The 69766-nt window shown below is 54.1% G+C and overlaps 2 protein-coding genes, 2 long non-coding RNA genes and 1 pseudogene across 5 annotated transcripts in view; 4 read left to right on the top strand and 1 right to left on the bottom strand.

The window, feature by feature from the left end:
- Nucleotides 1–3764, top strand: part of LOC128847654 (olfactory receptor 2B2-like) — a 4525-nt gene extending 761 nt beyond the window's left edge. Inside the window, exon 2 of the mRNA XM_054047240.1 lies at nt 2828–3764. Coding sequence (XP_053903215.1) covers nt 2828–3764 — 937 coding nt within the window. The remainder of the gene's footprint in view (nt 1–2827) is intronic.
- Nucleotides 3765–8070: 4306 nt separating this feature from the next.
- On the top strand, nt 8071–21202 carry LOC128847669 (uncharacterized). The gene is made up of 3 exons (XR_008446929.1): nt 8071–8124; nt 9458–10098; nt 20219–21202. It is a non-coding gene; the product is annotated as an uncharacterized LOC128847669 (long non-coding RNA).
- LOC128847670 (uncharacterized) lies at nt 10091–17305 on the bottom strand. 2 transcript variants are annotated; one of them, XR_008446931.1, is made up of 3 exons: nt 17241–17305; nt 10859–11040; nt 10091–10239 (listed from the first exon to the last, which is right to left on the bottom strand). It is a non-coding gene; the product is annotated as an uncharacterized LOC128847670 (long non-coding RNA). The 2 variants fall into 2 exon arrangements; XR_008446930.1 differs by lacking the exon at nt 17241–17305 and adding an exon at nt 12160–12556.
- A 6476-nt stretch (nt 21203–27678) lies between the features above and the next one.
- MGAT1 (alpha-1,3-mannosyl-glycoprotein 2-beta-N-acetylglucosaminyltransferase) lies at nt 27679–29494 on the top strand. Its single transcript, XM_054047231.1, has one exon. It carries the CDS (start codon nt 27774–27776, stop codon nt 29133–29135), a length of 1362 nt encoding a protein of 453 aa, XP_053903206.1. The 5' UTR covers nt 27679–27773; the 3' UTR covers nt 29136–29494.
- A 6728-nt stretch (nt 29495–36222) lies between these two features.
- Nucleotides 36223–67273, top strand: LOC128847395 (zinc finger protein 420-like; annotated as a pseudogene).
- Nucleotides 67274–69766: the final 2493 nt, after the last annotated feature.

The raw sequence follows: 69766 nt of genomic DNA, 5'->3' as shown, positions 1-69766 counted from the left end.
TCTCTCCATTCCTCTCCCTCTATCCATCTCTCTGTCTCCTCCCCATCTCTGGGATTTCTTTCGATCTATCACTGTGGTCTCTGGGCTTCTAGGAGACCCTGCCAGCTGAGAGACGCTCCCTCCCAGCCTGGGGCAACCTGCCACCAGGTATTTCACTCACACACCAAGCGGGCTTGTTTCCTGGGATGAGGGGGTACCCTGTGACCATTGAACACTGGCTCTGAGCATCCAGTTTGCCACATTCTACTGCTTTTGAGACCCACCCCAAGGCTCCGGCACTGTGGGGGGTGGCACCACCTGCAGCCTATGCGCTTCCAGAGCCGGATGTGGATGGTGCTGACCCACGACAGGGGGCAAACTTAGCTGGTCTCTCTGCCCCCAGAATATCCTTAGACATTCAGCTTCATAGCTCGGGGCTGCCTCGTCCCAGGGACTGGGGGGCTCAGTGCAGGGGAGCAGAGACTCCAGACTCTGCCCTGGCATCGGAGCATCTGAGCCGCCTGGAGCTGCCTGGGCAGGGGAGGACTGGGCAGAGCAGAGCGGGAACTGAATGGAGGTGAGTCCGGGGTTTTTTCCACCACTCGTTCATGCTTATTACTGGGGAGGGGCCAGGAGCTGGGGAGCATGTGGGCTGGTTAGATTTCTTAGCTCTGTGCGATGGGTCTGATAAAACTTCCCTGCCTCCCAGGGGTGATGTGAGGATAAACCCACTGGAGATTGTTAGGTGCTGAGATACTGTGGTGCTGGGGGGCAGACAAGTGCCATCGATTGGTAGATTTGGTTAAGGTTGGAATTTGTCTTATCAAGGGTCTCCTAACCCACAAACATGCAGGGAGAACTTTGCACAGGTGAGTAATCACCTGGGCGAGGGTCTGCAGGACGGTGTTTGTAAAGTGCCGTGTAAACCTGTTGTCCTGTGAGGGGCCCTGATCCTGCAAAGATCTATGCACGTGCTTAACATAAGCCCACGGGCAACCCCACTGTAAGTGGTTTGGGTAAAGGAGATTAGGGCTGGTAGGAAGCATGGGCCACATTTACAAAAGGATTTAGGTGCCTGCAAGTGCAGATGGGTGCTAGGTGCCTAACTCCTATAGGGACCAAAGGAGTTAGAAAATCTTTTGGAAAATCCCACTTGTTTCTTATCTGCATATTTAGCCCTATATGAGTCCATAATCCCCCTGAATATCAGTGGGGTTTGGGTGCATCATTCCTTAAAGCTGCTTTGGAAACCCCAGCTCTAACTGCTCATAGGATTCTGGGGTGCAATCCAGACTAATGGGGGGCTGGGTCACTCCTGCCCTGCTACCTTGGCTGCCTCACAATGTTTTGTTGTTGTAGCTTCCAACCTGGGTCGCTCACAAGCAGCCTGACAGCATGCAAATCACACCATGAGTGTCTGTGTATAGCCACAGCCCTGGTCCAGCAACTCTGACCCCAGCAGCCTGTCTGCAAACGCCAGCCACACTCTGGCTTCCTGCAGCCTTGGTTACAACTTGCAGGGTGACCACAAGAAACCCCCAGTCCCAAATTCCCCCCAAGACTTGGGTTCTGCACTGCCCGGCCCCTTCCTGGACATTTCAGATATTGTAGGTCCGTTGCCTCTCTAAGGAGATCAATATCCAACCGTTTGCTACTTTAAATGGAGTTACCCCCACAATTCAGTTTAAATGCAGTTTGGATTATGGACTAAAACATGTTTATTTAACTATGAAGAGACAGGTTTCATGTGAGTACAAGTATAAGACACTCAAGTCAGAAATGGTTACAGGAGAAGTAAAGGGAAAACACTTCCTAGTACTAAAATGAACAAACTAGACTTGGCTCCAGGTGAAATCCCTTCCACATGTTCCCAGTAACATTGCTGAGCCAATTCTTAGACCAGGATCTGCTCCCAAAGTCCAAACACTGTTTCTTTTGTCTTCTTAGGGGAAAGAGAGAGAGAGATGGATAGGGAGAGATCCCTTGGGGTGTTTCTCCCCCTCACTTTTATAGTCCAGTCTCCCTTTGATATGCATTTTCTTGAGGGTTCTGCCTAGCTAAAGTTCATTCCTGCTGCAAGGATGGAGAAAAGGAGTCTAATGGTGAAGGAGATGCCATTCTGTTGTTTGCTTCAATGCAGATCGGGTTGTTCCTGCCCCACTTCCTTGCCAAAGACTGGCCACTTGATAAGTGATTGCCCATCGCCTTTGATGACACCTGGCCAGATTCCTTTGTGTTTAAGAAACTGATTTACCCAGACTTGTCTGTTAAACGTATTTCCGACCTAATGGACATGGAGAACAATTGATCACCATCCTCTTTATGACAAGTTTTCACATAGTTTCCCCTTCAACCTTCTCTCCTCTAGACTAAACATACCCAGTTCTTTCACCCATAAGAGGGGCAGAGGACAATTAGCACTGCAAATTTGGGTTCATAGTTAGGAGCCCCAGTTGCGACCAGGATCTGTACAAATACAGAATAAAAGGAACAAAACAAAACAGCCTCTGTCCCAAAGACCTTATAATCTAAGCATCTATTTATCTATCACATTGTATTGCTCCCATCAACTGCCACAGATCCAGTTTTCTAGGACACTTTAATTCCCTGATATATGGATCTTCCTTCGTCACTAACTGCCGCAGAACCACTTTTCTGCGACAAAGCATTTCCCTGGCAGAAGGATCCTACCTGCCACCCAATTGGCCCAGATTTTCGATGACAAAGTCACAAGCGGGCGTGGTTCATTCAGAGCAAATCGAGCTGTCCATAAATGTGTCTCCTTTGTGCATGACTGTTGGGGCTCCTTTTCCCCTAATCTTTGTCCCTTCTCGCTGCAGGAGGAAAGAGGGAATGGGAGTTCCCAGTTTGAGTTCATCCTATTGGGGGTCTCTGACCAACCACGCCTGGAGATGCTGCTTTTCGTGGTGTTCCTGGTCTTGTACATCCTGAACCTGGTGGGGAACCTGACCATCATTGTGGTCTTGTGGCTGGAACCCTGTCTCCACACCCCTATGTATTTCTTCCTCAGCAACCTCTCTTTCCTGGACCTTTGCTACACCACCAGCACCATTCCTCAGATGCTGGTGAACTTTCGCAGCACCCACAAGTCCATCACCTGGGCCGGCTGCGTGGCCCAGCTCTACGTCTTCCTCTCACTGGGCTGCACCGAGTGCCTCCTCCTGGTCGTCATGGCCTACGACCGCTACGTCGCCATCTGCCAGCCGCTGCGCTACACAATTGTCATGAGCCGCCGCCTCTGCATGCAGATGGCGGCCACCGTCTGGTTGAGCGGCTTCGGCAACTCCATCCTGCAGACCGTCCTGACCGTGCGGCTGCCCCGGTGTGGGAGGAACCGGATCGACCACTTCTTCTGCGAGGTTCCGGCCCTGCTCAAACTGGCCTGTGTTGACACCTCCGCTAACGAGGCCGAGGCTTTTGCTGTCAGTGTGATCTTCCTGCTGGTGCCGCTAGTCCTCATCCTAGTCTCCTACAGCTACATCGTCGCTGCTGTGCTTAGGATTCGCTCGGCCCAGGGCAGGCTCAAGGCCTTCAACACCTGTGCCTCCCACCTGGCCGTGGTGTCGCTCTTCTACGGCACGGCCATTTTCATGTATCTACAACCTCCGTCCAGCTACTCCCAGGACCGGGGCAAGATGGTCTCCCTCTTCTATGGCATCATCGCCCCCATGCTGAACTCGCTGATCTACACCCTGAGGAACAAGGATGTGCACGGGGCCCTAAGGAGGGTGCTGGGGAGGTTATTCGGGAGTAAGAGGACATGAGCCAGAGAAATGAATTGTGACTGGTTGGCTTGGTTGTCTATGGGGCAGCAGTTCTGATCCAGCCTCAGGCCAGGGGGACTGGCTGGCTCAGGGGGCCAGGCAATGGATAATGGAGCCTTTCCCATCTAGGAGGTCTGCATTTTAATCTGTCTGTTCATGTCCACACATGGCGCTGGGACTGGGAAACCAGAGGTCACTCACCATGAGCCCCAGAAGGCAGCAGAGCATTTCAAGGCCTGGTGGACAGTGTTGGGCACCTGGCTCTGAATGGAGGAGATGAAATGATGTGGGCATTTGAGATTCATCTCTCTGCACCAGATCCAGCCAGCACAGACCATATCCCTACCCCCCTCTATATAATATACCTCAGATTCAATTCAATATTGATCTAAAAAAAACCCTCCAATGTTGCCCCTTTTCTATTTAATTCTCTGGTATGGATAGTCTGGGGGCTTCTTCCCCCTTCTCAAGTTAAACTGCAGCTACTTCGGCATTTGTAGGGAAACTGCTGGTTCCGGTCATTGCTCCAAATTGTGGATGGGATTAATGAAGGTATTAAACTCATTTGAATCAACTTTCCCTTCAGATTTTTCCTCTTTTCTCTCAATTACCAAATAGTGATCTAAAATCCCCTCAGATTTTCTCTTTATTGACTATTGATAGAAATTTCTCTCAATTTATGGACTCCTCAAGTTGGGCACCTTTCCCACTAAATTATAGAATATTGATCTAAAATCCCCCCAGATTTGGCCATTTTTTTCTTTAATTGCTGAATACAGGGAAAGAAACTCTCCCACTTTAGGGTCTTTTTCCCACCTCCCATTTTAAGTTGAAGCCACATCTGCTTTTGGAGGGAACCAGCTGGCTTGAGTTCTTGACCCACATGGTGGATGAAGAAAAGGAGGATGTTAACCCCCCTCTGATCTACTTTCTTCTCAGATTTGACCCCTTTACTCACTCAGTCTCAAACAGAGATCTCGCACCCTCTCAAATGTTATCCCTTTTCTCTCAGCTGTTGAAGGTTCATATGAAATGTCTACAGATTTGGGGGTTCCCCCCTCCATTTTATGCTGCAAGAAATTCTCCTGGTCTGGGGAAGAAGTGATTAGGCCAAATCATTACCCCATGGGGTGAATGACTGGGGGAAGGAGGTTAAACATCTCAATGAACAAATTTCCCCTCCTGTAGGAGAATCAAATTCTTTTCTCTTGTGTAAATCAAAACCAGTGTGTTTGCTGATTTGAGTGACTTGCGCAATTCTTAACATACATCAAGGCTAGAAACCTTCATCTCTCCAGCTGGTAACTGACCTGACAGAGGCTGTCCATCACAGTTGCCCACATGAACGCCATCTCTGAGCTGTCCATCTTCAGCTTCCGCCCACTCCCAATTGCCATGAAATCTTCATATTCTGGTTCCAACCTCCCCTCCCATCTCTCCTGCTAAAGCAAAAAGCCCAAAGGGACTGTGGAGTTGTAGCGTGGGCAGCAATGCGTCTTGGGAAAGTGGGCATAGATATTAAAGAGCTGTGTCCTTTCCAGCAAGACAGAGACCAGGGAAGCGATGAGATTAAGTCCTGGTCTATCATGGAAGATAGGTCCGTCAATCGCTATTAGCCAAGATGGCCAGGGATGCAACCCCAACCATGCTTTGAATGTCCCTAGCCTTTGATTGCCAGAAACTGTGAATGGACAACAGGGAATGGATCACTTGATGATTGCCCTGTTCTGTTCATTCCCTCTGAACCACTGATAAAAGACAAGATACTGGGCTAGGTGGACCATTGGTCTGACCCAGTGTGGGCATTGTTATGTTCTTATGTACTAAAAATTAGATTGACCTAGCTACATTGCTCAGGGATGTCAAAATGTTTTTGCCCTGAGCACTGTAGTTAGCTCAACCTAACCCCCGGTGTAGACACGTCTAGGCCGAAGGAAGAATTCTTCTGTCAACCTAGCTACCGCCTCTCAGAGAAGTGAATTAATGACATCAATGGAAAAACCCCTTCCATCGATGTAGGAAGATTCTACAGAGACCAGCTCTGTGCCAGGGATGACTACTAATCTCTGAGTCTTGTGGAGCAGGCTCTTAGAGCATGGGAATTTGTGTCTCTTTCTTGTTGCGATGACTTTTAATATTTGCCTGAATAATCTTCTTTAAACAGCAGCTCTGGAGAAAATAAAGTCCCTGCCCAAGAAAGAGCTTCGCAAAGGATGTTTGCCTGATGTGTAACCTTGTACTATTTCTTAAAAGTCTTGAGGGGTCAGCGCAGAGAGGAGACTGGGAGTCAGGGTCTATCCCTGGCACTAGGCAAAAAAAAAATGATTTTGTTTCTATGTAATTAATTATAAAGCACTGAATGATAATAAAATAATGACTGCAATCAAACAATGATGACCATAAAATAAAAATAAAACATACGTGGGCAGGCAGACTGAGCGAGACAGCGACACGAGGCGCTAGCGGATCCACAACGGGGCAGCTGGAGAGATTGTCAATATCGCTCCAGTTTAACAGGTGTATCACCAGGCTTGTCAGAATTCCAGTTTTATGTTTTTATAATTTCAATGTTTATTTTTAGGCATTTTTTAATGTTATCAATTTACATCGTTGCAGTTGTGGGAATTAATCAGGATCAGCAACAAGGGGATTAGACAATAATTATTTAATGAGTTAATAGGCGTTGAGATTCAAAAACGTTAAAGCTTTATCAGCATTAAAACATATTGTCCCCATCACATGTCTAAATATACAATGGAAATATCCGTATATCAAACTGGAATAAATTCTCAAGCAGGCTTTTTCTTGGGTTGCCTGTCTGTTAATGTTGATTACTACTGATGTGGAAATGTTTTTTTGGGGCTGTGTGTGTGCACGGTGAAATCGACGTTTACTGATCAAAACTTAATCCTTCCAAGTCCAATGTATAATAGGGAGGGTTCATTTGGCTCCCAACTAATGCCACATACAGATACCCCCCAACTTACGCAATCGTTCCGTTCCGGAAAGCCTTGCGTAACTTGAATTTTGCATAAGTTGGAAACGTATACACATACGTTACGCAAAAATTTCCGCAACTCGAAAATCCTATTTCTGGCTTATGGAACTTTTTCCGTAAGTGCAAATTTGCGTAAGTTGGGTCTTGCTAACGCTGTGAACGTCTGTACCTCCACACATGTGTGGACATGTGTGCACATGGGTGCAGGCAGGGATATAGGCCAGGTGTTTAATTTTTCTCCAGTACAGACAGGAACATCTGTGGGAGATCCAGGGGTCTGGGAACAATGGGGGGTGGGCTGAGGAGACTGGAAGCAAGGGGTTGACCCAAAAGGGAGGGGCAGGAAGCAAGGGGCGGGGCCAGGGAATAGGGAGAGAAACCAGGAGGGCGTGGCCAAGGAGGGGTAGAGGGTGAGAGGGCCATGAAACAGGGGGCGGGCCAAGGGGTTGGAAGCAGGAGGAGGGGCCATGGGAGCTGGGAAGGAGAAATGGGGAGGAACCATTATTCAGTCCCTTAGGTTCGCAGTGAGCCTCACCTCACACCCCCGCTGGGGCCTAGTTTGGTTTCTCCCTCCCGATCCCACAGCCCAACAGAAAAGGTTCTCTTCACCCCTCCTCCCTCGGGCCGTACCACAGCCCCCAGTAGAGGGGAATCTGGAGGAAAGATACCAACTCTCAGCGCTTCGCCCTCCCGGCCACACCAACGTGATAGGCACGGCGGGGAAAGAGGTGTAACAGCACTGCAAGACGGGAGATGGAATCCTCCTCTTCCTCCCTGCAGGACTATTCAGCCCCCCCATGTGGGATTGGATTGTTCCAAACCCCTCCCCAGGTGGGAAATTGGGCGCGTCCATTCTGTCTACTGGGGGAGACATTGATAGTTACATCAAATCCGTCTGAGAAAGGTGTTTGGGAGGTGAATCCCATAGAGAGAAAGGGGAGCGTTATGAGATGGAGCCTCAGCCTGGGGGTAATTTTAACCACAATGGAAGGAGGGTTCTCGTTCCCCCCCGCTTCCGATCCGAATGGTTTGCTCCGCAGGAAACTCAGATCCGGCTGCGCCGCCACGGTCGAGCCGTTGGGGTGGGCGGAGGGGGCGGGGTTTCGCATGTGGGCGTGTCCAATAAATGGGGGGGGGTCTTACTGGGGGCATGGCCCGAGGAAAATTCGGAAGGGGGCTTGACTCCCGGCCGGGCGCGGGGGAAGGAAGGGGGCGTGGTCAGCCTAAAACGTGGGGCGGGGCGGGGCTAGGCTGGGGCGCCGCTGGGCGGGTCGAGCGGTTGCTATGGGTTCGCTTCCGGCGCTGGCAGGCGGAAGTGGCTGGAACCTGGTGGTGATGCTGCTGTTGCTGAGGCGGCTCTGGGTCAGTGGGGAAGGGGCGGGGGGTGGGAGGCAGGAGCAGCCTCGCGTCCCCGCGTGTTTCCAGGCGGAGCGGGAAGGAGCTGTCCCCATGTCGCCAGGCGGGGGGGTGGGAGGAGCTGCCCCCCATATCTCCAGGCGGGAGGAGTAAGGAGCTGCCCCCCATAGCCTCAGGAGGGAGGGGGGAGGAGCTGTCCCCCATAGCCTCAGGAGGGCGGAGGAGCTGCCCCCCATATCTCCAGGAGGGAGGGGGGAGGAGCTGCCCCCCATAGCCTCAGGAGGGCGGAGGAGCTGCCCCCCATATCTCCAGGAGGGAGGGGGGAGGAGCTGCCCCCCATAGCCTCAGGAGGGGGGAGGAGCTGCCCCCCATATCTCCAGGCGGGAGGGGGGAGGAGCTGCCCCCCATATCTCTGGGGAGGGGGAAAGAGCTGCCCCCCATATCTCCCATATCTCTAGGGGGGAGGCACTCCCCCCCACCCCATATCTCCAGGGCGGGTGGGCAGAGAGGGACTGGGTAACTCAAGGATGAATAAATATACTATTATGTGGGGGGGAAGAGAGAGGTTTCCAATGGGGTGAAGGTGCCGTCGGGCTGGAGCTCTGTATTAGGGTGAATGTCCCATGGGATTGGAGGGGTTATTGGGGTGAACATCCTTTGGGAGCAGAGTGAGGGAAAAGATTCTGCAGGGTGGACAGGGCAGAGCGAATGTACCATGGGGCATGTACAGGAGATGAGACCACGTGGAAATCCCACAGGAGCAGTGGGGAAGCGGCATATTGGGTGGATGTGAGTAGAGAGGGGACATTGGTCAGATATAGTACAGGAGGGTAGGTGGAGACAACATACCATGGGAGCAGTGGGGGAGGGACACCTTTGGGGAGGGGCATATTGGGCAAACATCTCACAAGAGAGGAAGTGAAGATTTTGGGAGGATATATGATTGGAGCATAGTTGGGGAGGCATTATTGGGTGGATATACCACAAGAGAGGAAATGGAGCTATCCATAGGAGCAGAGTGTGGGTGGGATAATAGGTGGATATATTCCAGGAGAGGAGGAGGTTGATGTGACTGTAATAGGATTGAAGGGCCCTGGCTGTGTGATAGATGCTGTTAACATTGGGACTACAGAGCAGGAAACTTAACCTTGTCCTGAGAAGCAGGTTTTTGTGTGAGGGGGCAGAGCCAGGGAAGCAGGTCTCAGTGATACTCATCCTCTGTTACCCGTCCTGAGTAGTAGGGGAATAAAGGCAATATGGAGGCTGAGCCTGTTGGCATTAATACTAAAGAGCGGGGGTGGAAGCCAGGGTCTAATACACTTGTGTGTCTGTTACACAGAGCCAAGAAGGAATTGAAAGGAGACGAGGATGGCACTCCGTACCCACTTCCCGGATACGAGACTAGCTGGCTGGGATCTGGCGGGACTTTAGGAGATGGGACACCAGGGCTTTGGTTTGTCCCTGAAACTGGTGGTGCGCCAACTTGTGCCTGGGGAGTGAGAGCTCACCAGGAGACACGGATGAGCAGAGAGCTGCCGGACGGTAACAGCGATGAGGCGACGTGACCTGTGGGCAAGCTGCAGCAGCGCTGATCGGGAGCGGTGAAAACCAGACTCTTGTATACGCTGCTGCCCTCCTGCCCAGAGACCCAAGGGGCTCTAATGGCTTGATTCTCTGGGAGTCTTGAAAGACACTTGAGGAGAGACGGGGAGTTATTTCAAAGCCTGGAGAGACCAGTACAGAACTTGTCCGCTCCTTTCAGTGGCGGAAACTTGGGGTGTGTTTATTAGCTTTGAACCAGGATAGGGGGAGCTGTGTGGCCCATTCAGGAGGTGGAGAGGCCCTTTCCTGCTGTTCCTCCTGCATTGAGTCCTCAAGTGAGGTCCTGAAAGGGGGAGGGGGGAGCCCAGATACCCCCCTCCCCCAGGAGAGAACCAGAGGCCAGGAGTCCACCAGCAACACTGAGCCGACACCAATCAGGTGAGATTTATTTATAATGTGCCTTTCAAAATTGGGAGAGAAGCTAGGCTTTCCTGCTGTTCTTTCCATTGTCCTCTTGTTTCTGTTGCCCACTGAAAGACGGTTTCCTTCTGCCTTGAGTCCATCCTGCAGAGGAAGTGACTGGGAAAAAGAATGCATGTTGGAGGGTAAAGAAATCGCATTGGATGGTTAATCGGTGGAACTCATTGGCACAGGATTTTGAGGTACACCTCTACCTTGTTATAACGCTGTCCTCGGGAACCAAAAAATCTTACCGTGTTATAGGTGAAACCGCATTATATCGAACTTGCTTTGATCCACTGGAGTGCGCAGCTCCACCCCCTCGGAGCACTGCTTTACCGCATTATATCCGAATATGTGTTATATCGGGTAGAGGTGTAGTTCAGTATGAGGCCAATAGCTTGGTAAACTAAAAGGCTGGGACTCTTCTGTGAATACATATAGTGCCTCTGGGATAGGGCTACAATGGTGATGGTTTGAGGTGTAAGATGATCAATAGCTGTGGGTTACCAACCAACATCCTTCCTGCCATGGGATCACACTGTGTGTGATGCCTTTGGAGCATCTGGTGCTGGCTGGCATGTGACAGTGGAACAGATGCTTCTGTTCCCTTAGAGGTGGTCCCATTGAGGTGATGGGGGGGGGTTGGATGCTGGATTAGATTGGGACCAGTGGTCTGATCTGGCATGGTAGGGTGTGGATACTGGATTAGATAATAACAATAACACCTGCCTCTTACCTAGCGCTTTTCATCAGTAGATCTCAAAACGCTTTACAAAGGAGGTCAGGATCGTTATGTCCATTTTACTGATGGGGAAACTGAGGCACGGAGCAGTGAGGTGATTTGCACTCAGGAGGCCAGTTGCAGAACTGGGAATGGAGTAGATGGATTACTGGAGTCCACAGGCCCAGTGGTCTGATCTGGTGGGGGTGAGGAAAAGATATTGGATTAAATGGGCCCAGTGGTTTGATCTGGCAGGGGTAGGATGGGGTGGGGCATACCAGGCTAGATGGGGCTTATCCAGCATGGCAGGGAGGTCCAGTTCCTACATTCTTGATCGCCGATGAGCCTGCTGACTGTCCCATCAGCGGCACCATGAGCCCTGATACTGGTCCCTTGCCTTCTAATGGTGACCATCTCCCCCATCCCTTCTTCATAGGTTGCTTGATGCATAACTGGGTGACTTGGAGCAGCGCTCTCTCTGGGCTTTGCCTCCCCAGAGGGTCCAGCAGCACTTTGGGACCAATGCTTTGATGACCACATTGGGGTGGAATCCTCTGCAGTATCTGCCCCTTTCCGGCAAGGCGGGAGTTAAACCCGAGTATTGCTCCCAAGAGGGGGTGGTTTTTTCATCAGATGTGCTGGGCTGAGGGGCATCTGTACTCCTGAACTGGCAGAAGAGCAACCTATTCCCGCCCACTTCCACCTTCTCCCTGCCACCGGTGTGTCTGGGCCTTTTAGTGCTGAGAGGGAAGTTAAAGGCGACTCTTTCAGTTCTTAGCCTCCTTGTTACAGTGAAAATCATTCTCATCTGACCTGCAGAGTCCTGCTAGGAACGCAGCTGAGAACGCACATACTTGGTTTATGCACAGACCAGCTGAGAGTCATTTTCAGTGCAACTGGTGCCCTAGAAGGGAAAAGCCAGGTATCCCATTCCCTGCCCTCTCTGAGCCAGCCAGTGCCCCTGACCTGGGGTGTGACTGGAACCAGCTCCTCCTAGAGGGGAAAGGCCCCATATCCCATTCCCCAATGCCCCTGAGCCCCCTGTAATAAGAATACCCAACTTCTATGAGCGAGACAAGGTGGGCGAGGTAATAACTTTTCTTGGATCAGCTTCTGTTAGTGAGAGCGCCAAGGTTTTGAGCTCCACAGAGCTCTTCTTTCATATTTTGGGAGCAACATGGCTACAGCAACACTGCAAATAACGGTGATTTTAGCACTTATCAGGAGATCTCAGCACTTTTACAAAGGAAGGCTGTATCGTTATTCCCTATTTTACAGTTGGGAAAACTGAGGCATAGAGCAGGGAAGGGACTTACCCAAGTCCAGAAGGCCCCATTCCCTGAGCCTGCCAATCCTCTTCGACCTGGGGGTCTCTTCGAAGTAAAAATCCCTGTAATCCCATTCTCTGAGCCAGCCCCTCAGTGACATGGGGCTGGATTGAATTTGACCCTGCTGGAGTATTTGTAACAAGGGATGGCTGTAGGCTCCAGAACTCTGGTACCAGTCCCGCTTATAAACATCCTTTTGGTGTTCTCTGTTTAGAGACAACGATCATTGGCAGGCAGGCTGGGGGCTGATGGGTGTTTACAGCTGTTAGGAGGGAGGGATAGCTCAGTGGTTTGAGCATTGGCCTGCTAAATGCAGGGTTGTGAGTTCAATCCTTGAGGGAGCCATTTAGGGATCTGGAGCAAAAAAAATAAATAGTTGGGGATTGGTCCTGCTTTGAGCAGGGGGTTGGACTAGATGACCTCCTGAGGTCCCTTTCAACCCTGATATTCTATGTGTATACCCCAGTGTCCTATCTCTTCCCAATACCAGAAAAAAGCCAAGACATGTTTTTTTGTTTGTTTGTTTGTTCTGGACTGCAAACTTGAACGCAACCCATCTTCAGCGAGCGAGTGACAGCACTTTCCTGTACGCTGCTAGTTAGCCGGCAGCTAGATATTGTCTTTGCTCTTGGGTCCATCTCTATCCCATGCTCAATCCCTGCCCCTCATCTCCCCTCTATCTGGCTCTGGGGCCCCAAGCTTTAACAGGGCCCGAAGGTGCTCAGTGCAACTGAAAATGAAGTTGCTGTGCCCTGACATGGTGTGTTTTGGTCGGGGGGACCTATTTTCATTTACATCAACACATTTCTTCAGTGTTAACACTACTGCTTATGTCAGTGTCCCCAGCACATTAGTAAGGGTTTGTCTACACTGCAGTCATAGGGTGTGGAGTGGACAGAGCTGAGCGAGCCTTGATCTAACTAGTTCGGGTCCCGGAGTGATACAGCTGCACAAGTAACTACCCAGGGTTCCAGATGGGCTTGTGTAGTCAGGGCTGGCACTGCTTCACGGCTCTGGTACCTGAGCGTAGCTAAACTAAAGCAAGCTCAAGTACGTCTACATGAGCTGCAATCGCACCCTGCGATTGAAGTGTAGACGTACAGAGGCAGCTACCTAAGGAGTCTTACAAAAGGAGGTGGACAGATCAGACAGCATAAAGTTAACCTGTGAAGGAAAAACAAGTTGGTTGAATTTAATTTTAAAGAAGTGGCAGGTCTAGACTGTTCGTAATTCAGGTGATTCTTTTGTGCCTCCCTGAAAATCCAACCTCTCCACAGTTTCAACCAATTATAGGATTCTTTTCCACTTCATGTATTTTTGTTTTGTGTTTGTACAGCCCCTAGCACGCTGGGGTCCTGATCCATGACTGAGGTACTATGATAATAGAAATTACTACTACTAGCAATTATTGTTTGTTATGTTGTGCGCTGTTAAACAGCTGCCATGCCACACCCCAGAGGTGGCTGCACTTCAGCACGGGGTGAAATGTTTTGTGTATCAGTTACAATCCTTTGGGTTCTCTCGCTGAGGAGCCCGATGTAGTTGCTGAGCCAGCTCCGTCCTTTAGGATGACGGGCCCTATATAAACGCCAGTTTGTTTATTTCTATTAGGGTAGCGCCTGGAGGGCCCATTGTGCTGGGTTCCGCACATACACAGAGCGTGAGCGCTTGGGAGGCTTGTGGGGGAAACTGGGGCTTGGCAAGATACAGGGCCTTGCCCAAGCTCCGAGAGTCAGTGGCAGAACTGAGAATTGAACCCTGGTCTCCGGAGTCCCAGCCTTAACCACACAGGCTCTTCTGCGGTGTTCAGTCGCTCTTGACTGGGATGTTCCTTGTGCTCTCTGAGCACTTTGGCAGCTAGACGCTAAACACACTTAGCATATCACGACCGCGGCAAGGACAATTCGCTTAAATTATTATCTCAAAAGGCTTGAGTGAGTTCCTGTTCCTCCATCTGTTGTTTAAAAGGGAGACGCTTTCAGCCGAGGTTGGCTAATAAATGGAGGCAGTGAGATGGAGAGGGGGTCGGCGGGGAGGCTCTCCCAGATGATGGGAACTGTAGAGGGGAAGGTGCTTGTGTCCACAGGGGGGGCGATCGTGGGAAAGGGCAGGGAGGAGGTGGATGCTAGCTGAAGAGAGTAAAGAGACTAGATCTGCTGCTCCCCCATACCGCCCTTCCCCTCTCTCCCGCCCTCCCCCCTCCCGGTGCTCTGGCTCCCCTCACACACACACAGCTCTACTGGGGCCCCTCAATCCTGACTCTCAGCCCCCCTGCTATTCCAGCGCTGGGCTCCCCTCTCCGGTACTACAAATCCATGGTGGTCCTGTACTTGGGGAGGCGGGTGGGGGATGAATCTGAATTGAATCTTGACATGGATGGGAAGCCAGAGCAGGGGTTGCTGTGAGACACACGGCCAGTCTGCAGTTCCTGGTCCCATGTGCAGTTCTCGGTTTTTGTGGCAGAGCTGGGGGGAGGGCAGCCGAGGGCTGGGATAGCAGGGAGCTGCAGTCAGGATTGAGGGGCATTAGTAGAGTTGTGTGTGGGAGAGTCCAAGGCTGGGATACTCCAGAATTGGAGACGTTCTCAGCCCCCAACCCAGTGATGGTGCTGCTCTCTAAACTAGAGGTGGCTGCATTTCAGAGGTGGCATGGGTGAGAGAAGCTAGTGTGTTAGAGCAGTGGGGACTGGGAGTCAGGACTCCTGGGTTCTGGGAGGGGAGTGGGGTCTAGTGGCTAGTGTGAGGGGCAGGAGTCAGGGTTTGGAGTTGAGACCTATGTTCCTAATCCTGTCAGTCTCCCTGTGGGACCTTGGCCAAGTCACGGACTCTGTGTGCCTCAGTTTCCCCCTCCATACAATGCATGGTAGTGCAACGTGCCTGCCTTAGTAAAGTGCTTTGAGTTCAAGGGATGAAAAGTGTGATTGATTACACAGTCCTATCATCACTAGGGGCCAGAGTGCAGCTGCCCTTCCCCATCTTCTGAGACTGGGAGGCTGAGCTGATGACAACCTCACCCGCATCTCTTCTCTGTAACCAGTTAGTGACGGAGTCAACTCTGGAAGTGGCTTTTGTCTGCATGCCACGTGGCGGATCCTTGGTTAGCAGCACTGGCAGGAATCCTGGCAAGGGTTGGCACTTGGTGCGATCAGCTGGCCACTCTTACTTGGGTGTGTAGACCAGTTCACGCCCCGATGCTGCTGGTATAACCAGGTAGGCTGGTTCTCCTTCCTCCGAGCTCTGTAGGACATCCCAGAGTGCATCACTCCATGCGCCTCCAGCGGGCTGAAGCACCGTGGGATAGCTGACTAGATTTCAGAATGCACCAGTACACTGGCAGGCAATTCCCAGCCAAACCCAGACGTGTGCCTGGTTAGGCTGTAATATAGTCTTCTGTGGCTAGGTCCCAAGGGTGCATGAGGGGGAGTCCAGCCTCTCTCATACACTGGTCAGAAGATAGGAACTACCAACATCTTGGGAGATGCTTTTGCCGCTGGATCCCTGGTCTCCCCACTGCCCTGGGCTGGCGGTGTATCTCTGTCACTAGGCTCCCCAGGAAGAAAGACAGCGGGTGGCGCGGAAGGCGCTTGGTTATCGGATTCCCCTGGGCAGTCACAGAAGAGATTTCTCTCCCTGGATTGCGCTGGCTTATCTGAGCCTTGCCCCTGCCAATGTGCCACAGCCCAGTGCCCTTTTAGGGGCAGATGAGTGGTCAGTCTCTGTAAGCCCCTGACAACCTCTCCCCATTTCGTATGCGACTGACCCGTCTGCTCTGAATTAGATTGAGACCCACCAACTCGCTTCATGCAGGGTAGACTGGATGGAAATGACTTTTAGTCACTGCTGATCTGTAGCTAGATTGGAACCCGCCCGCCCTAAGGGGAGGACCTCTGAGCCAGCCAGCCAGTCCTACCTGGTCTTGGTTTGGAGTTATATCACAGCTAGTGCCCCCTAGTGGAGAAGGGGCCCATGTCCCAGCCATTCCCCCTGCCCTGGGGCCAGATCTGAGCCAACATCCTCTAGAGAGGAAAGGCCCTGTATCCCATCCCTGCCTCCCTGAGCCAACCCTGGGGCCGGATTGGAGCTGGGACCTCAGAGAGGCAATGCCCTGTATCCCGTTCCCTGAGCTAGCCAATCCCCACAATTCTTCCCCTTCGCTCTGTGAGTATTGGCTGTCGGTTTGGCAACAGGCGGGACCCAGCTGGAACCGATCAGGGCCATCTGCATGCTTGAAGTGTGTGTGAGCGGGGTTGTTTTCACTGCCCTCCACCAGGATTAGCCCTACCCTGGTGTAAGATCAGAGGTCGGGCTCCTGATTTTGTCTTGTCCAGAAGCTTATTCTCATTGGGGACTGACCTAGATTCGGACGAGTGTAACGGAGAGGAGAGTCCGGGAGAAGTTCAGGCCTCCAGCCTGCCATGTGCAGGGCTGGGCCGTGGCGACATCCCATCCCTCCTGTGGGGACCCTGTGTCTGTCACTGTCAACCACTGGGGCGTGACTACCTTATGCCAGCTGTTGAGGCTTCCCCTTAATTGGGAGATACTGGGCTGGGCAACTCCTGCCCAGCTCCTGGTCATCGGTGTTCTTGAGTGTCCCCACCCCTCTTCCTCCAGGAGTACTTAATGGTTTTATTAGATGGGGAAACTAAGGCACAGATTTGCGCCGTGACCGGTCCAGGATTCCAGTGGATGAATGGCAGAGCCACAAATCGAGCCTGGGCGACCTGACTCCCAGCCCCCCTGCTCTAACCACTAGACCCAACTCCCTTTCCAGAACTGGGACTAGAACCCAGGAGTCCTGCGTCCTGCTCCAACCACTAGACTCCGCTCCTAGAGCTGGCAGCAGAACCCAGGGGTGCTAATCCCCTCAGCCGGCTCCTCCTATGCTGGGGGCGGGGGGGGGAGCGATCAGCACAGAAGTGGGCCGGATGGGTTGCGAAGTTATTGTGGGGGGCCAGGGGATCTGCAGGAGCAAGTGGCCTTGGTTTTAACCCTTAGTGACCCGACCCCATGCACTTACAATATCTTTCCCTTCCCGGTCTGAATCCCGCCCCGTCCCTTTGGGTTGCTGACCTGATTGGCGCACAGGAGACGCCTTTCCCCTTATCCTGGGACCTGCTGTGCTGGCTGGTTTCCTGTTTGCCTCCTGTGCACCCCCTGCACCCCTCCCCCCTTCACAGAGAAGCCCCTCCCATCCTCTACTGCTCTGTGATGGCTGCCGGCTGTTTCCCATTAGAGAACAGGCAGCGGAGGAGGGGAGGACAGACTGTTCCTCACATCTCCGTGTGTTTACGTCTGGCTCTGATCTACCTTTGGAAGTGAAGTAGATCTGCAGACGGCAGGGCTCTGAGCCCTCCCCGTGGTGGGCAGAGACCAGGGCTAGCTCCCCATGCACGAACCACCAGCCCAATGGGGTTTGCCCTATAAGTGCCTCCCACGGGAGGTGGATAGGGGGAAGACAGGGAGGCCAAGGGCTTGAGGCTGCCAAAAAGCTACTGGGTGGGGATCGAACGAGTCCTGTGTATCTAAGGGTCCGTGTTTACTAACCCCCTGAGTTACCTCTGCAGTGATCAGGCGTGAGCAGCCCCACGGCAAAGCCCTACCCAGGTTACCGCTCTGATTCCTTCCCTGTGAATTGTGGGAGAACTTGTCCACCCTTCTGGGCGCACTGGGGAATTGTGGGAAAGCGTTGGAGGACTATCAGCGCTTGAATGGTTGTAGCCTGTGTCCTCACTGCAAAGTCAGCAGGCTGAGCGGAGATGGATCCTACACTCTAACCCACCTCCCCCACCCCCCCGCCAGGCCTCGTTAGTTCCTGGGTAGGAGCCTGGGCTAATTGCCGTGAAGAGAGACCCTGAAAGCGTGAAGCTCTACTGCCCGAGCTAAAGAACCTTATTAGCATGGAAGCAACAGCGGCGTCCTAAATCTCTATGTGGTCCGGCCACAGGAGGGGGCTAGAGAGCCCGTCTGCCTGCCCGGGTTACCCCAACCCGGGGGCTAGTGGTTGTGAACGGAACCCAGTTCCATTGAGGAATCGGGCTGAGAGTCTCCAGCTCGTTTCACGCATCCCTCTCTTCACGGGTGCATGCTGGGAAGCAAGCAGCCGTGGCATAAACCCCGAGAGAGCTCCAGTGGAGGAGAGAGACGGCGACCCACCGAGCAGGGGTGCATCCGTCCCGCCTCATCAGTGTCTTGAGCCAGTCCTGGCGCCGATGCGTAGGGCAGAGTGGAATCCGGCTGGCTTTTTCATCCGCTGTGCTGGCGGGATCAGGCCTGCCGATCCAAACGATAAAGGCTTGTCTCTCTCTCCCCGCAATTTCCCGTTTCTCCCCTGCTCCTGTAGCATTCACATGCCCCACACCAGAGGTGGCTGCATAGCACCCACACAGCAAGATGGCACGGGGATTGCTCCCTCTGCACTGAAACGCAGCCACCTCTGGACTAGGCATAGCAGCTGCTGCGCAGCCACACGTGAGCAAGACAAGAGGACAGGAAGTGAAATCCCCAGTTGAACCAGTGGGGGGAGCTTTAGAGAGGCAGCCGGAGTTGAGATTCAGTTGGGGCGCTGGAGGAAACGGCTTAATTGTTGGGCGCCGTTGGCGAATGATCACAAGTGATCAGGGCCTGTTTGCACCATCTCATGTGAAAAGAGAGAGCCCCCTGGCTGCACCACACCGGGTCACAGCGAATGGCACTGCCCAAGAGGGGAGGGGCGCTCCCTAGTGAGGCGCCCCCCCACCTCTCTAGGTGCCCTCTGCTGCCCCTAGATCGCCCTAGAGATCTCCCATCCAAATGCTGACCTGGCCTGGCTCTGTTCGCTTGAAATCTCCACTCTGAGGTGGAACAGCTATAAAAAATGTTTGCCTGTTAATAAACGGGGCAGATACACCTCCAATTTGCCACAGGGAACGCGCGCTTGTGTGTGTGTGTGAGATCAAGAAGGGTGTTGATGCAGGTCTCTTCCCCTCCATCCATCCCCCCTTCCTGTGACTGTAACTGTCTCCCCCTGGCTTTTTCCCTTGTGCTGTGATGGGAGGGAATCTGTCTTGGCCTGGGAAGGCCCGGGGTTGTGGGCACAGCACATATACCTGCTGAGATCCCTGGCTGGAGTCTGAACCCTGTGTTGTAATTCCTCCAGACTCCTGGGGTGGGTGAGTTGAGGACACAGCAGCTTGAATTCCTGGCTGCTTTCAAAGGCTGGGGGGGGGGGGGGGGGATGTTCTATTTAATTCCTTGTAAGGCCCATTTCCTGACCCCCCCCGCCCTCCCCTGAGCCAGCCATTTGCCCTCCAAGCTGGGGCTGGCTCCCCCAAAAGGGGAAACGTCCCCTTCCGCAACCCCTGGTGAGCCAGTCCTTCGCCCTGGAGCTGGATCAGAGCTGGTGCCCCCTAGATTAGAAAGACCCCCTCCCCCCCCCCCTCCCCCAACCTGGGGTCAGATCTGATCAGCTCCCTTTACCTCCTGAACCTCTGTCTCTGATTCCAAGGGGAGCAGCTGCCACAAGAACAGTTAATGGTTAACTCCCCTCTGTATGCAAACGTGGCATTAGAGATTAACTCAGTGGGGCTGTCTGGTGTTCAGGCTAATCAGTTGCAGGAAAGGGCTCTTTCCCCAGGCCGGCTCCCAAAGTTTGATCCTTGGCCTGTGACCCACTCTCCAATTTCTCACCCTGTCTCTGCTAGGCTCTGGGCCAGATTCTGCTGTGTTACCCCGCTGTGTAAGTGTGGAGTTCCCCTGCTGCTCTCAGTTCAGGCTGGGGTCACTGAAAGCAGGATCTGGCCCTGCCTCCATTGAGGGCAGTGGGCTAGCTTCTGATCTACCCAGGGGCAACAACGGAGATCAGAATCTGGCCCCCTTCACCTCTCTCTTCCTGTCTCCTCTCTGCAAAGATCCTGTCAGCCTTTGATTCTCCTGTTCACCTTTCGGCCAAATATGGGTGTGTGAGGCTTAAACTCTCCCTCCCTTTCAGACTTGGGGGGGGCCCTGACTTCCTGATCGAGAGGGCCGCCCCATAGCAACCTCTGACCCTGCCTTCCTTCCTCCTCTCCTAGCCTATATGGGAGGGCCACATTTCCTGGTACCGCTGAGGGGAGTGAAACCAGCCGAGCCAGCGAGAACTGTGTCGAAACTGCTGTGCGTTAAAACTTCAACAGGACACGGCTCGGTATGGTGCTGTCCCCTCTGCTCTGTACCATTGCCCAGAGCGGATCTGTTTGCTGTTTCTCCCCCCATCCCGCTCCCCCCTGCGGCTGGAAATCAGATACCGGCAGAGAGAGAGAGAGAAGCGATTAGAGAGGAGAGTTCATAATGCTGGACTTGGGTCATTTGCCTTGTTGAACAGCGACTGGTACAGAGAGGCAAGAGGTTGACACAGCCAGAGTCTATAACAAGTGGGGTCCTCGAGCCGGATGCGTGCCCGGACAGAGGGGAGACTGTCTCCTGAGCTAGAGCCTTGAAGCCAGGTTTGACATTCAGCTGAGGACCGAGAGGGGGTGAATGTGAAATCGACACAGCATCTGGAACCCAGAAGCCCGCCTGCCTTGTTATCCGAAGAGACAAGGGGTGTGGAGGGAAGCAGAGCCCCTCTCCAAGAGCTCGTGGTGATGGCGAGATAACAGCTACTCCGGTAGGAGGAGAACTTTTTATGGCTGAAACTTTTGCCCTTTCCAGGGAAGGGGAACAAAGAAACTTTTTAGAGACGGATCTAAAGCACTCATGACCTTCTATAAGCTATAATTTGTGATCAGGTGGGTGAGACCACGTCTGCTTCCGTGTGATTGTGATCATGTCAGCTGAGATCAGGGCTGCATTGTGCCAGTTGCTGCCTAGACACACACGGAGAGACAGTCCCTGCCCTGGGGAGTTTTCAGACAAGGCAGGAGGGTGGGGGACAGAATTATATCTCCAATATGCTTTCCAGGAAGAAGGAATATTTAGTGTGTTTTCTCTCCTGTCTCCTTGGCTGGTGTTTCCTTCCCATCCCAGGAGGGTTGGACAGTGCGAGGAAAATCTTTCTAGGCTCTGGAAAGCAGCCTGGCAAGGCAAGGGTCTGGAGGCCCCGGTGACAATATGGTCGATGCGTGGGTTTGTGTGGTGCTGTGGCGTGCTGTTCAAACAGCATTCCTGAGTCTGCCTGGTTCTGTATGACGCCCACCACGGTAGTTGTGCCGAGTCCCAGGGCCACAGCACATACGGGCAGTGTTATATTCTGGGTTGGCCGCTGCAGACTTATATGTGGTTGTTTTGTACTGAGTGGCTGGGGAAGCTAAAGCAGTGGGGAGGTGTTATCTGAATTCACTAGTGTTTGAGGGATGTCCATTTGTGTTATGCAGGAAGTCAGATGAGATGATCAGAATGAACCCTTCTGGCCGGAAGCAGAGGGGTTCTTATCAGGGTTAATGCTGGCCATGCCAGCACTACCGGTTGGAGGAAACAGCACCAACGGCAATGCAAAATCCCTCAAAAGGCCGGAGTTTCTGTAGTTCCTCTGGCTTTTCCCAGGCTCAGCAGGTTTCCGATCTAGCTTGGGGGCTGGTTTCCAGGAGAGTTGGTTTCTGGGTGGGGCTGGTTTCTGATCTAGTTTGAAGCTCTGTTCTTGCTGCTTAAAATTTGTTACAAGGTGGTTGGGCAAACTCTGTCCTTATCCCAGCGTGGATGTGGGGGTTGCTCTCTCTTGAGGGGGGAAGTTCCTTGTCGGTAGCCTGGCCTAGTATGGGGTGAGAGGTTGAACCCTGTAGATCCGGCGGATTTGAGGAATGTGGGTGTCGGACAAGGGGGAATGCTCCAGAAGAGAGACAGACAACCACAGGATCAGCCCAGGAGTTGTTAAGAAACTGGCTTGGGTGCAGTTCCCAGCTCTGCCACAAGCTCCCCATGTGACTGTGGACAAGTCACCGTGCCTCAGTTTCCCCATCTGTAAAACAAGGAGATAATCCTTCCTTTGTTCCTTGGGGCAGGGACCGTCTTGCTCTGTACGCACAGCCCCTAGTGCAAGCGGGCCACAATACACCGGTTATTAATTTGTATTGTCTAAGAGCCCAGGCCCCTGTTGCGCTAGGCACCGTGCAGACAGAACAGAAGGGCAGCCCCTACCTCAAACAGTCTAAGGGTAAGACAGGAGACCACCAGCTGGATCCAGATAGTGGGGGACCATGACCACCAGTGGTCTCCGAGGCCTCGTGGCAAAGCCTTGGCCCCTGCAGCGTTAGATCCGTTTTCTTTAACCACCCCACTCCTTTCCTGGCTCTGCATTTGATTTGCATAAACGGCAAAGGGGGAATGTGTGTTGTTTTGACCCAGAGTCAGTTAGTCAATGTGGCTTTGATTTCAGCAAGCCCTTCCCATCAGGGTGGGAGGAGGAGGGCTGGGCTGGGCTGCCAGTGCTGGCAGCCCACCCTTGAGGACTCATTACCCCCCCTTAACCCTTTGAGTGCAAGGTGGGGAGGGGATGATGCCGGAGACTCACCCATCCCTGCACCCTGTGCTGAGACCCGTCCTTATTTTCCTCCCTCCACTCTGGCTCTGCTGACCCAGTGCTTGCTCTTGCGCACCGTGAGCAGGGTCCGGATCCCAGAATGGGGAGGGGTTGGAAATTGGTAGCAGGAGGGGAAGGTTTCTGGGATTATGAGTCGCCTGGGGAGGGAATTTAGGGAGGGCTTTTGGCATTAGTGAAGACTGAGAATAGCAGGCTGGGTTGCTGCTCTCTGGTTTTACTCCCTCCAGCCTGTGGGACTCCCAGATGTGACTTTTGTTGAACAATGGAGGCAGCTGGAGGGGAAGTGAGAGAACCCACAGGAAAGCCAATGAGATTTTCCTGTCCTGGGGCTGCCCCCAACACCCTGGCTTCCGCTGATGCTTAGAACTGAGACTCCGACCTTCCAGGGTTGCCACGTATCCCTTGGTGCTTTCCTTGGGAGTCGGGGCCTAAATCCCAGAGGCCTGGCCAATTCCCAGCTGGGGGGAGGTGTTCCTTGATTCTGAAATGGTGCCCCCTTGCAGCTCACCACCCTGCTGTTTTCCCTTCCCCTCATGTCCTAAGCTAGAGAATGGTGTCCTGTTGCGGCTGTGTTCCTCCCCAGAGGCAGCTGCATTTCAGTGAGCGACTGATCTAATTCCTCTCTGTGGCTTGTAAAAGCTGGCGTGCTCTGAGATGCCTGGCAGGGCTCTTCACACAAGGGGTGGGAGCCAGACTTTGGGGTGGAGGAGGAGGAGGACAAAGAGACAGCCAAGCCAGGCCAGCCCATCCGCATATCAGCTGCCTCTTCAACCTATTGCCTCTGGCCTGTGGTCAGACTAGTTCGGTCACAGCCCTTAGGCCGTCACCTCTTGGTAAGTGCTTTTGAAACTGGCTTCCCTAGCCAGGTAAGTATTTGATTGTGGTGAGCTGGGTGAGACGTCACAAGAAGTGGAGGAGATTGGACCTGCTGGGCAGGGGTTCTGCTGCTGCTGGGTGGCTGGAGTAGACTTCTCTGAGCTCCCGTTACCTCTCCCTTTGCCCTGGCAAAGAGCGGCCCCTGTGTTGACCATGAGCTACCTACGTCCCAGCTCTCAAACCTAAACAGAGTGGTAGGAGGCTGGGACTGGCTGCAGACAGGGAGCATCTCTGGCTGCGCCGGTGTTGGCGAGGGGGGTGGCAGAACGGGATGTCCTCGGCCTCGTGAGGAGCTGCCAGTGGGATGTCTCCTGCGGCCAGAGCAGCGGTTAAAAGGTTAAGCCAAGCAGGGCCTTGGCCGAGAGGCCCATCGCTGCCTCTTGAGGTTGTGAAATCACAGTGGGAGTGACCCAGAAGTCAGGCCGGGTACCCACAATGCACAGCTCTCCCTTCCCCTGGCTCTGCGCCTAACCCAATTCCCGAGCCACGGGCCGTTCTGCTGAGGCTTTCCCACTTGTTGCCAAATACCCAACGTGACGTTTTAGCTCTTTAACAAACGAGCCTCAGCCCCGCAAAGCAATTAACCAGGCCTGGGGTTGGGTGACAAGGCCTGGGGCTGGCCCTGCATAACATGCTCCTTTGCCCCACAGCACAACCAGGGGGGGCTCTGTGCCGCTGCAGCGGGGGAGCTGTCCTGGTTCTTTCCTCAGCAACCTGGGCGGAGGAGGGGGGCTCTGAGATGCCCACCCTAACCGGGCTCAGTGTCCCCTCCCGCTCTGCCATTCGAGGGGCCATTCCTCCTCAGCCTGACCATAGAGTGCGCTGTGGGGGGCTATTCTGCCTAACCTGGAACATGTTCCATCCCCTTAGCCAGGCCATAGGGGGCGCTGTGCTGTCCACCCTCATTGGGTCAGTGTACCTCCCTCATTCTGGCACTAGGGGGCGCTGTGCCTAGGATGCACTGCATCACCCTCTGGGCCTGCACTAGGGGGCGCTGTGCCTAACCTGGGATGCACTCTGTCACGCTTTGGGCCTGCACTAGGGGGCGCTGTGCTGCTGTCCCTAGCCTGGCACATGCTCCCTGTCTCCACAGCTTGGCACTATGGGCTGCTTGGCCTGGCTAATCCAGTCCCCTCTGCTGTGTTCCTAGTTGGGCTGTTTAACCCCATGGCTGGCACATTAGCAACTGAATGGCCCAATGTCCGAGGACCTGGTCCCCCTTCTGCTTCCGCCTCCTGCATTCCCTGGGGGTGGAATTTAGCCCTGGACCCCCCCACTGCTAGCTAGGAGCCAGACTAGTGTCCTGCTCGCTCGCCCTCCTGCACCCGTGCTGGGCTAATGCGAGGAGAAGTTTTGCGCTGTCCTGAAACTCAACAGCTCTGTCTGGGAGCCACACCGGGAGCAGTAGCATGCAGAGGAAGGGGAGCTGATCTCGGAGGATTTAGAAAGAGCCTTTTCTCTGCACTGTCAGCAGCTCCCAAACCCGCCGGTTCAATCCTCCCGTGCCCTGGCGAGCCAGGTGGAAAAAATGCAACTTGCCGCTCCAGCTCGCGTGTCTGAGCCCAGCCGCTGCTTTAGAACAACTGTTAGCTTGTCTGCGAGGGACGCAGGGCCAGCCGTTGTGCTGGAGCGGGCCTCTCCGGCGGGAGATCGCCGCCCATCAGACCAGCGGGTCCTCTTGCCTCGCTGAAATCATCAGTGGGGCCCATCTATCCTAGTGTCTTCTTCACATACCCCCTCTCTGTGCTAGATCAGACCCCAGGGCTGGAGATGCTTCAAACCAGGACCGGGTAGAGCCTGGGATTTTCTGTTCTTCAGCCTCTGCGTCATGGTTTCTCCCCGCCCCCCTCCCCCGCCAAAATATTCCCAGCTGGCCTCACCCTATGCCTCTGCCCCCATCCCTTACGCCTCTGGGATTCCATGGGGCGCAGCCTAGTCTACCCCTCCCCAAGGATCCAAAGTGTGTGCGCCAGTGAATCCAACCGATGGACAGGCTTAAGCAGCAGTGGTGCGAATCTCCGCCCGAGTCCTGCCAAGCAGAGACAGATGGACACCCCGGTTCTTCCTCCCCAGGGGCCCTCCTTCCAGATCCTCCCTGGATCACAGCCGCCTGACTTTCCTGGCTCGGCAGCCAGATCTCGCCACCGTCATCCCAAGTCAATACTGATCAGTGAGCTCGGCTGGTCAAACAAGCCTTGTGTGTCTTGCCCTTGCGGCCCGGGCTAGGAGCCAAGCTGTGCAGGGTTGGGCTGGGGCGCTTGTTTGGATGGGAGACCTCTGAGGAAATCCCCCCCCTCCGGGGGATGTGGCTCAACAGATGGTGCTGGTCCCTCTAAGTCAGTGCTGATCCCAATGCCCCAGTGTGGCACTAGGGGTCACTGGGCTGCAAGCAGCCGGCTTGAGGTGCAAGTCAGTGCAGACCCCAGTGAAGTGCTGGGGGCGCTGTGCTGCAGGGAATGGGGTGGGGGCGTTGTCCCCTCGCAGACAGCGCTGGCCCTAGAGTTAATTCCAGATGCAAAATGTAATGTGGGTAATGATTTTTTTCCCTCCCTAAATCCCTCCCTGCTCTCGTTCTGAGCTATGGGATTCTCCTTCGTTTCCTGTCCCACTCACTTGCTGGGCAGCTGTTAAATGACTGCTCCACCCCATCCCAGAGGTGGCTGCATTTCAGCGCTGGGCGAGTGACCCCCGTGCTGCATCGCTGTGAGCTTGTTCCCCAGCTGCCCCACCCCAGAGGTGGCTGCGTTTCAGTGCTGGGGTGAACAGTCCCTGTGCGGCGCTGCTGCACGGCTGCTAAACAACTGCCCCGCCCCACCCCAGAGGTGGCTGCACTACGGAGAGGGATGGCTGCCTACCCAAACAGTAGTTTAGCCACATGCTGCCCAAATGGCCCTGAAGCAGGGAGTCGACCGTACCGTTGCCCTCCCTGGCGTCCTCCCCACTTGGGTTTGCAGCAGCCTGGTGGCGTGTGAACATGGCTGAGCCCAGCCTGTCGCCGTGTTAAATATAGGGCCGGGGCTCTCACCGGGGGGATTAATGAGGCTCCTGATGCAGCTACTAAGCAAGGGTGGGATTACGGGCTTAAGCCAGTGCTGTGCACAGCTCCCGCCCGTGGGACCAGCGGGGTCCGAGCTGAGGTTCGTGTAGCAGCTCTTGGGGAGGGAGGGGCCTGCCAGGGCATCTCTGCACACCAGCCACTGGGTGGGGAGGAGAGGGGATCTCTGATCCGGTGTGATTCCAGTCTTGGGCTTCATCAGCCGGTACACTCAGCTTCCCCTCCCAATGCACCCTCCTCCCCAGGCGCGGCGGGGGATTACCCTTTCTGCTCACACCTGGGGTTCCCAGGCCCTCCCCGCCCTGCAACTCCCCCACTCCACCCTATCTGGGAGGGGGCGTTTCTGCTGCTTGGCCTAAGGCCCCCCATCCTGTAGGACAACCAATTCCTGGAGTCAGGACGTGCAGGGGGAGCGTTGGCCTCTGCCCCTCCAGACAGCCGAGCCGATCACGAATTAGCTCAGCTAAAGGATAACCAAGGGGCAGGGAAGATATTTGGTGCAGGTAGTTGAAGGGGCTGATGCCGAAGGAGGGGAGAGAGGGGCCCGGGGGTATCCCTGGGAGGAATGTGGGGACATGAAGAATGGGGCAATATAGAGTAAATGTCAGGGAAAGAGTCTGGAGGGGAAGATGTATCCGGATGGGTAATCGGCTCCCTGAGGGATGGGCTGGGGGCCCCTTTGCTGGGGACTTGTAAAACCAGGAATGGACGGAGCCCTGGAGAATAGGGTGTAGGGGCTGGGCCCTGATGGGGCGTCTCCATCTCACTAGGGGATGGGCTGGATGGGGCGTCTCCATCTCACATGGGGATAGGCCCTGGTGGGGCGTCTCCATCTCACTGGGGGATGGGCTGGGTGGGCCCTGATGGGGCATCTCCATGTCACTGGGAAGAGGCTGTAGGGAACGATCCCACCCTGGCTCCCCAAGTGGCGCTGAACCTGATGGGCACCCGATGGAGCTGCTCCTCTGTCCTTACTGGCTGGAGGCCTGGAGGATAGTCTGGAGGGAGCAATCCAGCCCGGGGTCCCAGGTGGGGCTTGACCAGCAGCAATCGTGACCCATTGCCGATATGCACTTGTACTTCACTGACTCCCCTTTCTGCCCCCCTAGATCCATGGCTGTGGAGTGACACCTGAGGGATCGAGAGCACAAGCGAGCGGGGGGGCCTCTGTCTGTGAAGGATGCTGAAGAAGAGCAGCCTGGTTCTCTGGGGCGTGGTGCTGTTTGTGGCCTGGAACGCCCTGCTCCTTTTCTTCCTGTGGACCCGGCCCCCAGCCTTCGACGACCACAGCCACTTGACCGAGGAGGTCATCCGGCTGGCCCAGGACGCAGAGCTGGAGCTGGAGAACCAGAAGGACCTGCTGCGGCAGATCCACCGGTACAGCGCCCTCTGGAGCAAGAAGAGGAAGAAGGCGGAGGAGACGGGTCGGCTCCCGCCGCTCGCCGCCGCATCCAACACTGGGGCTTTGCCCACCACAGAGGCCGCCCCACACCGGTCCCAGGCCTCCCCGGATGCGGTCCTGCCCGTGGTGGTGATCGCCTGTGACCGCAGCACGGTCCGGCGGTGCCTCGACAAGCTGCTGCACTACCGGCCGTCCCGGGAGCGCTTCCCCATCATCGTGAGCCAGGACTGCGGGCACGAGGAGACGGCCCGGGTCATCGCCTCCTACGGCGAGGCCGTCATGCACATCAAGCAGCCGGACCTGAGCGACATCCCGGTGCCCACGGACCACCGCAAGTTCCAGGGCTACTACAAGATCGCCCGACACTACCGCTGGGCCCTGAGCCAGGTTTTCCGCACCTTCCAGTACCAGGCGGCCATTGTGGTAGAGGATGACCTGGAAGTGGCTCCAGATTTCTTCGAGTACTTCCAGGCGGCCTTCCCGCTCCTGCTGGCTGACCCCAGCCTCTGGTGCGTCTCGGCCTGGAACGACAATGGCAAGGAGCAGATGGTGGAGGCTGGCCGGCCGGAGCTGCTCTACCGTACAGACTTCTTCCCCGGCCTGGGTTGGCTGCTGCTGTCGGAGCTGTGGGACGAGCTGGAGCCCAAGTGGCCCAGAGCCTTCTGGGACGACTGGCTGAGGCAGCCGGAGCAGCGGCGCAGCCGCTCCTGCATTAGACCCGAGGTCTCCCGCACCATGACCTTCGGCCGCAAGGGCGTGAGCCACGGGCAGTTCTTCGACCAGTACCTGAAGTTCATCAAGCTCAACGACCGCTTTGTGCCTTTCACCCAGCTGGACCTCTCCTACCTCAAGAAGGAGGAGTATGAGCGCTCGTTCCTGCCCAAGGTCTACGACGCCCCCGAGCTGCGGGTGGAGGAGCTGCAGGGCAACCAGCGTCGGGAACTGGGCACCGTCCGCGTGCAGTACAGCAGCCGCGACTCCTTCAAGGCCTTCGCCAAGGCCCTGGGAGTTATGGATGATCTCAAGTCGGGGGTGCCCCGTGCCGGCTACCGCGGCATCGTCAGCTTTCTCTACCGTGGCCGGCGGGTCTACCTGGCGCCCCCTTCTGACTGGACGGGCTATGACCCCAGTTGGAGTTAGCACCGTCTCTCACTGGACATTGACCCTTGAGCATGTTGGACCCATAAAGATCATGGAGCGGGTGGGCGGGGTGTGTGTGTGTGGGGCAGGGACTCAGACCTTGTATTTTTGTTTTCTGAGTGGCATTCGAGTGCATTCCGGGGTGGGGCAAGGTGTGTGTGTGTGTGTTTGTGCACTTAATACGGGGGGAGGGGAGGGGGCAGGATTATTGTGATGCCCCGATGTGGGGGGGCAGGGGACTGGGATGGGGCATGCTGAGGCTTTCCCCACTGCCCTCCCCCTCTGCACCCCCAGTGCCTATCCCCTTTCTGACATTGTGATCTCCCCTCTACCGTTTCCCTGGTAGTTTCTCCATGGTGGGTGGGTGGGGTCAGAGCCAATGCTGAACCGAACTGACTGACCAGTGGCTACTTTCCCAGCCTCTGTGAGCTGCGGGGGAAGAATGGAGAGAGGGGGTTGACCACCTCATCCAGGGAGGGCCTAATGGTGATGCCAGGACCTGCTTAGGACCTTTGGCAGTTCCCACCTCGCCATCCTTAGTTGGGGACAGAGTGGGAGTGGGCAGGGGTCACCTCTGGCTATAGCTGGAAGGGAACATTGGAGATGACGGGGCACCCTTGATGGTCCTCAAGGGCCCATCGTTAGCTGTAGGGGAGTTGTGCAGGGGCAGGGAGCTTTATGTCAATGATGACCTCTTTGGTGTCTCCATCGGACCATCTCTAGCATGGTTGGAGCATCAGAACCTTCTCGTCCTTTGACCTGTGCAGTGGTCCCCAAGCAGCCCTCTAGGTCACAGGTGTGTGAGGAGTTGTCCTGGCTTCTCTCTATCCAGCAACCTTACGTCTCCCCAACATTCCTCTGTTTGCAGTGGGTGTTCCACCACGGCAGTCCCTTCACTTTGTCCTTCATTGCCGCTTTTCTACACTGTGCATGGAGGAAGCTTGTTACGGAGCTGGGGCTCTGCAATCTGGCTCGTGTCACTCTCCCTGGCGAGGAAGGGAGAGACCCGAGCTTGCAGCCTGCCTTAATCCTCAGCGGGGGCCTCCATCCTTTCCCGGGTTGAAGTTCGGTTCAAAGTTGGCTCAGTCCCTGCCTGATGGTGGCTGATTCCCCTGCTGCCATGGTTGAGAGGACCATTGATGTAGCAGTGGGGAGAGACATGAGATAGCACCATGGAGGAGAACCCCAGGGGTGGTGGGACACAAGAAAAGGGGCTCTCTGATAACGAGCCCTGCCTTATCTATGGGGGTAGAGCCCCCTCTCCAGTCTCTTAGAGGTGCTGCTAAGCTTTCAAGAGCCAGTTTGGGGAGGGAGAGTTACAGTTCAGACCTCATTTGGCCAAAACATAGACCACACCAAAGGGTAACTTTTCCCCCCACTGTATTATTTTTCTGTATTGTCCTGTTTTTGTTTTAAATCCCCTTATATCTTCCCCAGTCTGGGAGGTGAGCCAGGGGAGGAGGGATACCAAACCGCCCATTGGCATCCTACATCACCCATGAAATTGCTTGGTGCCCTAGGGCAAGTTTGGCAAAGGATGGGTGGGCGCAGAAGCTTCCTGCCATCCAGTCCCTGTTGGTGAGGTCAGGCAGAGAGGAGCTCCCATGTCAACAGCCAAGGAGGAGATGGTCGTTCCAAGAGAGTATTAAAGGGTCTGCAAATGTACTGTCTCCAAAGTGCCCCTTCCCTCCCAGCTCTGGTCGGCAATATCCAGAGCGCCTGAGGCTTCCTCAGAGTAGGGGTGCTTCAGTGTGTATGTAACTTTCCTCCCCTCCTTGGGCCAGGATGGGGGGAATCTATCTGAAGGAAGAATCTCTGGGAGAGGGAGGTCCATTTGTAGGTAGGATCTTCAATGGGATCCAGCCAGCTCTTCGGGGAGCCCTCCGGGTTGGGTCAGATCCCTGCCGTTCTCCTGGGCAGGAACTGGGAGCTGGGCAGGCTCTTCCATCCTGCCTTGCCTGCGGCAATTCAAGTGAGCCCAACCCCATTCCATTTGCTCTGGGCTGTGCCACCCTCACCACACGTGGCTCTGAGGTAGGGCTTGCTGCCCCGTGCTGCCGAGAAGCCTTAGACTCTGGTTGACTTCAAGGTGAGGAAGACGGTCCAGCGAAACGAAGCCCCTGACTACGTTGTGGCCGATGGAGCTCCCCTCGCGAACCCTCCCTGCTCCTGGCCGAAGCAGTGTGAGGTTCTGGTGGAGGGAGTTTTCCCTCTGTGGGTTTGCAAGAGAGGAGTAGATACAACCAGCTGTGGTGCTCTTACCCTCTTGGAGAGGATCCCATCCCCGCTCCCCTACCCCCAAACACTGAGGGTGCCTGGGCAGCCAGCTGCTCTGTTCAGCCTCGGACGGAGCGGGGTCTGTACTGAGGGGAGTTGGGATAGAAGCCCACCCTTTGTTCAAGGAGGTTGATTTAAATCAGTTTCCTTTTCTATAGCGGTTGCTCCCCCTACCATGGGGGTTGGGATTACTCCATGATTACCCTCTCTACCTGCTGCCCCCTTCCCCATGGAGGGGGGTGGTAAGAGGTTGAACCACATGCCTGGACCAGTCTTGAAGCCATTCCTAGTGGAAGGGGTGGAGGAGAGGAAGAAATTTTGAGCAGGGGGGCTAGGGTGGAGAGGGGGAGAGAAGCTGTTTTTATGTCCAAATGTCATTCTGCGAAAGCAAACTTTAAGGTGCAGAAACTATTTTCCAGAATAAAATAAAAGCCAGACTTTTTTCGGCTCGACACGTCATTGCTCTCCATCTCCCTGGAATTTGCTTGGCCCTAGGTTTGAATGTCCCAAGCACCAGCCCTTTCTACAGTCATTCTTCACTGACTGCCCCCTGAAATGGGGCAAATAAGAGAAGCACAGGCAATGCATGGCCAACGGGAATACTCTCTTGAGACAGACAAGTGTTAGTTATTGTTTGTGTTGAGTAGTGCCTGGGAGCCTCTCTCCTGGCTCAGGACTCTGCGGTGCTGGGTGCTGCACAAACACAAAGCAAAGGAATGCTCCCTGCTCCAGGAACTGATTCCCCTTCCCGCCCTCGGCCCCTCCCGCATGGAATCCTTGAAGGGCGTAGAACAAATTGTATTGTCGTTTATCTCTTAAATTGGGCCAACGTTCCCAGATGTAACTCCTGCTCCCTCCCTGTACCCCTGATGTTAGGACTATTTGTTTTACAGTAGCACATGGAGGCTATAGCTGAGATCAGGGCCCCGTTGTGCCGGGCGCTGCACAGACACACATGGGAGAGAGAATCCCTGTCCCAGCTGAGATCAGGGCCCCGTTGTGCCGGGCGCTGCACAGACACACAGGGAGAGACAGTCCCTGCCCCAGCTGAGATCAGGGCCCCGTTGTGCCGGGCGCTGCCCAGACACACAGCAAGAGATGGTCCCTGCCCCAGCTGAGATCAGGGCCCTGTTGTGCCCGGCTCTGCACAGACACACAGGAAGAGATAGTACCTGCCCCCAAACTAGGCAAACCAGCCAAAGGAAGGGTGGTGGTTGTCCCAAGTTTGCTGATGTACAGAATGATGGAGTGATTTGCACAAGGAGCCAGAAGTTGAACCCAGCCATCCTGAGCCCCTGTCTAGGGCCCGAATCACAGGCCCCTTCATTTCTTCCCCCTTCTCCTACTGGTTCCAGGGCCAATGGCCCCGGGGCAGGGGAGTGCCATGGGACTTGGCATGTCTGGCCTTGTACCCCCTGGTGACAAGTGTCTCCAGATCTGCTTCCTGCCCCAGCGGCTATGCTCTCCCTCGTCCTTTGAAGAACCAGAGAATCAGTGTATATACAGCCCCCCGGGCCATGCAAAGTCAGTCCATATAAAGTACGGCAGTCAATTAATAGCAGTTAACTCGAGCGATTAATTTGTTTTGCGTTATCTCGATTAAAAAATTACTTACAATGAATCAGTTTTAATCGCACTGTTAAACAATCATCGCAATAATACCAATTGAAATGTAGTATAAATATTTTGGGATGTTTTTCTACTTTTTCAAATATATTGATTTCAATTACAACACAGAATACAAAGTGTCCAGTGCTCACTTTATCTGATTACAAATATTTGCACTGTCGAAACGATAAACGACAGAAATAGTATGTTTCGATTCACCTCGTGCAAGCACTGCAGTGCGATCTCTTTATCGTGAAAGTGCAACTTACAAATGTAGAATTATTTTTCACATGACCGCACTCAAAAACAAAACAATGTAAAACTTTAGCGCCTACAAGTCCACTCAGTCCTACTTCTTGTTCAGCCAATCGCCAAGACAAACAAGTTTGTTTATATACACGGGAGATAATGCTGCCCGCTTCTTTTTGCAGCGTCACTTGAAAGTAAGAACAGGCGTTCGCATGGCACTTTTGTAGCCGGCATTGCAAGGTATTTATGCGCTAAACATTCACATATCCCTTCATAAGGTCCCAAAATCTTTATAACACATTTCCATTGGGATTCTATGATTGCGTAACAGTGCGAGTAAAACGGCGATGAATTTTTGAAATCTCGCGATTAATCGTGATTATTTTTTTCAATCGTTTGACAGCCGTAATATAAAGCGTAGCAGCCCTCAGCCACTGAGTCAGTCCATATGAAACTTCCAACTTCCTAGTCCTTAGGTTCTACTGCCACCTTGTGGCCATTCCCAGTCATTCTAGGACCTCAAATCCTCATTTGTCTTTTCTCTTCCATTCTCCTTCCCCCCTTTCCCCCCATCACAACAGTTTGAAACATGGGCGATGGGTGAACCACCTTTGAGGAGGCTAGCCCGCTGGCCCCGCCCCTTCCACCTACCCTGGGCGAGGAGCTGGGGTGCTCGAGATTAGCCCCTGGACCGTTTCCCTGCCCTCCGGGGCGCGCTGCCCAGGGCAGACGGAGGGTCTCGGGCTCCCCACAGCAGCCCAGGCTTCCTGGGTGGCTCTTACTGCAGCCCAGCTGTCTGGCTTGGCCAGGGAGTGGGGCTAGGGTGGCCAGACAGCAAGTGTGAAAAATCAGGACAGGGGTGGGGGGTAATAGGAGCCTATATAAGAAAAAGACCCCAAAATCGGGATTGTCCCTATAAAATCAGGACATCTGGTCACCCTAAGTGGGGCCTGGGGGGTGGACAGAGGAGGAGCAGGGCCTTGTGGAGGGGGGGGGGCGCTAAGGCCCACCTCAGCCCCGCCTACAGGGTACTGGCTGGCACCGTCCCTGAGCCCTGAGCACGTGGGGAAGCCGCGACAAATGCTGTCCCGGAGTCATTCAACCCAGGACCGGGACTTGAACTCTGCATTTCAGGACTGACCTTCACCCAGTTCAGGACCGACGTCCATGCTCATGGCAGGTCCCCTATCTTAGGGGTGAGGGAAGGGTATGTGGAGTCTCCATCTGAGCAGCCCGGGGGAGGCGTATTCATGTGCGCTATGGGACGACTTTTCAATGATCACGCATGCATTGGCAGAGGAACAGAGTCGGGTTGCCACCTTGGGCTACTAAAACCTGGGACATGCAGGCCCCCACACCAGGCCCAGCCCCTCACCCACCACAGCCACCAGCACTCAAGCTCCAGCCCCTCCTACTGTTGCTCCGAGTCCCAGGCCCCCTTGGGCCACTTGCCCCCTCATAAAGGTGGGGGGCCTAGGGGCAGCCTGGCCCTGTACTTCCCCAGCCTTCTGGCTACCACCCTCACCCGCATGGGCAGCCTTGGAAGGATTCGATTTTTACGGGTAAACATTGAATCGCCGCATGCACAACCCGAGGCAAAAATATTTCCTTCGCTAACCATCGAAATTTACGGACAGGCAAAGTAAGAAAAATTCTGCTTGAGAACCTCTGAGTTTGCTTTAAGGCTCCTGACTATGAAGGCTTTACCATGGACGGCTGACCGTTTGTGTTTTAACGCTTAGACAGCTTGAATGACAATTTAAATGGATGAACATTTGAAAAAGCCTTAAAATCCAGAATTTTGCACAAGAGTGAATGTTTAAATATATAAACTGCAGCCCTAGATCGGGATAACTACATCTCTCCGGGGTGTGAAAAACCCACAGTCAGTGGCGGATTATCCAATGGGCCCACGGGGCCTGTGCCCAGGGGCCCCGGCCAATTGGGGGGGCCCAGAAAAATGGGCACCCCAGCAGAAATCCACTGCAGGGCAGGGGAAGCCCGGAACTCTGGCAGAAGCTGCGGGGTGGGCAGGGGAAGCCCCGGGGCCCTGATCCAGGGCTCCAGCAGAAGCTAGGGTGACCAGATGTCCCAATTTTATAGGGACAGTCCCGATTTTTGGGTCTTTTGCTTATATAGTCTCCTATTACCCCCCACCCCCGTCCCGATTTTTCACACTTGCTGTTGGACACCCTAGCAGAAGCACCGGGAGGCCGGGGTGGGCAAAATCCCAGTGCCCCGACCCCAGGCCTTGGCAGAAGCGCGGGGTGCTGGGGGAAGCCCCGGTACCCGGACCCCAGCTCCGGCCCCGGGACTGGAGAAGCTCTCACTCCCTGCTGTGGCTCCCGGGTCCTGGTCGGGGGGGGACAGAGCTTCTCCGGTCTTGGGACTGCAGTGGGGTGGGGAGCAGAAAGGAGCCAACAGGTTGCAGGCCGCAGTGGGTGGGTGGGGGGCTGAAAAGGGGGCAGGGGCACAGGCAGAAGGGGTGGGAAGGGGCCCCCCACTTGCTCTGGCCCAGGGCCCCAGGAAACCTTAATCCACCTCTGCCCACAGCAGAAAATACCCCTGGAGAATGTAGGTGAGCACTGCTTAGAATTAAGATGATGATGCTATTGGGCGGAGGTAGGGTGACCAGACAGCAAGGGTGAAAAATCAGGACCGGGGGTGGGGGGTAATAGGAGCCTGTATAAGAAAAAGCCTCAAATATCGGGACTGTCCCTATAAAATCGGGATATCTGGTCACCCTAGGTGGAGGGGTGGGGAGGGGGTGCTAAGAAAACAGGCCTTTATTTTTTGAAGTACAATGTTTGCAACCCTGCCTAGGGCTTGCCTCTGCTTTATTCTTTCCCAGCCGCCACCAGAGGGCCCTGGCTGTGGGGATAGGAGGGCCCAGCTTTCTGTCTCTCTCCCTTTAATACTATTGAGCTTCCTGGGTCAGACCCATGCGCTGGGTTGCTGCCTCCTCCATTGTGATCTGGGAGCCTGCACCCAGCAGCAGCTGCTGAGCGGGGAGAGACCTTCATCCAGGTCCCCCCTGTGCTCAGCCCAGGTGGGGACTTTCTCCGGTGCCTGGAACCAGTCCCTGAGCCGGATCCTGCAGGTGATGGGGAGACTTGGGGGAAAGGGCTGGGGCCGGGGCCGGGCAGGAAAGTGACTCTGCCCTGGGGGCTGGACCTAGGGGTGCTGCTGCCGCACCCCCTGGCTTGAAAGGGTTCCCATCATAGCCAGGGTTTACAGCCCCCCACTGTACAAATTGTTCCCGCACCCCTGGGACCCGCTGCCCTTGGGGACCATGTTCCCCTTTACTTCTGCGCTTTTCTAGCATTGGGCTCAGAGACTCTATTACTGGGGGGAGGTTAGTCCCAGTGATGGGGCTGGGTTGGCCCTGGGATAAAGTGACCCCGAGTTTTCCCAGCCTGGCAGAGCCGGGGTAGCCAATTCTACATAGATATTTTTGGTCAAGGTCCAGATTTCTTGGTCGAGGCATCATTAAAGTCCAGAGTCCCATTTTTTCACACCACAATCACCAGAGGCTGATTAAGGTCTCCTGGGGATGCCGGGCCAGACCATTGTGGGGGGCGGCGGTGCCAGAACCGTGGCCTGCCCCACCCTTTCACCTGCGGCCCTGCCCACAGCCCCACCCTGTTCGGCCCCTTCCCCGTGGTCCCGCTGCCCCCACCCCCCGCTCGATCTTTACCCCCTCTCCCCGCTGTGGCGCTGAGACCAGAGAAGCTCTTCCCGTCTCGGGGCCGCAGTGGGGGAAGGTTTTTCCAGGGCCCCCAAATTGGCTGGGGAGGGGGTCGGGATTCCTGTCCCTGGACCCTGCTGAGGGCTCCATCTCCATCCCAGCCTCTGGCTAGTGGGTGTGTGATAACCGGGAAGGCCCCTGCCCTCCTCCATCCGCTGGGGGGGACAAGGAGCTCCCACCTTCTCCCCACCCTGAAGCTTCCCGGCAGCTCTGCGCAGGGTGAGGGTGGGATTCTGTTACTCAGTGCCTCCCCCACCCCCAGAGCTTCCATTTTATCGGCCTTCCTCCCCCATGAATAGCGGGATTGTGGCTGTGGCAGCAGGTGCTGAGTGGGGGACTCTCGTTGTTTCAGATGCCGGTGACCTTCGAGGAGGTGGCTGTGTATTTCACTCAGGGGGAGGGGGCTCCGCTGGACCCCGCTCAGAGAGCCCTCTACATGGACATCATGCAGGAGAACTACGAGACGGTGACCTCGCTGGGTAAGGGATTCCTGTCCCCTCGGTTATTAGAAGCTGCACTGTGGGGGTCTGTGATGTGGCCAGTTCACCTTCTTCTCAGGTTCTTCCCTGATCCATTAAATTTCAGGGGACTGGGTCCCATAATCCCAGATTCAGAGAGAGAAATTTTCATCCGCACGCCCCACCCTCATCAGCCATCTGCTTTTCCCCAGGGGTTCAGTGACCATGTTCCTGTCTGTTCAGATCCCATGTCCCCCCAGCGCATCACAGGGTCGTGTTAAAAGCAATGTTCTTTGTGACAAAGGCTCTACCCATGGATGGGACACCCTGATCTCATCTGATTTCACTCCTCTCTGACTTGACTTTCTCACTGTCGCCACAGCAGGTGGAGTTCAGAGACTCGACCGACTCTCTTAGAATCCCTAAACTCTTTGGAGCCGAAATTCGGCAGTGGGAGCTGGCTCTTCAGAAACTTCCAGCCATGTGTCTCTTGCTTCTCGGGCTCCAAGCCAAGGTGAAACTTGGCAACAGGGGCTGACTCTAAGCAGGAATCCTTAATTTCCTAGCTGCATAGCTTATAAGGTCAGACGGGACCTCTGTAATCAACTTGTCTGATACCCCGCTACACACAAGTCATAGCAGGGGCGGCAGATACTGCCTAATAGTGGGAGGACCACAAGGCCCCGCCTCCTTTGTGACCCCACCTCTGCCTTCTTCTTCCCCCCGAAGCCACGCCCCCTGGCCAAGTTGGAAGCTGGCCCCACCCCGACCCACTTCCCTGCCTCCCCAGACTCCCCGCCCATTGGAGGGTCCATGGCTCCGCCCAGCTGCCCGTATGGCTCTTACCCCGACCCGGTTCCTGCTTCTGGCTGGAGGGTGGGGCCTCGGGGGCCAAAGAGCCATAACCAGGCCATGGTAGGATCCGCTGGGGCAGCTGTGAAGAGCCGTGGGCCACCATCTGCCCTGGACAGCGGGCCCGGGGGCAGAGACACGGGCTGGAGGCTGCTCTCAGGGCCCCCCTGCCCCGGGCAGATGGAGGATCCCCGCCTCCCCAAAGCTGCCCTGGCTCCCGGGCCGCTCTTACCTGGGCTAGGCTCCAGCTTCCGGCCTGGCCGGGGGGCAGGGCCTTGGGGGGGGAAGAGGAGGGGCAGGGGCCTGGCCCTTGGAGAAAAGTGACTGGACCATGGCCCCTTCCCCCGCATCCCCCATTCTGACGCCCCTGGGCCATAGGACTTTCCTGAGTCACTTACTGTTTGAGTTAGAACAGAGCTTTCAGAACAACAACCTGGCTTGATTTAAAAATGTCCCGTTATGGAGAACCCGCACCACTCTTGGTAAGTTGTTGCAGTGGTTAATTCCCTTCACCGTTAAAATATTGCGCCGTTTTTCAAATCCTTTGATTGTTCTTAAGGCTCTTCTCTGAACTCGCTCCATATTATCCGTATTCTTGGACACCAGAACTGGACGCAATATTCTAGCCGAGGTCGCATTGTGGTAAATTCAGAGGTAAAATAACAACCTCTCTGCTCCTACTCGAGATTCCCCTGTTTATGCCTCCAAGCATCTCGTTAGTCCTTTTAGTCACTGCGTCGCGCTGGGAGCCCATGTTTAGCTGATTATCCACCATGACACCCAAATCGACGTCAGAATGACTGCCTCCTAGGATTGAGTCCCCCAGCCTTTAAGTATGGCCAATGTTCTCTGTTCCTAGATGTATACATTTACATTTAGCCGTGTTGAAACCCCTATTGTTTGCTTGGCGCCCAGTTCGCCAAGAGGTCCCAATCGCTCTGCGTCAGTGACCTGCTCTCTTAGTTCTTTACCACTCCCCCAGTTTTTGTGTCATCGGCAAACTTTATTAGTGATGATTTGATGTTTTCTTCCAGGTCGTTAATAAGGCCAAGAACTGACAGGAAACACGCTCACTTGATGGCGATTCCCTGTTTAAAATGTGGAGACCCATCAGTTAGCCAGCTTTAAAACCATTCATGTGTGCCATGTTCATTTGATATCATTCTAGTTTTTTAATCAAAATGTCATGTGGGCAGGGCCAGCTCTAGGTTTTTTGCTGCCCCAAGCAAAAAAATTTTTGGCTGCCTCCCTACCCCAGCCCTGGGCTCTCACCCCACCCCTACCAGTGCCCTCCCCCACCCGCACCCCCTGCCACCCCAACCCTGGGCTCTCTCTTCCCACCCGCACCCCCTGCCGCCCCAGCCCTGGGCTCCCCCACACCAGTGCTGACTCCACCCGTTCCCCCCTCGCCTCCAACCAGTCCGGCACTGGCAGGGTCGGGGTAAGCAGTGGGTCTCCCGGGCCGCGCCTCAGCCCAGGATCCCTCCAGCCAGGGCTCCCGCCTCCAGGTCCGGCGGGGACCCAGGAGGGCAGAGCTGGGGGACCGCCCCGGCAGGGGGCTGAGGAGCCGGGATAGGGTAGCCCCAGAGGGAGTCGAGCCCCAGAGAGTGGGACGCACCCAGTCCCTGGGTGGCTCAGCTGTGCCGCTGGGGGGCAGCCCCCAGCCCGAGTGTCCCCTGCTCGGAGCCTGCCCGGCCCAGCCACAAGGTGCGGGCGCTGCTCCCCCACGGCTGCTGCCAGGGCCGGCTCTAGGCTTTTGCCGTCCGAAGCAAAAAAAAAAAAAAAAAAAAGATGGCCGGAATGCCACCCCTGAAAATGTGCCGCCCCAAGCACGTGCCTGGTTTGCTGGTGCCTAGAGCCGGCCCTGCATGTGGTAGCAAGTCATGCGCCTTCCAGAAGTCTAAGTATAATTCCATCAACACTAGTACCTTTTCAACTAGGGTTGCCAACCTTCCAGGATTGTCCTGGAGGCTCCAGGAATTAAAGATTAATCTTTAATTGAAGATTATATCATGTGCTGAAACCTCCAGGAATACGTCCAACCAAAATTGGCAACCCTACTTTCAACCAAACATGTAATCTCGTCAAAGAAAGATATCAAGTTTGTTGGACGGGATCTATTTTCCATAAATACACGTTGATTGGCATTAATTATGTTACCCTTCTTTGATTCTTTATTAATCAAGTATTGTATCAGCCGCTCCATTATGTTGCCCAGGATTGATGTCAAACTGACAGGCCTATGATTACCTGAGTCATCCCATTTACCCTTTTTCAATGTTGGCACAACATTAGCTTTCTTCCAGTCTTCTGGAAATTCCTTGGTTTTCCAAGACTTATTGAAAATCAACATTTATGATCCAGTGAGCTCCTCAGCCAGTTCTTTTAAACTCTTGGATGCAAGTTATCTGGTCCTGCAGATTTAAAAATGTGTAACTTTAGTAGCTGCTGTTTAACATCCTCCTGAGATACTCATGAAATGGAAAGAGTATCATTATATAATAGACTACATTATCTGCCCCCTGTCCCCCCCCGCCAGGTATGGAACAGAAATATTTGTTGAGCACTTCTGCCTCATCTGCATTATTATAGAAAATTCTACCATGTCCCTCTTGCAGTACCATTGTTAGGATTCTTTTTTGTTCCTAATGGACTTAAAAAATTTCTTATTGTCCTTCACTCCGCTAGCCATAGAGTTTGTCTTTTGTCTCTTTGCTTTCCTTATCAATTTCCTACAATATCTAGTGTCTGATTAATATTAGTTACTATTAACTTCTCCTTTCTACCATTTTTTGTATATCTATATATTTAAATTTTTATAGCGGCATTCACTTTCTCTCTAAGCCAGTTCATTTTTTTTAACCAATACATCCTTCTTCCTGGATTGTGGGGTCATAGCTTTTTGAGCATCAAGTTCTTAAACAATTCCCAATTGTCATTCAAATTTTTCAGCTTAAATTCTTCCTCCCAGCTGATCTGGCTCATAATTGTCTTCAGATTTGCCAAACTGGATCAACTATATAAATGTGATCAAGTCGTGATCCCTGGTACCTAAGTTACCATTGATTTTTAGTTCTGTGGTTAGGTCCTGTTTGAGCGAGGTAATTGCCATCTATAATGTTTAGAGATTTCAAGGACATTTTAGCACTGGTGGCATGAGACCTCCAGCTTATATCACTCAAACTGAAGTCCCCCATGATCACACAGCTTTTTTCGCCCAATCCTTTATAGATAGGTTCTTAAGGAGCCGGTCATCCTGTTCCTTAGTGAAATTTGAGGGTCTGTAGCAGATACCAATTAATGCCCCATCTTGTGCTTTATCTGTTAGGACATTGATCCATAACCATTGAAGATCATTTTCTTCCAAGTCATCAGTGATGCCACTGGCTCCCCACTTTTGCCCACTTTGTCCTTCCTAGATAGGTTATAACCATTTATTTTAACCTTCCAGTCATGGGAATCGTCCCACCAGGGATCCGTAAGATGAGCGATTTATGCTCGGAAATGAGTCATTCCAATTCCTCTTGTTTCTTCCCCAGGTTCCTAACATTGGCGTATGGGCAATTCAAGAATTTCTTCTCTTCGTGTCCTTTGCGTCCTTGATTGATTTTGTTCCCACCATTTTGATTTTGTGCTGAGTGCTCTGAATGTTCCTCTTTTTACCCGGCCCTTTTGTTATTAGTTTAATGCCCTCCTAATTACCGTAGCCAGCCAGTCCCTGGGAAGATTGGTCCCTCTTCTACTGAGGCCTTCCAAACGATACAGCCCCCTCGTCACATAAAAGGTGGACCAATGTCCCCAAACCCCCAAACTCTCCGCCTTATGCCCTTTATCTAGCCAGTGATTCACTTCCAGAATCTATTGCCTTCTGTCTTCCTTTTCCCATGGGCCAGGAAGGATCTCAGAGAAGATCGCTTGGACATTCCTCTTCTTCTGCACTCTGAGTTCCCTGACATCATCTATTATCTGCAGGATATCCCATGATGCTGTGTATACCACAGTTGTTTTGTTCAGGCTAGAATATAGGAACTGCTCATTCCTGGTTATGGGCGGTGTTCCTTCCAGGGAGCTCACAGTGCAATTGGGCAGCTTCAGTATTTTGGATACCAATAAAGATTTATTACTAGAATTGGTCTGATAACTACAAAGCTGGGTGTGGGCAGGCGTGGGTTCATTAACATCTGGAGCAGAGATCCCCCATGATGCAGTGCTTCCCTGCTTTTCTGGTCCCAGAGTTCCATGCGGTTCTTGCCTTGGAATCTCTGGTCTCCAGTCTGTATGCTAATGGAGATGCCTCCCTGTCCCATCTTTGATGCAAATGAGGCTAGGGGAATTGCCTTAATCCTATCACCCTTGTCCGGAGGGGTTTAGGGGTGTCTTCCACGGCCTTTTCATTGCTTTTTGTAAGTCCTTCTTCTGACCGGCTTTGGTTCAAGCAGAGGCTGGGGAGGGTGGGTGTCCTTCGTGAGTCAGACAGGCTGGATACTGCACCCTGGTTCCCCAAGAACACAGAGCTGACAGGTAACAGATGAGGCAGAATAACCCAGTTGTAATGGCTCACGAAGCACCGGGGACCCACTTCAGAGAAGTTAAAACGACAGATGGGTTAGAAATGTTACCTGTCTCAATGTCCCCAGCAGTTATCCTCCTGTCTTCCCTCTCTTTGCAGTTCCCCTTTTGCCTGGCACAGGGAACGACTCGCGTCCGGATTCTCTCTCTGTCCCAGCAGCTGGCAAAATGGTGAGTGAGAACGGGGAGGAGAATCCACAGCAGGAAGGCCTTGGGCAAGTGGAACCATGTGGAGTGTTATCGGCGACATCAGAAAGGAACTTTCCCCAGCGTCACGGGGCAGAGAGGCAGCTGGGAAACCCGCCAAGGGAGAACGTTGTTCAATCCATTCACCGTGCGGGAGGATGCAGCGATCTCAAGGAAACCCCATCCCGGCCGAGACTCCACGCTGGAGAGAGAGACAACACATGCGTGGAGTGCGGGAAAAGCTTTCATTGGCGCTCGTACCTTATTAGACATCAGAGAACCCACACGGGGGAGAAATCCTATAAATGCCTCGACTGCGGGAAAAGTTTCAGTCAGAGCTCGCTTCTCATTAGACATCAGCGAACCCACACGGGAGAAAGACCCTATAAGTGCCTCGAATGTGGGAAAAGTTTTAGTGACAACTCGCACCTCATCGCTCATCACAGAATCCACACGGGCGAAAGGCCCTACAAATGCCTTGAGTGCGGGAAAAGTTTCATCCAGAGCTCCGTTCTTGTTGCCCATCAGAGAATCCACACGGGGGAAAGACCCTATAAATGCCCCGACTGTGGGGAAAGCTTCAGTCGGACCTCAGAGCTCATTGTGCATCACAGAATCCACACGGGCGAGGAACCCTACAAATGCCTGGATTGCGGGAAGACTTTCAATCGGAACTCCAACTTCGTGGTACATCAGCGACTGCACACGGGGGAGAGGCCCTGTAAATGCCGGCACTGTGGGAAACGCTTCAGGCAGAGCTCCAACCTGATTGCGCATCAGAGAATCCACACGGGAGAGAAGCCCTACAACTGCCGAGAATGTGGGAAAAGCTTCATTCAGAGCTCCCAGCTCATTACCCATCAGAGACTGCACAGGGGGGAGAAACCCTACAAATGCTCGGACTGTGGGAAAGGTTTCAACCTGAGCTCCAGCCTCATTAGACATCAGGGAATCCACACGGGAGAGAAACCCTATTACTGCCTTCACTGCGGGAAAAGCTTCGGCCAGAGCTCCCAGCTCATCGTGCACCAGAGAATCCACACGGCAGAAGCATCAGCCTGGGTCAGTTTGCGCCAGGCATCAGCAAATGCACCCAGGGAAGAGACCTCTTAAAGGTCGTTACCGTGGGAAAAGCTCCGAGCAGAGCTAACGCCATGTTGGACATCAGACTCTCCACCCAGGACTGAAATTTGGGGATCATGGGAGAAGGGTTAGAGAGGTGCTGTCCCATATCATTACCCCTCTGAGAAGCACTGATTTCCATAACATCCCACTGTAGGACACCTAAAAAATCTTCAAGCCCTAGGAATCTCCCCTCAAAGCCAGCCCCATTGGCCTGTGACAGTTCCGCTCGACTAGGAATTAGGCACAAGTAGCACATTTCTCCTGTCCCGGACCGAACCTCCAACGCATTTACTCATCTAGACCGACTGTGAGCGTCTCATTTCGCAATAGTCCCCACCGTTAGCCGAGTGATTGTCAGAGTCGCTGAGTTCTTCCTTTGGGGACCAGCGCTGGGTTTGCAATGGCACCATCTTGCTTGCTCTTCTCCACCCCTTCCCTCCATGTGAGTGGTGGGTGGGGCCCCAGGGCAGAGAGGCCAAGTGGGGGTGGGGCCTTGGGATGGAGAGCAGGTGGGCCTCGGGTGGGGGGAGGGAAGAAGAGGCCAAGCAGGGGCAGGGCCTCAAGGCAGAGAGACCAAGTGGGGGCAGGGCCTTGGGGCAGAACGCCGGCAGGGCTCGGGGGGGGGGGAAAGGCCAGGTGGGGGTGGGGCCTCAGGGGAAGAGGCCAGGTGGGGCAGGGCCTTGGGGAGGGAAGAGGCCAGGTGGGGGCGGGGCCTTGGGGAGGGAAGAGGCCAGGTGGGGGCGGGGCCTCGGGTGGAGTGGCAGACAGGACCACAGTCTGGGTGCTGGGGTCCCAAAAAGATGAATCCGACCCTGTTGGCAACAGATTGTCACATTCCTGGTTCTTCTCACTGTGCTGTAGGTTGTCCCGAAGAAGCTGCCAGCTCTGTTTGCTTATAGAATGAAAGAGGCGATTCTCAAAGAGCTGGAACAGGGGAGAGAAAAACATGGCGGTGAAGCCTCCATGTTACTTGGGGGGTAAGGGGGTGAGTTACAGCGATTCCCCTCCTTCGCCCGTCACCCTGGTGGTCTCCCCTCATGACAGCAGCAGCTGTCCAAGCCATGGAGAGTTTATCTCCCCCATTCTACCCTTACGCCTGTCACATGACTCAGTGATCTCAGCTCCCTGGGCTTGGGAATTGCTCTTTGAGATGCCATGATCCTATGTCATTGGAGCTGAAATTGTCACGATACTAGAGTATCCCAAATCCAATGTGATCCTTCTGGGCTTAAACCCCACTTCATTGATAGAGCAGCTTCCGGGCGTTTTCCTGCCACGCTCAGCTTGTTGGCAGGTGGGAAGGTTGGGTTTTTATAAGGTTTTTCATAATGCAAATTAATGCACATTGGACAACATAATCCCAACGATACGTATAAAACGGTGGGGTCTAAATTTGCTGTTCCCACTCAAGAAAGAGATCTTGGAGTCATTGTGGATAGTTTTGGGGGCAGGGGCAGTCAAAAAAGCAAACAGAATGTTGGGAATCATTAAGAAAGGGATAGATAATAAAACAGAAAATATCATATTGCCTCTATATAAATCCATGGTATGCCCATATCTTGAATACTGTGTGCCGATGTGGTCGCCCCATCTCTGAAAAGATATATTGGAATTGGAAAAGGTTCAGAAAAGGGCAACAAAAATGAGTAGGGGTATGGAACGGCTTCCATATGAGGAGAGATTAGTAAGACTGCGACTTTTCAGCTTGGAAAAGAGACAACTAAGGAGGGATACGATTGAGGTCTATGAAATCATGACTGGGGTGGGGAAAGTAAATAAGGAAGTGCTATTTACTCTTTGGCATAACACAAAAACTAGAGGTCACCAAATGAAATTAATTGGCAGCAGGTTTAAAACAAACAAAAGGCAGTATTTCTTCACACAACGCACAGTCAACCTGTGGAACTCCTTGCCAGAGCATATTGTGAAGGCCAAGACTATAACAAGGTTCAAGAAAGAACTAGATAGCCATTGATGGAGCTATCCTCCATGAACCTATTAGCCAGGATGGGCAGGGATTGTGTCCCTAGCCTCTGTTTGCCAGAAGCTGGGAATGGACAACAGGGGACGGATCCCTTGATGATTCCCTGTTCTGTTCATTCCCTCTGGGGCACCTGGCATTGGCCACTGTCAGAAGACAGGACATTGGGTTAGATGGACCTTTGGTCTGATCCAGTGTGGCCGCTCTTATGTTCTTACTTTGTTTTTCATTATGAGGCTGCAAACCTTTTGTAAATAATAGGGCTAAATGAGAAGGGGGCTCTGGGGGAAGTGGGTTTAGGCAGTTCACCGGAGAACACAGGCACATCCCTTTTCCTCTGCGTCAGATCGAACATGCTCTGCGATGTCAATGTGTGTGAACCTGAAATAGTTTTACAGCCCACCCTCAAAGTGTCAGGTTTTGTTTAGGTACTTGAAGGCCGTTTGGTCACATGCGTCGCGCTTCGTTTAGCCTGACGGGACGTAATGTCAACGCACTGGGGACTGCACGAGACGCGATTGATTTCCCGAATACCCTTTCTTTTATTCTGTTTCCACGCCCTTTTGTAGTGAGTTTTTAGTGTGGTTCGAGCAATGGTCGTTATAAGTAACCATGGGCACGAACGCTGGGGAGGGGGGACGGGGGCGGAGTGAGAGTCGCAGCCCGAGAGGCAGAGACTGAACCGGGGAAGGATGTTACTGCCTGACCCCGGCAATGCTGAGAAATACCGTCAGGACGGGGAGAGTGTGGGAGCTGGAATATACAGAGCTGGGGAGCCCAAGAACCAAGGCTGTTCTACAAGCAATGTCCTATGAGTGTCGGATGAGGACATCTCTGATTTCTATGTATGATGCCCCAAGGGAAGTTATGCAGGGGTGCGGGGGCGGGGGAGTATCCCGATTCCTGAGAGGAACAGGCTGAGAAGCCAACAGGCCTGAAGCCAGGCTGACCCCTATTACCGAAGCAGAGGGCAACAGAGCTGGTCACAGGTCACCCTCTCCCCATCTGCCGCAGCACCTGCGTGGGGGCAACGGAGACTCTCGTCCACGCTGGCCCCACACACACCAGGCATGTCCTGGGGTAAATAAAAGCTTCAGCTGGGATTGGAGATGCTGCCACTTCTGGACATAAGCCTTGTTCTCTAGCTCGGATTGAGTTGTGCTCGCTGGGTCTCTTGAAGCGTGTGTGGCTGTGACGGGATCCCGGCGTCTCTCACGCATTCTCTCCCGTTTTCTACCAGCTGCAAAATATTGCTCTGTTTTGGTGTGTGCGAGAGCCAGGGGCAGCAATTTGCCGGGCTGGGGCTGAAACGCACCGTGCCAAGCTGGGCGTTGGGCGGGATGGCTTTTATTTCTTGCTTTGGAACAATAAAGTAGAATTCAGTTTCTCAGACTCCTAGAGTCCTTTGGTTGAACAATGAGTGAAAAAATGGCCCGGAATGGAGGTGGAGGCTGGCGGGGGGGCTTTCGGAGCTGTTGTTTCCCCAAATAGAAATTGGGATACAAAGAAAGGTACAATAAAAGCTTTGTTATCCGGCATGTTGCAGGAATGGGGGGTGCTGGTAAGTCAAAAATTCTGGTTAACTAAGAGGAAGGGAGTTTGGGTGCAGGAGGGGGCTGGGGGTTGGGGTGTGGGAGAGGATGGGGGTGGGGCTCTGGGAGGGAGTTTGGGTGCAGGAGGGGGCTCGGGGCTGGGGGTTGGGGTGTGGGAGAGGATGGAGGTGGGGCTCTGGGAGGGAGTTTGGGTGCGGGAGGGGGCTCGGGGCTGGGGGTTGGGGCACCGGAGAGGATGGTGGGTGGGGCTCTGGGAGGGAGTTTGGGTGCGGGGGGGCAGGGGGTTGGGGTGCCGGATCCGGGCGGCGCTCACCTCGGGCAGCTCCCCACAAGCGGCAACATGTCCCTGCTGCTTCTAGGCAGAGGCGTGGCTACATTACTCCACGCACAGCCTCCACTCACAGGCGCCGCCCCCGCAGTTCCCATTGGCCATGGTTCCTGGCCAATGGGAGCTGCGGAGCCAGCGGGTGGGGCGGGGGCAGTGCACGGAGCCCCCATGGCCGTTCCTCCGCCTAGCAGCAGCAGGGAAATTTCGCCACTTCCAGGAGCCACACGGAGGCAGGTAGGGAGCTTGCTGGCCCCGCACCAACTGGACTATAAACTGGACTTTCAATGAAGATCAGAAATGCCAATTTCCAGTTGGTAAAGTGCCGGATAACGCCGCTTTTACTCTATTTTTGTAAACTGGAAAAAGTGTTCTACAGAGTTAACCCTCAGGGCTATTGTATGGAAAACCCGGCCTGAAGGTATTTTTTCTTTTTTTAATCTCGTTCCAATGTAGCTTCGGCCGTAGAGTTTCCGTGCGACACAAACATGGAATGCACACACAGCACCGACCGTAGTGTAAAGTGGAGCAAACCGTATTTGAAATATTCACAAATAAGGTCACCGATTCTGTGATTGTAGGTGACCGCGACGTCAGCCCCGGGCGGCGGGACTTGGCCTCCAGCTGTCAGCCCCGCGCTGGGAGGAGCGGCCTTCTGTGATTTATTTATTGCCCGGGACCTTCCCGTGATTTTTACTAAAAGTGCCCGTGTCAAAATCTCAGCCTTACTCGTGAATACATTTTAAAGAAAATCTACCATTGTTCCTTATACAGACTGCCCCCCACTCCCCACCCCGTTGCACATATTGCACAGGTTTTCAACACAACATTTGCAAGTCTCTACTTTGGCACAAACATGTCAGCGCGTTGCCCTCTGATCTTATTTCAGACACGTTTTCTCAGGCCTTTTCCTCCCTGCTGAAACCAAAGTGCCTTGTCCTCCGCTGTGTTTTTACTTTAGAATAGCACCTACACCTTAGTTACCCTGCGGTTAACAAACAAACAAACAAAAATCACCGTTCTTAGCAGGGAGGGAAAGACCCGGAGCTGGATTCACAAGGGGCCTGGGGCGCCATGAGGCCTAGGATCACGACGCCTAGTTTTTAGGCATGTAGAAAGTCTCGGGAACACCACTGCGCTGGAGTTAGGTGCACAGGGGAGAGAGAGGCACCGCAGAATGGGATCGACAAAAGCCAGCACGCCTGGTGGGGACCTGTTTCAGCCAGTCCATGGAAGATGCCAACCAGAGGGGTGTGTGCTAAGATCCACCCAGCACAGAGCTCAGTGCCTAAGTCCCCGCAACAGGTGGGCACCTAGCTCTACCTGGCGAGCTACAAACGGGAATCTTCTTCTGGAACCAGGCAAGGTAACTGCTTCTTGTGAGAACGAGCTAGGCGGGCACCTAACTATGCACAAAACAGCAGCAGGAGGAAGTGATGGTGCCCACCTTGTAACTTTTAGCCCAAGGAATAAACTCATGTTATACAAAAATTGAACAACATAAGAACAGCCACACTGGCTCAGACCAAAGGTCCATCTAGCCCTGTGTCCTGTCTTCTGACAGTGGCCAATGCCAGGTGCCCCAGAGGGAATGAACAGAAGAGGTGATCATCAAGTGATCCACCCCTTGTCACCCATTCCCAGTTTCTGGCAAACAGGCTAGGGACACCCTCCCTGCCCAGCCTGGCTAATAGCCATTGATGGACCTATCCTCCATGAACTTGTCTAGTTCTTTCTTGAACCCTGTTATAGTCTTGGCCATCGATGGACCTACCCTCCATGAAACTAAACTAAACATGGCAAACTAAATTACAATATTGCAATACAACATTCCACTAGAAACACTGTGATTTGTGATGGCTGAAGTTGCGAGCAACTATTCAGAGTTTCATTGCTTAGTTGCTATTAAAAATATACATATTAACTAGCACGGCGACATCTGTCTGCACCGTGTTAACGAAGGTGAATGATGAAGTGCTGAGAGTAATACAAATAATATTTTAAAATAAATAATGAAACTCCATTTGCAGTGGCTTACAGGAACGGGAGTCCAATAGGGTGGCCAACCCTCCAGGATTGTCCTGGAGTCGCCAGAAATTAAAGAGGAATCTTTAGTTAAAGATTACGTCATGCAATGACACCTCCAGGAATCCGTTCACCCAAACCTGGCAACCCTACAGTGCAATTCAAGCCATCAGAGAATGCTAAATAAGACAAATGTGTGACCTGGTGTGAGGTTTTATGCAGACACAGCTGATGAGGCTTTCAAACACCGAAAGTACGTATGACAATTATAATTTTTTTTAGGAGGTTGATGAGAGATAGTTCATTGAATCAAGTCTCTTTTAGCAGCTTCGTTCATCATACCTGCTAGATAAGAGCTGGCAATGGGCTGCACTGGTGCTGTTTTGAAAACATCCCTGGGGATCGGGCGCTGAGCTGTCCCAGTCTGGGGGAGGGGAAGAAAAAGCCCCTCTGCCCCCTATTTTTGAAACCACTACAGCTGGCTCCTCTCCCATACAGGGTTGGATTTAGGGGCAGACGACCAGCTAGGGTCCTGGGCTTGCGGGGGGCCGGGCATGCAGATTACAGATCCTAGCATGCAAATGTATCGTCTTATAAGACAGGGAGGAGTCAGCGTGCAAATGTATTGTCTTATAAGACAGGGAGGAGTCACGCGTGCAAATTGTGCATCGAAGTCGTGAAATGGGCTACAAAGGTCATAAAAATAAGGTATTCAAAAGTTTAACCAGTGGTGGGGGCGGGCACTTAAGACCCTCCTCGCCTGGGTTTTGCCCCCTCTGCCACTGCCTGGCAGTGCCTCTACCCTGACTCCTACCCCATGCCCCTGATTTTGCCCCCTCTCCTTCCCCTGCCTCCAGCTGTTTGCCCCACCTGTGCAGTCAGTTTGGGCCTGACACAGACTCTGCCCATCCCTGCCCCTCCGATCTGCCCCCTTTTAGCCCCTGAGACCAGCGGGAAGCTCATGGCCATCCCAAGGCAGGGCAGCAGCTTCCCCAGGGCTTCAGCAGGATTTACTGGGAATCCTCAGCCAAGGGGACCAGCCGTCCCGATCTTAGGGGCTTTAGGGCGACCAGACAGCAAGTGTGAAAAATCGGGACAGGGGGTGCGGGGTGATAGGAGCCTATATAAGAAAAAGACCCCAAAATCGGGACTGTCCCTATAAAATCAGGACATCTGGTCACCCTAAGGGGCTTTGTTTTATATAGGCAGCTATGTATCCCCGCCCTGAAAAGGACAACAGCTGATGAACCCTCCCCATCCCAGACCCAGGAGGGACCCTGCCAGATTCCTTCTCTCTGCCCTTTAAATACAAGGACCTGCCCAGGGAATCCCACCCCACAGCCCATGTCAAGAACCAGGTCCCCTGCAATGGCTACAGTAACGCTTGGTTAGTGGGTGAATTCCTGATTCCCTGCATTGGCCATTTGAAAGAGCCCAGAGCCTCCCTGGCTGCTGCAGCTGTGAGAGGTGAATATGGAGGAGTAACATTCCTGCTACTCCCACAAGAGACTCTCCCAGTGCCCCAGGACATCCCATACTGGGAAGACAGAGGTTCCCTTCCACAAGAGCCGAGGACCCCAGGCCAGAGAGGGCACTGGTTGGAGTGAAGGTAAGAAACAACACCCCTCCCCTTCAACAGGGAACCATGTTTCTGACTTACACCCTGTCTGCTGGGTTACCCCGACCCTGCTGGCTGAAGGTGCTGCAGAATCTAGCCACACCCTTAGTCTGTGCAAAATGTGTGTGTTGCAACCCTCCACCCCTCCACAGGGCCTGATCTACACCAGCTGGGGGTTTGGCTTGACAAAACCCCCATCTTAACACTCAGGGCTGATCTGAGCCATTATTTGCACTAACTGGCTTTGGGTTACCACAGGCAAAATGCCAGGCAAAACAGATCACAACCGACCCACAAGAGGTGCCGGGGCTCTGAACTGCCAGGCCCGGAGGCAGGGCCGGCTCTGGCTTTTTTGCTGCCCCAGGCAAAAAAGCCTCCCGCCGCCGTCCCCCCGGGGAGCGTGGCAGGGAAGGGCGCCGAGCCCGGCCGCGGCCCCGCTCTTCCCGGCCGGCCAGAGCGCCGGGGGGAGGGCGGCGAGCCTGGCCGGGGCACCCGTCTCCCCGGCCAGCCGGAGTGCCGGGGGGAGGGCGGAGAGCCTGGCTGCGGCCCCACTCTCCCAGGCCTGCCGGAGCGCCGGGGAGGGCGGCGAGCCCAGCCGCGGCCCCGCTCTCCCCGGGTGAGCGCCGCCCCCCTCCAGGTGCCGCCCCAAGCACATGCTTGGAGGGCTGGTGCCTGGAGCCGGCCCTGCCCAGAGGTGCCGGAATCCCTGGCCCAAATGAAGCCCTGCTTAGGATTCACTAGCCAGAGTCACTGCAAGGCCAGGGCCGGTGGGGAGGGGCTCCAGGGGGTCTGCTCCTCTTTCCTGGGGAGGGGGAAGGAGGGCGCCCAGGAAAGCTGGTTCTTTCGCTTTGCCACCAGAGGGCTCTGGGTCTGGCTCCGGGAGAGGCGGCCGGTGTCTGTCTCTCTCTGCTCAGGATATCAGCCACCTAGGAGTGAATTTCCTGGGTCAGGTGCTGCTCCCCGGCGGGGTCCGTGCGGGGCGAGACCGGCACTAACCCCCCTCCCGCCCCGGGCTCTGCCCGCCCCAGCCCCGAGCCGGAGCCTGCAGGTGATGGGGGGACCCGGGGGAAGGGCCGGAAAGTGACTCTGCACAAGAGGCCCCATCTGTGCTCCCCGCGTGTCTGCGAGTCCCGGAGCTCCCCCACCCCAGGGAGAGCCGCAGGCTCTGACTCCGGTGAGCGCTCACCGGAGTCGATCCGGATCCGATCCAGGCGGAAGAAGAGAGGGAAGGAGGCAGAAAAGAAGTAAGGGGGGTGGGGGCAAATTGGAAGCGGTTCAAAGTGCCCAGCCCAGATCCATTCACTGCAGCACCCCAGGCAGAGCTGACTTTCCTGGGACCGAAGTGAGGAGCCGGGAGAGGAAAAGCCAGGTCCTGGCCCACCTGAGTCCCCGGGGACTGCCAGGGTGGGATTCCCCCCAAAGCGGCCCCTTTGAGTCTGCTCTTTGCGGGATAAAGCGACCCCGGGGTCGGGGTGTGACATGGACTCAGGCCCCTTTTGCACCTCCCCAGTCCCCCTGGCAGGCTGCAGAATAACATGAGAACGGCCACACCGGGTCAGACCGAAGGTCCATCTAGCCCAGTGTCCTGTCTTCCGACAGTGGCCAAGGCCAGGTGCCCCAGAGGGAATGAACAGAACAGGTGATCATCAAGTGATCCCTCCCCTGTCGCCCATTCCCAGCTTCTAGCGATCAGAGGCTAGCTAGGGACACCCAGGGTTCGCTCCAGATTGTACCCACTAGCCCTCCTGGGAGATGGGCTGTGATGGTGCAGTCCGCTCAGGTTGGGGATTTCCAGGGAGCTGCTGCTGGGTTTGTACTAGAAGGGGAAGAGCAGGAAATGCAGTGGGGGGAGGACAGGGTGCGATAAACCTGCTGGGACCCTGTTGTTCACTTCTGGGGGCCTGATTTTCAAAACAGGCCCATTGGGATGGGGGGTGGAAACTCCCCCATTTCTGGAAAAACAGCCCCCCACAGCCGCCATGGACAGGCTGGGAAAATTGACCAGATACCCAGCCTGAGCGAGCTAGCCAGAGGGTGCTCTGGAATATGAAGGGGACACCCAGCGGTGAGGCCCGGGGGACAGGCCCCGTTCCTTCCAACCAGCTGCTGGGAATGGGGAGGGTGTTGGGATTCCTGTGGCTCTATCTCCCTGGTTAGTAGCTGTGTGATAAACGGGAAGGCCCCTGCCATCCTCCATGTGCTGAGTGGGACAAGGAGCTCTCTCTTTCTCCCCACTCACAGCAGCCTCCTGGCTGCTCTGAGCAGGGTGAGGGTGGGAGCCTGCTAGTCTGTCTTCCCAGAGCTCTGAGTTTTTAGTTTTTTGCCCTCTCTCCCTGTGACTAGTGGGATTGTGGCTGAGGCAGCAGGTGGCAAAGCTGGGGATTTTTGTTGTTTCAGGGCTTGGTGGCATTCGAGGAGGTGGCTGTGTATTTCACGCAGGGGCAGGGGACTCTGCTGGACCCCGCTCAGAGAGCCCTCTACAGGGACGTCATGCAGGAGAACTACGAGACGGTGACCTCGCTGGGTAAGAGATTCCTGTCCCCTCGGTTATTATTTCTGCTCAGGTTCTTCCCTAGTCTGTTAGATTTCAGGGGACTGGGTCCCAAGATCCCCAGATCCAGGGTGAGAGAGACTTTCATTTCCACACGTCCGTGTCTCCCTCCCCCCCCGCTTCCCCCCCCCCTGCGTAAGCTGGAAGATGTGTTGATTACTTATACTGTGTGTTTACACTCGAGGCTTCTGGGTGCTGGGTGCTTACCAAGCCCTCATGAAGGACAGTGTCTGCTCCGAGCTGCTCACAACCTAAGGCAGGGGTGGGCAAACTTTTTGGCCCAAGCGCCACAGCTGGGTATGGAAATTGTATGGCGGGCTGGAATGCTGAGGAAATTGGGGGTTGGGGTGCAGGGGGGGTGAGGGCTCTGGGGTGGGGGCTCTGGGGTGGGGCTTGGAATGAGGGGTTGGAAGTGCAGGAGGATGTTCCAGGCTGGAACCAAGGGGTTCGGAGGGTGGGAGGGGGATCAGGGCTGGGGGATGGGGTTGGGGTGCGGGAGGGGGTCAGGGGTGCAGGCCCTGGGTGGCACTTACCTCAAGGAGCTCCCAGAAGCAGTGGCATGTCCCCTCTCCGGCTCCTATGCAGAGGCACAGCCAGGCGGCTCTGCACGCTGCCCCGTCCACAGGCGCCGCCCCCGCAGCTCCCATTGGCCGTGGTTCCCAGCCGATACGAGCTGCAAGGGTGGCGCTTGGGGCGGGGCAGCGTGCAGAGCCGCCTGGCCGCGTCCCTGCATAGGAGCCGGAGAGGGGACATGCCGCTGCTTCTGGGAGCCACGCTGCTCCCCAGCTGGAGCGCTGAAGCAGTGCAAGACCCGGACCCCACTCCCCAGCAGGAGCTCAAGGGCCAGATTAAAACATACGAAGGGCCAGATGCAGCCCCTGGGCTGTAGTTTGCCCACCCCTGACCTAAGGCATCTAATAATTAAAACAACCTGCATTTGAGAAGAGACGCCTATGAGTCAACTGGCTAACCAGGTGCCAGTTGGACCCATGAGAACACTGAGTGCTCAGAGAGTTTACAAACATTAATGGTTCAGAATCTCTCAAATCCCGGCCGCTGTCAGTTCAGCATCCTTGATCCTCCTGGGCCGGGGGAAATGTCTCTCCCAGGTTTCTCAATCTCCCCAAAAGTTATTGTGTTGGGTTTGCTCTCTTTGCTGTTCCCCCTTTTTCCCAGCACAGGGAATAACTCACCTCCGGCTTCTCTCTGTCTCTCCATCCTTGCAGGTGATGGGGTGGCGGGTGAGACCAAACCTCAGCAGGAAGGTCTTGAGCAAATGGAATGACAGGGGGCGTTATCAGAAAGATCTGAAGGGAATGTTTGCTGGAGCTCTGTGCAGGGGAAAACCTGGGAGAGTCAGTGCGGGTCAAAGAGGCGGCAGGGAAATGAGCCTGGGAAAAAAGTGGGTGAACCAATTCATGGTGTGGGAGGAGGCCAGGAGCTCAAGGAACCCCCTGCCCAGCAGAGGGTCCCCATGAGAGAGAGAAAAAACACATGTGCCGAATGTGGGAAAAGCTTCCTTAAGAACGCACACCTTGTTGCGCACCGGAGGATCCACACGGGAGAAAAACCCTATCAGTGCCTTGAATGTGGGAAAAGCTTCAATCAGCGCTCCCACCTTGTGGCGCATCAGCGAATCCACACCAAAGAGAGACCCTATAAATGCGGCGAGTGTGGGACAAGCTTTGTTCACAGCTCCCACCTTATCGTGCATCAGAGGAACCACAAGGAAGAGAGACCTTATAAATGCCTCGAGTGCGGGAAAAGCTTCACTCAGAGCTCGAGCCTGAATGTGCATCAGAGAACCCACACGGGAGACGAACCCCATAAATGCCTCGACTGTGGGAAAAGCTTCGATTACCGATCGCACCTTATAGTGCATCAGAGGATCCACACGGGGGAGAAACCCCATAAATGCTTCGTCTGTGGCACAAGCTTCGTTCACAAATCAAACCTGAACGCACACCAGAGAATCCACAAGGGAGAGAGACCTTACGAATGCCTCAACTGTGGGAGAACGTTCCAATCCAGATCAAACCTTACCAGGCATCAGAAACAACACACAGGAGAGAAATCCTATACGTGCACTGAGTGTGGGGAGCGGTTTGTTGAGAACTACGGCCTTATTAAACATCAGAGAACCCACACGGGGGAAAACCCCTATAAATGCTTTGAATGTGGGAAAAGTTTCAACTGGAGCTCAAACCTGGTTGCACATCAGAGAACGCACACCGGCGAGAGACCGTATAAATGCTTGGACTGCGGGAAAAGCTTCAATCAGAACTCAAACCTCTTCCAACATCAGAGGATCCACAGGGGTGACAAACCCTATAAATGCTCGGACTGCGGGAAAAGTTTCATTCAGAGCTCCGTTCTTATTACGCACCGGCGAATCCACACGGGGGAGAGGCCGTATAGCTGCCTTGTCTGTGGGAAAAACTTCAACTGGAGCTCAGCGCTTACTGCGCATCAGAGGATTCACACCGGAGAAAAACCTTATGAATGCACCGGCTGTGGGAAAAGTTTCAGCCGGATCTCCACCCTTGCTAGACACCAGAGGCTGCACACTGGAGAGAATCCCTCGAATGTGGAAGAAGCATCAGCTGGGCTCTGATTGTCTCGTGCATCAGCAGCTCGACATAGGGAAGAGACCTCTTAAACACCCTTAGCAAGGAAAATCCTTCAGGTGGCGTGAATGCCATATTGGACATCAGAGACTCCTCCACACCGGAGGGAAAATTGTATCAGTGCCCAGGTTAGGGCTGGCTATCGTTTAAAAAACCCAACATTTCCTCATTCCCACACACATCAGGGGCATTTGTCTCCCAAGGATCCATCTGCCCATCGCTGGGGTGAGAACCCAGCAGCAGCAGCTGGTCAGTGACCCTCTGGCTCTGCCTGGTTGAAGCAAACCCCAGGCAGAGGAGGAGAAACCCCGATCAGCCCCTCCCCCCTGCTGCAGCCCTGGGTGCTGAGCCACAGGTGGGGGAAGGGAGAGAGAGAAACTCCGCCAGCCATTCCCTCTCCTTGGCTGAAGATCCCCCCTCTCCCTCCCCGTCCCAGCCAGGATCCCCCTGCCATGGAGATGAGTAGAAGGACATTTGGGCCAGGCCCCACCTTCACTCTAGACACCTGTCCCCAACCCTCATCTTCCTCTATCCCCTGGGCTGGGCTCCCCCACTTACCTGGAGCTGTTACCTGCAGGGGGAGTGACCCTGGGGGCTGGTAACTCCTCCCCTCCCCGAATCCCCCCAGGGGATCAACCGTTAAGGGACTGGGAGGGACGGGTGTTGGGCAGGGAACTGGGGGATTGAACTGTTGAGGCTGGGGGAGATGGGAGTGAAAGGGGGCTGGGGGCTGGGGTTATTGAACGGTTGGGGATCATGGGATAAGAGGGGAGGGGTGCGGTTAGGAAGGTCCTGTCTCCAGTCATTAACTCCTCTTCCCCTTTTCCGTGCCCACGTTCACAAATTCAGAGGGACTGATTTTCACTGGGCCTCTGGTGGGGGACTTTAAAAAGCCTAGAGTCTAGGAATCCCACCTCAGTCCTAGAAGCATCGAGCTCTGAGGGTCTGTCTGGGCTAGGAAAAGCGGCCCGGGTTAGCAAGCTTCTTTCCTGGTGACCTGGACCAAGCCTTTGCTTCTTTGCCTAGTCCTGAGTCATTCGGAGCCACTCATGTTCCTGGTTTCAGTTTCCAAGTTTCCCCTCCAGGGAGAGAGTGGCTCCGTCTCGGCTCTCTCCCGCTTCTCCTGAAGAGCAGTGGGGTGTTTTTTTTCCTTTGTGGGTTTTGTTTGTAAATATATTTATAACACCGAATGACACAGATTATAAAAGAGTTGGAGCGGGGATGGAAGGTAGGTTGTTTCAGACTCTGTGTTAGGAGAGGGAGAGGAGATGAACTAAAAGGATTCCTGTCCCGTTCCTCAAAGGTGTTATGGCTCCTAATTGAACTCAACCTGCCCCCATCAGCATCACGATTCCGCTCGCCACAGAAGGCTGTTGTCCAAACCCTGGAGAGTTTATCCTCTTCTTTAAGACTGTGTCTACACTACAAAGATAAGTCGACCTCCGTTAGGTCGACTTACAGCCACTGCGTGAATTACTGCCGTGGTGCACATTCACACTACCCTCCTTGGATCGGTGGTGTGCTTCCCCCGACTGAAGAGGGGCAGTGTGGGGGACTGACAACCAGGGCTCTCCGTCCCGTGCAGCTCCCCGCTGGGAGCCCAGCTGCCCTGCAGGGCTTCTTGCCTCCATGCTCCCAGCTGGGAGTAGGAGGGAAGCTGCCCGAGGCTTCTTGCCTCCGGGGGGGGCTCTACGCCCAGAGTCTGAGTGGCCTCTTGGGCCCAGAGCAGCTCTTTAACTCTCGCCTCACCAGTGTGGGGTTCATACTCCTTGTCACAGGCTGGCTGGTGCCTGGAGGAAGCGGGAGCAGCAATGTACCGGGCTGGGGCTGAAAGGCACCGTTCTGAGGTGAGCTCTGTGGGGTGTGGGGGATTTGGCTTTTTATTTCTTGCTTGTAGAATTTAATTTCTCAAACTCCCGGATTCCTTTGCCTTGACTAATGAATAAAAATGGCCCTTTAATGCAGAGGTTTTCAAATTGGGGGGTATACCATCCTGGGGAAGCAGAATGTATTCTGGAGGGGGGTGCGAGAAGCATTAGGGAAAAAAAAACCTTGCTGCCTACATTTTACCCACAGCCATGAATAACTAGCAACGCTCATTCCTCCCGACCTATCAGGTCCTCGGGTGGCGCTGTGCGTTTTGATTCTAGATCTCGCTTGTGCATTCTGACCGATTTCGGTTATGCTTGCAGAGCATTATACAAAGTCGTTACCGTAGATACGGTGCTGTGACGCAGCCTGTACATTTCATTGTAAGCATGGACCAAAATCCCAGTTTTGCGTTTGCTCTTGTTACAAGAGACCGTTGGCTTGTTTGTGCAACAGGAAAAAAAATAACTCAAGTGAAAAACAAAGAAGCCGGAATGGATTCAAGTGAAGCACCGCTGCCACATATGTAGGCGCCGACCCAGAAAAAAATAAGTAGGTGCTTAGCTCCCACCAACAGCCTGCTCCTCTCCCCCTCCCCCAGCACCTCCCACCCACCGTCGATCAGCTGTTCCAGGACATACAGGAGGCACCAGGAAGGAAGGGGAGGAGCAGGGACGGGATGTGCTCAGGGGAGGGAGCAGAAAGAGGTGGGGAAGAAGCGGGGTGGAGGATTGGGGGAAGGTGTGGCGTGGGTGTGGGAAGAGGCAGGGCAGGGGTGTGGGCTTGGGGGAAGGGTGGAGTGGGGATGGGGTTGAGCACCCCCCGGGGAAAATTGGAAGCCGGCGTCTGTGGCCACATGTCAGTCTATAGTAGAATCTCAGAGCTATGAACCCCCTGGGAACAGAGGTTGTTCGTAACTCTGAAATGTTCGTAACTCTGAACAAAACGTGGTTCTTTCTAAAGTTTACAGCTGAACGGTGACTTAATATAGCTTTGAAACTTTACTCTGCAGAAGAAAAATGCTGCTTTTAACCATCTTCATTTAAATGAAACAAGCACAGAAACAGTTTCCTTACCTTGTCAGATCTTTTTTTTTTTTTTAAACTTTCCCTTTATTTTTTTAGTAGTTTACATTGAGCCCAGCACTGTCCTGTATTTGCTTTTTTCTGATCTCTGCTGCTGCTTGATTGGGTACTTCCGGTTCCAAATGAGGCGTGTAGTGGACCGGTCCGTTTGTAACTCTGGGGTTCGTAACTTTGAGGTTCTACTGTATGTACCTGTGTGGCGGGCGGAGGGTAGGGGATGGCGTAAACCAGGGCTTTTCAAATTCCACAGTCCTCCGCTGCCACAACAACTGTTTTTCTGCACATCCAGTAGATTAAAAGCCAGGGCCCGTGTGAGAGGGGAGCAAGCAGAGCTCCCCAGGGCCCAACCCCACACGGGGCTGACGAAGCGAAGCGGCTCCAACTTCGGCTTTCAGCCCCGGGGGGCAGGGCTCAGACTTCAGCTTTCTGCCATGGGCCCATTAGTCTAACGCCGACCCTGTTCTCCGATTTATTTTTGCGGCCCCCCCCCCCCCGAAACCTGTTCGCGCCCCCACCCCCCCGCCTGGGTCTCGGACCCCTGGTTGAGAACCGCTGGTGTGAACTACAGACACACAGAACGGGGGTTCTGGAGCTGCCAGTTTCAGAAGCCCAACCAGGTCCCTGGATGTGTGCTTAAGAAGCTACCCCCAGACTCCCTCCCGCGTCCTGCTCTGGCTCCCAGTTTACCTGTGCCGAGGGGCTGACACTGGGGCTGTGCCACCCGGCACTCCGGAGCTGGGGCCGCGCTGCCTGCCTGCCCAGTGCCCCGGGGCTGGGGTCATGCCCAACACTCCAGGGCTGGGGCCACACCACCCGCTAGGGTGACCAGATGTCCCGATTTTATAGGGACAGTCCCGATTTTGGGGTCTTTTTCTTATATAGGCTCCTATTATCCCCCACTCCCATCCTGATTTTTCACGCTTGCTGTCTGGTCACCCTGCTGCCTGCCTGCCTGGTGCTCTGGGCCTGGGGCTATGCTGCTCGGTGCTCGGTGCTGCCGGCCCTCCCGGAGCTCTGGGGCTGGGGGCGCTAGCCTGGGGTGGGGGCTGGCAGCTGCGGTGAGGGCTCCAGCGGGGGGGGGGGAAGAAAGGGCGGGCCCTCAGGTGGAAGGGGTGGGGCTGGGAGTTAGTGTCACCGAGCTGGCAGTTCACACGCTGCCCATGTACCCCTAGGGGTACGCAGAGGTCTTCTGGGGGGAGGTGGGGGACATCAACTCATCTAGATATTTGCCTAGTATTACAACAGGCTCCATAAAAAGCACTAGCAAACTCAGTGCAAACTAAAATTTCAGACAGACAGTGACTTGTTTATACTGCTCTATAGACTATACACTGAAATGTAAGCACGTTGATTTCTTTTATAATTAGAGGGTATAAACGAGAAAGTCACCAATTGGTCAGTACTAGTGGCCGTGACACGTCTGTATTTTCCTGTTGGATTGTGTAAGCAAGTGGTTCTGAAGTGAGGTGAAACTTGGGGGCTCGCGAGGCAAAGCAGCCTCCTGGAAGGAGTGCGGTAGTCTGGAAAGGTTGAGAACCACTGGTGTAGACAGGCTGGTGCACCCCCCCCCCCAGAGGGCTCTGGTGATTGCAACCGGAGGGGAGCTCTAGTCCCTCTCGCCCGCCTCAGCATGTCAGGGCCTGAGCTTCCTGGGTCACACGCTGCAGCGTGAGCCTTGAGCTGAGAGGCAGAGACACTGCTGCTCCCCAGCGGGGTCTGTGTGGGGAGAGACGGGCACTAACCCTCCTCTGTGCCCAGCCCGGGTGGGGATTTTCTCTGGTGGCTGGAACCAGCCCTGGGTTCTGCCGACACCAGCTCCCGAGCCGAAGCCTGCAGGTGATGGGGAGAGACCTGGGGGAAAGGCCAAACTGGGGGGATCAGGCTGGGACAACAGCATGGAGGGACCATAAGGGGATGGGGGTTGTCCTTTGTCTCTCGGGTTTGCTTGTCAGGAAGGGAAAGGGTCAGAAAGAAGACAGTGATGGTGGGGAAAGGAGAGAGGGGAGGGCAGAGAGAGTGACCCAGAGGAGAAGGGAGAGTGTGTGATGTTACACAGACAAGGTGGGGGAGGTGATCTCTTTTGTTGGACTGACTTCAGCTGGTGAAAGAGACACGCTTCCGAGCTTACACAGAGCTTCCATACGAGGAGGGGTTAAAAAGACTGAGACTGTTCATCTTAGAAAAAGCTGACTGTAGAGATTATAAAATCGTGACTGGTCTGGAGACAATGAATAGAGAAACATTATTCACCTCTTCACGTCACACAAGAACTGGGGAAGGAGGGGTCACCCGTTGAACTGAATAGGCAGCAGGTTTAAAACAAACAAAAGGAAGTATTTTGCACAGTCAATCTGTGGAACTCCTTGCCAGAGGATGTTGTGAAGGCCAAAACTATAACAGGGTTCAAAACAGAACAAGATAATTTCAGGGAGGATAGGTCCATCAATGGTTATTAGCCAGGATGGGCAGGGATGCAACTCCATGCTCTGGGTGTCCCTAATCTCTGCTTGCCAGAAGCTGGGAATGGGTGACGGGATGGATCACTGGATGATTCCCTGTTCTGTTCATTCCCTCTGGGGCACCTGGCATTGGCCACTGTTGGAAGACAGGACACTGGGCTGGATGGACCATTGCTCTGATCCAATATGGCCAGTCTTGTGTTCTTTGTGGTTAAAGGTGATCTGTGTGCTAACCAGATTGGGGCTCAGTGAGACCCACATTTCCCCTGAATTCTGGAATTGCTCAGATGTGGTGCTGGAAAGAGATCACAGAACATCCAGACTAAGGGAGATGGGGCTTCACATTGAATGTAGGCCAGAGCTGGTGGGAGGAGTGAAAGGGCCACAAAGACCACCTGGCATGGGGTGTAAAGCAGAATTGGGGACACACAGCGTATGTCTACACTGCAACCCCAGGTCTTGGGCATCCACACTGCATTGTCAACCTGGGTTTACAATGGCCGGCCCAGGTGCACCTCTGAGCTTGCCATGTCAGTTATGAAAATAAAAAAATGGCTCGAGCCCCGGTCCCTCTTTCATTACAAATTAAGCCCTGCCTGCAGCATCCCTGGGTAGACTGACTTTCCTGGGAATGTGAGGAGCAGCGAGAGGAGAAGCCACTTCTTCCTTCCGCCAAAACCCCTTGCTGCTGGGCGGACACACTGCCCTTGGGGACTGTCCCAGGGGGCACAGGCGCCAACTTTTTTCTGCGCCGATGGGTGCTCGCACCCCCGGCCCGCCCCCAGCCTGACTCCACCTCTGCCGCAAAGTCCCCGCCCTAACTCCGCCCCCTTCCTGTCCCTATTGGACCCCTCCCCAAATCCGCGCCCCGGCCCCGCCTCCTCCCCCAAGCTGCTTTGCGGTGCAAGTGCTGGGAGGGAGGGGGGAGAAGCAGGATGCGGCAGCGCGCTCAGGGGAGGAGGTGGAGTGGAGGCCGGGTGGGGAGCTGCCGGTGGGTGCAGAGCACCCACCAATTTTTCCCCTGTGGGTGCTCCGGGCCCGGAGCACCCATGGAGTCGGCGCCTATGCCAGGGGGAATCCCCCAAAGTGGCTTCTTTGATGCTGCTCTTATCTAACAGCTGGCTCTGAGACGCTGTTCCTGGAAGGGTTTTCAAGTGTCTCGGTGCGGTTAGAGGGCCCGGGGCGACGCTGTCATAAAATGATTGAGGGTTTTCCCAGCCTGCCAGAGTCTGAATATCGGTCTGCAGGGAAAGAACCGGGCGGGGGGGGCCTCTTCCGGTCGGTCGCCCTTCTCGCTCCGCCAGGCTGCAGAATAACAGCCCTGGTTCTCCCCGGGAAATGGCTGCAACAGACCTCGTGCAGGTAGGGGATTTTAAGGGAGCTGCAGGATGGGTTTCTACTAGAGGGGGAGGGGCAGGAATTACGCAGAGCGAGGAAGGGGGAGGACAGGCTGGGCCTACCCTGCTGGGCCCTGGTTAATCTGGGGCTTGTTTTTTCAGAGGAGGCCCATTGGGCGGGAGGAATTCGCCCATTTCTGGAACAGGAAACAACCCCCCTGGGAAGGAAAACTTAACAGATCCCTGGTGCTGCAGCCTGAACCTACTACCCAGAGGCTGCTCTGGAATATGAAGGGGGCACCCAGCAGTGAGGCCCAGGGGAGAGGCCCCGTCCCCTCACTCCCAGCTGCTGGGAATGGGGAGGGGGTTGGGATTCCTGTCCCTGGGTCCTGCTCTGGGTCTCCATCTCCTGTGCCAGCCTCTGGCTAGTGGGTGTGTGATAAACAGGAAGGCTCCTGCTCTCCTCCCGTGGGAATGTGGCTGGGGCAGCAGGCGCTGAGTGGGGGACTCTTGTTGTTTCAGATGCCGGTGACCTTCGAGGAGGTGGCTGTGTATTTCACCCAGGGGCAGGGGGCTCTGCTGGACTCCGCTCAGAGAGCCCTCTACAGGGACGTCATGCAGGAGAACTATGAGACGGAGACCTCGCCGGGTAAGGGATTCCTGTCCCCTCAGTTATTGGAAGCTAGCGGAGGGGGGGTCTGTGATGTGGCTTGTGGTGCCTTAGATTTCAAGGCTCCAATGTCCCCAGATCCAGTGTGAGAGAGACTTTACTGTCTTTGCCTTCTTCCATGAGATCAGGGAGTCAGAAATACAATGGAGAGGATTATTCATTCCCATCCCAACGGCTTTCAAGGGGGCGGAAGCAGCGCGTTGACCTGCCTGTATTAATTGTCACTCACACACAGAAGCCCTGTCCCCCTCCCTTCCTGGGACTAGCTCCATCTGTGAGGAGGGCTCTGGAGACTGAGGAACAGGTGGGGGCCGAACATCAGCAAATCCCCTAGAATGCCCAGATCCTGGAAGCGCCCCCTCCAGACATCTGCCTCTCCCAAGGGGGCTCAGTGACCGTGTTCCTGTCCATTCAGAGTCCATGTCCCCCACAGCCCAGCACAGGGCCAGGTTAAAATCAAGGAATGTTCTTTGTAACACATCTGACCTCTTCCAATGCTTGACACACCCTGAGCATGGCTGATTCCCCCACCCGCCGCCCCCCTTCCCAAGCCTGACCTGATCTCCCGGCTGGAACGAGGGGAAGAGTCATGGGTCCTGGATACCCAGGCCTCTGAGGAAAGGGAGATCCCAAGAGACGCCCACGCTAGCGAGTTGTCAATGAAATTGATGCAGAAACCATCTGTGGAGTGAAGGGAGAAGCTGAGACTCCCACCAATGTGTTGTGAGCAAATTGTTCTAGTTCTGCCTCATCTCACCCACGTCAGGGCCGTATCCAGATTATAGAATCATAGGACTGGAAGGGCCCTTGAGAGGTCATCTACTCCAGTCCCCAGCACTCATGGCAGGACTAAGTATTATCTAGACCATCCCTGACAGGGCTTTGTCCAACCTGCTCTTGAAAATCTCCAATGATGGAGATTCCACAACCTCCCTAGGCAATTTATTCCAGTGCTTAACCAGCCTGACAGGAAGTTTTTCCTAATGTCCAACCTAAACCTCCCTTGCAGTAATTTACGTCTATTGCTTCTTGACCTATCCTCAGAAGTTAAGGGGAACAATTTTTCTCCCTCCTCCTTGTAACAACTTTTTACGTATTTGAAAACTGTTATTGTGTCTCCTCTCAGTCTTCTCTTCTCCAGACTAAACAAACCCAGTTTTTTCAATCTTCCCTCATGGGTCATGTTTTCTAGACCTTTCATCATTTTTGTTGCTCTCCTCTGGACTTTCACCAATTTGTCCACATCTTTCCTGAAGTGTGGCACCGTGAACTGAACACACTACTCCAGCTGAGGCCATATCAGTACGGAGTAGAACAGAAGAATTACTTCTCATGTCTTGCTTACAACTCTCCTGCTAATACATCCCAGCAAGATGTTTGCATATATCCTCGTGGTGGTTTTCATTCATGGTTCTCCACCCAGTGTTACCGACAGCTGGCATGAGCTTGCTATCTGGTACTCCACCATCCACCATAACTGGATTATTCCTCCTCATCTTCCAAGCATGCCTGGAGTCTCTTTGTAGTCTCCATGCCTGGAAGGTGAGAAAGAACAACCCGCTTGATCATGGAGCATCAGATGTCCACTTTAGAAACACAGGAATTACAGACAATTGGAATTTTACCTTTCTCGATCTCCCCAACAGTTACTGTGCTATGTTTCTCCTCTTTGATCTTCCCCTTTCTTTCGTTCCACCATGGCACAGCGAATAACCCGTCTTTGATTCTCTCTCCCTCTGTTTCCAGCAGGTGATGGGAGGATGAGTAAGAACAAGGAGGAGAATTCTCAGCAGGAAGCCGCTGAGAAAGTGGAACTGCACAAAACTTTATCAGGAAGATCCAAAGGGAATTTTTTCCAGAGTCATAAGCAGGGGAAAGCCTGGGAGATTCCACACAAGTCAGAGAGGTGGCAGGGAAACCAGCCAGGGAAGAAAGTGGATAAAACCACTAATTGTAAGGGAAATGGCAAGGACCTCGAGGAAACCGCAGCCCAGCAGAGAATCCACAGAGACGAGAGAAAAAACACATGCACCAAGTGTGGGAAAAGCTTCAGTCGTAGCTCAAACCTTGTTTCCCACTGGAGAATCCACACAGGAGAGAGGCCGTATAAATGTAGCGAGTGCGGGAAAAGCTTCAATCAGAGCTCTAACCTTATTTCCCATCAGAGAATTCACACGGGAGAGAGACCCTATAAATGTCTGGACTGTGGGGAAAACTTCAACCAGAGCTCAGACCTCATCACACATCAGAGACTGCACACGGGAGAGAAACCATATCAATGTATTATGTGTGGAAAAACCTTCAATCAGAGCTCAAATCTTATTTCACATCAGCGAATTCACACTCGAGAGAGATCCTATAAATGCTTGGAGTGTGCGGAAAGTTTTGACTGGAGCACCCAACTTCTTAGACATCAGATAATCCATACAGGAGACAGACCCTATAAATGCTTGGACTGTGGGAAAAGCTTTAGTGACAGCTCAGCCCTTATTACACATCAGTGAACCCACATGGGAGAGAGACCCTATAAATGCCTCGAGTGCGGGAAAAGCTTCAACCAGAGCTCCACCCTGATTAGACACAAGAGGACTCACACGGGAGAAAAGCCCTATAAATGCTCAGACTGCGGGAAAAGTTTCAATCAGAGCTCGAACCTAATTACGCATCAGAGACTCCACTTAGGAGAGAAACCTTGAACGTGGGTGATGCTTCAGTTGGAATTCAATCCCGTTCGCCAACAGCAAATTCAGACAGGGAAGAGAGCTCTTAAATGTCCTTAGCATGGAAAAGATTTCAGCTGGAGCAAACAACATAGTGGACATCAGCAACTCTAGCAGCAGTTGAACCTGAGTTGTCGGTGGCCCTCTGGTTCTGCCTGGTCTAAGCAAATCCCAGGCAGAGGAGAAGACCCGGGGAAGGTCCCAGAGCACCCACAGAAAAAAATGACTGGGTGCTTACCACCAACTGGCAGCACCTCCTGCCCACCAGCGACTCCACCGATCAACTCCTCCACCGCCCTCCAAGTGCCTCCTGCACGCCATGGATCAGCTGTTCCATGGTGTGCAGCAGGCACCGGGAGAGAGGAGGAGGAGCCAAGGACTGGGTGTGCTTGGGGGGAGAGAAGAGGCAGGGCGGGAGTGGGGGTTTGGGAGAAGGGGTGAGGTGTGGTTGGGGCCTGGGGTTGGGCACCCTCCAGGACAATTGGAAGCTGGTGCCTGTGATCGTTAGCATCACATGTCTTGTTCCCAGCTATTGTCACGTGGCTGGAGAGCATTTATTTCTTTGTACCTTTTTTTTTCTTTTATGAACCATAATTAGATTCTAAAACAAAGCTGGAGCATGGATAGAAAAATGAGTTCTTGCCGCTTCTGTATCACTTTGCGGGGGAAGGGCGGGAGGAGGAGCTGCCCTCTGGACTCAGCAGTTTTGTTTTCTGCTTGAACCTTGAGCATTTATCCCCCGATTCTACTCCTCCACCTCCCCAAGCGTCCCATGACCCAGCGTTCTCTGCTCTCCGTGCTTTTGCATCATGTGTTGATTTCTTTGAGCCTAAATCAGACTCACGAGGGCTGGAAATGAAAGTGTCACAGACCAGGAGGGGGAATTCCAATGAATCCCAAACCCCATGGGTGATCCTTCTCAGCTTAAGTCCCAGTTGCCATCTTGCAGTAAAGCAGCCTGCCGGATATTTTCCTGCCAAGCTCCGGTTGTGTGCAGATGGGAAGGTGGTTTTTTTCTTTCATGCTGATGATGCTAAAGTTCTGTAGATAACATCGCTAAATAATGAGGCATCAAGGGAAGGAAGTTTAGAAGAGAACACAGGGAAATCTGTTCTCCTGAATTTGGGTCAACTGCAGCATGCTCCAGAATTTCACATGATCTAAACCTGGAAGTGCATTATAACTCCCTGTATTCTGTTTTGTCACATACTTGGATATTAGTTTTTGTTTGACGGGGGGGGGGGGAGTTGCATAGTTTTTATTGTGGAAATTTATGAGACAAATGACTATTTGGCACAATATCCCTTCATTGTTTTTGCTTTTTCATCACTCTCTGCCATGAGATTTTAATATTGGTTGAACAGTTCATCCATTCATTATAAATAACTGATTTTCAAGTAACTGCTGACACAAACCCTGATGGGCACATGTGAAAGTCATGGAGAGGCAGAGCCTGAAAAGGGGAAAGGAAGGTAACTGCCTGATCCCAGGGGTGAGGTAATATCCCAGGTAGGAGTGGGAGAGCATGGGAGGTGGGGGATACAGAGCTAGGAAACTGCAGGGTTTGCTCCTGAGAGCCAGATGGCCAAGGCTGAGAACTGCGAACTCGCTGCACTGCAGCTAGAAAGAGACAGGAAGTATCTTATAAGGCTAGGTCTACACTACGGGGGGGGGGGGGGTGTCGACCTAAGATATGCAACTTCAGCTACATAAATAGCGTAGCTGAAGTTGCATATTTTAGGTCGACTTACCTGGCTGTGAGGACGATGGCAAGTTGACCGCTGCCGCGCCGCCGTCGACTCCGCTTCTGCCTCTTGCCGCGGTGGATTTCCAGAGTCGACAGCAGAGCCATCAGGGATCGATTTTATCGCGTCTTCACTAGACGCGATAAGTCGATCCCCAATAAATCGATTGCTACCGCCGATCCGGCGGGTAGTGAAGACGTGCCCTTAGAAGTTTTAAGTGACTTTGTCACGTTCTCCAAAGGGAATGACGGGGTGACCCCCGGATTCCTGAAAGAATGAGACTGAGCAGAGCCAAGAAAGAAGCCGGGGACGGCAACAGGCCAGGCCAGCCCTGAATTCAGGCTGGTCCCCATCACTGAGGCCCAGTGGGCAGTAAGGAGCCTGACAGCGCTGGTCACCCCTTCCCCAACAACCGTAGTGTCTTGCGTGGGGATAAAAGCTTCTGCTGGGATTGAAGATGCCGACGCTTCTGTAAATTCACTCCGTTCTCTGGATTTCCTGCTCCCGGAGCGTTTGTTCATGGACGGAAGCTCAGCATCGCTCACGGATTCTCTACACTTTCCCACCCTCTTTAAAAAGTTGCTGTCGCTGGCATCTGGGGGAAGCGGGAGCAGCAGGGTGCTGGGATGGGGCACCGGGCTGAGCTGGGCCCCGGGTGGTAGGTGGGCTTAGCTTTTATTTATTGCTTTGAAATAATAAAGTAGAATTTACGTTCGCAAACTCCCAGAGTCCTTTGCCACGGATAATGAATAAAAATGGCCTTTAAGGGACACAGCCCTGAGCCCCACGGACTGCAGATCAGGCAGCTGCCAACTCAGTGAGTTTTCAGGTTTGTCTCTAGGTGTGTAGGGAGAATCTCTTGGCTCAGAGGAAATCCCTTCCGGCAGTCATTTCCCAGGCACTGGCCTCCTGCAGGGGGAGTGCGGATCAGCCTGGGGAGCGGCCGTGGGGACAAATGATTGGGCGAACAAAGAGGGCTATTTGTGGGGGGGAG

This window comes from Malaclemys terrapin, chromosome 13 (genome assembly GCF_027887155.1).
Source record: "Malaclemys terrapin pileata isolate rMalTer1 chromosome 13, rMalTer1.hap1, whole genome shotgun sequence".
Lineage (NCBI taxonomy): Eukaryota > Metazoa > Chordata > Testudines > Emydidae > Malaclemys > Malaclemys terrapin.
The sequence above is the reverse complement of the archived record's forward strand: the minus strand, read 5'-3'. Positions and strand labels throughout refer to the sequence as shown.

Bases quoted from the DNA above. Each gene is read 5' to 3' on its own strand.
- MGAT1 (XM_054047231.1), top strand. From the start codon at position 27,774: ATGCTGAAGAAGAGCAGCCTGGTTCTCTGGGGCGTGGTGCTGTTTGTG.